Here is a 72089-nt window from a genome sequence, read left to right on the forward strand (position 1 = left end):
ATTTCCAAGTTTTGTGAAGAACTCCTGTGCCTCTATTCATAAAGGATGTATTATGTAGTTCTGTTTTCTCCTTATGCCTTTTCAATTATTAGTATCAGAATAAGCCTTATAAAATGAGTTGGGAAGTTTTCTTCCTCCCTATTTTCTGAAATATTTCGGGTAGAATTAGAATTATTCCCTCCTAAAATGTGTAGTGGAACTCACCAATGAAACCATCAAGAATTAGAACTTTTGTTTTTGGACAATTTTTAACATTAATTTATTAAATAGGTACAGACCTATTATTATTATAATATGCTCTAGCTCCATCCATGTCCCTTGCAAATGGCAAGATCTCATACTTTTTGATGGCTGAGTAATATTCCATTGTGTATGCATGCCACATCTTCTTTATCCACTCATCAATTGATGGACATTTGAGCTTTTTCCATAATTTGGCTATTAATATGTTTCTATACACCTCATGGTGTATGTGCCCCCTTTGAATCAATATTTTTGTATCCTTTGGGTAAATATCTAGTAATAGCTGGATTGTAGAACATAATCTATCTTTAAGTAAACAATACAATTCACACTTAGAACAAAAACCTTACAGCATCAGGGGTGCCTGGATGGCTCAGTCAGTTAAGGATCCACCTTCGGCTCAGGTCACAATCTTGGAGTCCTGGGATGGAGCCCTGAGTTGGGCTTCCTGCTCAACAGGGTATCTGCTTCTCCCTTTCCCCCTGACCCTCTCCCCACTTGTGCACATGCTCTCTCTCTCTCAATAAAATCTTTTAAAAATAAAAAACCTCACAAAAATGTAGCTTCTTCCAATCTCTTCCTCCCATTTGTTGTTATTTTTATCAAACATCGATTTTTTAAATATTTTATATATCCCACAGTACATTTTTAAATTTTGCTGGTTTTTAATTCAAATACAATTGACACACCACAATATACTTTATTATTTTGGCCTTACACAGTCTACTACCTTTTTAAATGATTAAATATTTTTAAATCTTTTAAATTCATTTTGGTGTCTTTCATTACTTCTGCTTGTGTACATGTGTGTAGATCCAAATGTCCATTTAGTATTACAATCCTAGAGAACTTCTTTATTCCTTACAGAGCTGGCATGTTGACAATAAATTCTCTGGGCTTTTTCTTAGCTAAGAATATCTTTATTTCACTTCCATTTTAAAACTATATCTTCTCTGGGTATAGAATGCTGGGTTGACAGGGTTTCTAAGTACTTTAAATATGTTTATCCATTAGCTTTTGGCTTGTAGAGTTTCTGAAAAATATTCTGGTATAATCCCTCACTTTCATCTTCTGTTTGTTTCTTTTTCCTCTAGCTTCTTTAAAGATTTTCTATATACCTTTGCTTTTCACCAGTTTTACTATGACATGTCTAGGTGTGGGTTAGCTTTGCTATATTTTGGTATTTATCCTTCTTAGCAATCTAGAAGCTTTTGGATTTATGATTTGAGCTCTTCTTACTCTTTGGCGGTAGGGATAATTTTCAGTCAATATCTCTTCATATATACCTTCTGCTCCATTCCTGCTGTGTTCTCCCTCTGGAAGTATAGTTATACATACCTGAGACCACTTGGAATTGTTGTGCAGACTTTGGATGCTGTTATGTTTATTATTCATTTTTCTCCCTTTGTCTTTCATTTCAGATGATTTCTTCATCCTCTCTTCCACTTCAATGTGTCTTGCCTCAACTGTGTCCAGTCTAATGGTGAATCCATCAAATCAGCTCTTCATCTCTAAGATCATGTTTTTCTCTCAGCATTTTCTCATTTTATTTTTTTAATAGTTTCTATATGGTGCTAAATTTCCCAACCGTTCATGTCTATTGTCCACATTTTGTACCAGTTCTCTCACATATGAATTCTTGTTATCTTCAAATGTCTTTCTGATCTGTCATATCTAATAGATATAGTCTAACACAGATACACACTCCCTTTCTTATCTGTGTCATAGCTAATTCTGGTTCTACTGATTATTCTCTCTCTTGAGTTATTTATTTGTTATTTTTGTGTATATAAATTGTTTTATAATGTCAGACATTATGTGGAAGAATAGTAGAGACTGGAGTAAATAGTATTTATGCCTGGAAATGGACATCTGTCGTCTTCTGCAACGGAGTGATTAGAATGGCATTTTGAGCCAATCTAGTGAGGAATTGAACTGAGTTTGGGTTTTGTTGTTGTTAGCTAAACTTAACTTCAATAAACCTCAATTTCATATTCCTATAGGCAGTAAACAGATAGCACTTTGGGTTGAGAGTGAGGGCTAGAGTGCTAAGTGTTTTGTCTCAGTATCCCTGCTCTACTATCAGCTTTGAGTATAGCACATGGGCCTACACCACACCAGGGTCTGCCTCCATGCCCTGACCTTCATTATTCAGCATCAGGTTAATGGGAAGTCAGGGAAGTCCTCTCTTGTCCTGGTCCAGCCTCAGGCTTAGGCAGGGTCTTTTTGCCCTCCGTATTCCTGCCCCTCTGATTCATGACAGCAAAGTGCTTCCTTGTATCTGCATTTGTTTTTGGATGGGAGTTTTCCCTTTCTCTCCATATGCCATGCTTATGGATTGTAAAAGTTATTATTGTAAAATGCTCATACTACCCAACACCATCTACACATTCAATGTAACTCTATGAAAATATCAATAGCGCTTTTCACAGAAGTAGCATAATCCTAAAATTTGTATGAAACCACAAAAGACCTCAAATAACCAATGCAATCTTGCTAAAAAAGAATAAAGCTAGAGGTATCACAATCCCAGATTTCAAGATATACTACAAAGCTATAGTAATCAAAACAGTTTGGTACTTACACAAAAAATCAACAGAACAGAGTGCCCAGAAATAAAACCACACTTAAATGATCAATTAATCTATGACAAAGGAGTCAAGAACACACAATGTGGAAAAGAAAGTCTTTTCAATAAATGGCTTTGGGAAAATCAGACAGCTATATGCAAAAGAATGAAACTGGACCACATCTGTATACCATAAACAAAAATAAACTCAAAATGGAGTTTTGAGTTTACAACTTAAATGTGATACCTGCAACCATGAAACTCCTAAAAGAAAACATAGGCAACAATTTCTTGGACATCATCCTTAGCAACATATTGATGGATGTGTTTTCTTAGGCAAGGGAAACAAAAGCAAAAAAAAAAAAAAAAAAGATTAGAACTACACCAAAAGAACTTTGCAGAGCAAAGGAAATCATCAACAAAACAAAAAACAACCTACTCTAAAGGAGAAAATATTTGCAAAGGTTATTTTGAATTTTTTTAATTTATTTATTTATGATAGTCACACAGAGAGAGAGAGAGAGAGAGGCAGAGACACAGGCAGAGGGAGAAGCAGGCTCCATGCACCGGGAGCCCGATATGGGATTCGATCCAGGGTCTCCAGGATCACGCCCTGAGCCAAAGGCAGGCGCCAAACTGCTGCGCCACCCAGGGATCCCTGCAAAGGATATTTTGATAAAATGTTAATATCCAAAACATATAGAGAACTTACACATACAACTCAACACCAAAAACACAAGCAATCAACTAAAACATGGGCAGAGGACACAAATAGGTATTTCTCTAAAGGAGACACACAGGTGAACAGACACATGGAAAGATGCTCAACATCACTAATCAGCAGGGAAATGCAAATCAAAACCACAATAAGCTATCATCTCATGCCAGTCAGAATGACTGGCATCAAAAGGACAAAATATCAAAAGGACAAAAATAACAAGTGTTGGCAAGGATGTGAAGAAAAAGGAACCTGTATGCATAGTCGGTAGGAATTGGTGCCACCACTGTAAAAACAGTTATGAGAGTCCTTCAAAAAATTAAAAATAGAACTACCCTATGATCCACTAAAACTGCTACTGGATACTTACGCAAAGAAAACAAAAGCACTAATTCAAAAAAGATCTATGTAGCTCTATGTTCACTTCAGTATTATCGACAGTAGCCAAGATATGAAAGCAATCCAAGTATCCACTGATGAATGCATGAAGATGCAATGTATACCTCCCCTCCCCTGACATACACAATGTAATATTACTCAGCTATAGAAAAAGAATGAAATCTTGCCACGTGTGATGATGTGGATAGACCTAGAGGGCATTATGCTAAGTGAAATAAATCAGAGAAAGATAAATGTCATATAATTTCACTTATATTTGGCATCTGAAAAACAAAACAAACAAAATACAAATAGATTCTTAAATACAGAGAACAACTGGTGATTGTCAGACGGGAGGTGAGGGGGTGGGGGTGAGTGAAATGGATAAAGGGAATTAAGAGGTACAAACTTCCAGTTATGAATAAGAAAAGGAGATGAAAAATATGGCACAGGGAATATAGTCAATAATATTGTAACAACGTTGTATGGTGACAAATGGTGACAACACATCACAGTGAGCACTAGGTCATATGTAGAATTTTTGAATCAATATGCTGAAACTATCCTGAAACTAACATACTATTGTATGTCAATTATACTTCAATAATATTTTTAACACAAAAAAAAAACAAGAAAGAAAAAATTCTATTGCTGCCAATGGCAGGATTTCCTTCTTTTTCTAGTCATTGTATATTTATACATTTTCTTTGTTAACAGGCAGTTTGTTCTTACATATTGGCTATTGTGAATAATGCAACAATGAGCATGAAAGTGCAGATATCTCCTTGAAAGTGATTTTATTTCTTTGCATTTATGCCCAAAGTAGATTGCTGAATCATATGGTATTTCTATTTTTAATTTTTTGAGAAATGTCCATACTGTTTCTATAGTGGCTGTACCAATTTATATTCCCACCAACAGTATATCAGGGTTCCTTTTTCTCTACATTCCACAATGTCTGTTATCTATTTGATAATAGACCTATTAGGCATGAAGTGATATTCCATTGTGGTTTTCATTACCATTTCTTTTATGATTAATGCTCTTGAGCAGCTTTGCACATACTTTTTGGTCATTTGTATCTTCTTTGAAAAATATCTATTCAGGTCTTTTGCCTTGCCATTTACAACAACATGCATGAACCTAGAGGACATTATGCTAGGTGAAATAAGCCAGACATACAAAGATAGATACTGTGTGATCTCTCTTATATGTGCAGTCTAAAAGTAGTCAAGATCGTAGAAGTAGAGAGTAGCATAGTGATTACCAGGGCTTGGAGGTGGAGGAAATAAGAAGATGTTGGTCAAAGGATATACACTTTCAGTTATAATATGAGTAACTTCTAGGGACCTAACATACAGAGTGGTGATGATAATTAATAATGTTGCATTGTATTCTTGAAATTTGCTAAGAAAATAAATCAACTGTTTTCACCACAAGAAGAAGTAAGGAAAGATGGATGAAAAGGAGGGAGAAGGGAGGGAGGAAGAGAGAAAAAGGAAGGAAGGAAGGAAGGAAGGAAGGAAGGAAGGAAGGAAGGAAGGAAGGAAGGAGAAAAAGAAAGAGACTAAGGTTAGTTTGATCATGGTCTTCATTTCACAATATAGTATATCAAATCGCCATGCTATACACATTAAATATATACTATTTTTGTCAATTATAGATTTGTCAATACAATGATGGGGGGAGAAATTATGCCTATGGCGGCAATTTGGACCTGCACCTATATTTCATACAGACCACAATCCTCCCTTCCTGAAGGCCTGCACTATGGATCTTAAACTTTCTTAGCCAACTACCATAATCACCTGATTCATTTCTTGTGATAGACAGAGACAGATAGATAATCTCCTACTTGTTCTGCTTCTTTGGTTGAACCTTGACTGATACATTTCCTGACTTCAATAACCTTACCTTCTAGTGGGAGGAGGCAGATAATAAACACATAAATATATCAAGAATGGATAAATAATATGAAGAGAAGGTAAAGACATAGACAAGACAAAGACTGCCACCTTAAATAGAACGTCAAGGAACAATTCTGATGACATGAGCTTTGGGCAGAAGTCTGAGTGAAATGAGAAAGCAATGCCCTACATGTATTTGAGAGAAAACCATTTCTAGTTTAGGAACTAGCAAGCACAAAGCTCATGGGAGATGACGGAACACTTAGTGTGTTTAGGGAGGAGAAGGATGGAAAGGCTGAGGTTCAGGCAGGGAGGGGTAAAATGGAGGAGTTAAGGTCAAACAGGCTCCTGGGATAGATGCTGTAAGGCTGGAAAGTCACAAAAAGGCTTCAGGTCTTCTGAATGAGACGTTAAATTCTGTAAGGTCATTGAGGTTGTGATGAGGTACAGGTTAGAAGGACCCAGCTGTTGTGTAGAAAGCCAAACATTTGGTGGAAGAGCAGAAGCGGAGTGAGCAACTGGGAAGTGATTACAATATTCCAGGAAGGGAGTGAGGACAGTTTGGTCAGAGTGATAGAAAGGGAGGGCAAGAAGTGGTTGGATCCTACGCCTATACTGAGAGAGAAACGAGATTCACTGAAGGATTTGGATGAGGATTGTGAGAAAAAGCAGAGAGACAAGAATGATGCTAAACTTTCAGGCCTGAGCCTCACTCAGGCTTTCCCTGATTCCCCAAATCCAGATTAGGTGATACCCCAGAACCCTGCTCTTCAGACAGCAGTGACTATCACACCACCCTGACTGCCTGTTAGCCTTCTGTAATTCACTCAAGATTGCAAGCTTTTCCAGGCTACAGACTGTCGACCTCTTGTAACTTTATTCCTAGGACAGGCAACGCACTCAGAGACACTAAAAAATATGTATTGAATGAATGACTTTTTTTTTAATATTTGCAGTTCATAATTAGGAAATTTTATCTTATAATTATATCAATTTCAATCTATTTTATTTGGTATATTAAATATAAGCTATTTTGTTGAGCTTTATTTTCATACGTTGCTAACCATTTATCATTTATTTCCACTATCTGTTTTTTATTCTTTCCTCTATGTCTTCTAAAGTATACATTTTTTTTCACAAATTTGGATAAAATGTTTTCATGTCACAGATATCTCATGTGTGATATCTATAGAAATTTTCCTTGTTCGTACTTCAATTTTGATATTTTTGATGAATAGAAGTATCTTTTTCTATTTTCATTTTTATGAGGTCAAATTTATTATTTCTCTTAGACTTCTCTTTAAAGTCCCGTTATAGCCATAGCGCAAAAACATGCAATTTATATCATTCTTCAAGTTTTTATGGTTTGATTTTCTTTTTACTTATCCCCTTTTCCTCCTGAGCTTTATTCTGTATGCAGCAGTAAATGATTTACTTCAACTGGTGTGCAGATTCTCTGAAAGGATATTGAGTTTTAACCTGAGAAACCTCCTTACCAATCTCTCAAGGCCAAGAGTGGTATATTTTGTGTTATTTTTCAAATGACAACTGATGTCCTTATTGTTTCTGAAACAATACCAGCTGTCTCTGTAGGCAATACTAAAATACGAAATATTGCCATTCTTTATTTTAGAAGATGTATCAATACATATCAGATGTTTATTTAAATTGGCTCATTGAGCCAACACTACTGCAAGATTTAGATTTTAAGCACAAACAGTACTTTAGCCCTTCTAAATAATCTATCCAGTTCCCAAGGCCTCCCAAACTGGTGTAGCTAAAAGCAAGAACTTTATTTTAGTATACCCATGCTTTGGAACTAGGCAATTTCTAGGCATCCTTGTGTGCTTAACAAAGACTATCTTGATGTAATTGCGTTCATTCTACTTGTGACCTAAATAAGACCTAACTCAATTCTTTAATAGCAGAACACTAGTCCACTGACACATTTTTAATGTAGCACAGCCACAAATAATGGCTTTCTTAGCTTTTTCTTCAGCAAACTAAGAAAATTTTTTTAGTTTTTCTGTCAAAATTAAGCACCAAAGAGCAACGTAATGGGGAGAATAAAAAATACATAAACAGAGAATTTTTCAAACTTTAAAAACTAATAAAAAATTTGAGGGCAAAAGTTGACTACTATACCAAATGTAGGACTTTACATAGTTCAGGGCCTTAAATCCCTAGGGTTACAGAAATCCCAAATACAACATATTTTCTATTATTAGGTTTTTCTATTTTTAATCCTGTTCAATTTCTGCTATAATAAAAATATGGAGCTTCATAAAGCCAGTTTATAAGATCAGAAAGTTTTCATGTGCCAGACTATTTCAAATTCCAACTCCAGGTTTTAGAATTTTTAAACAAATCAAATCCATAATCGACTTATCCTAATTTTTATCAAAATGAAAACATTTACTGAGGAAGGGAAGTGACTAAGAAATATGCTGGAATTCCACCTTTGTCACTTTCATTTAAATCAAATAAGAGAGCGTCCATGTGGCTCTCAGAGGTACAAATAAAACATGTTCAGAATTTTAGCTGACTTCCTAATGACTGGATCTCTTCTTATATATTATTAACTTTTGAACCATAAATCTACCTCAACATCCTAGAATCTCGGCATCAGGACACTCAGCAAAAGTTTAAGTGTTCCCGCTTCGAAAATATCCTCTGGTAAAAGATCTGAGGAATGTTTAATGACCATCAAGCGACCAAGTAAATCATCTGAGTATTCCATCTTGTACATCTCGTAATAATATGCCTTTGCGCTTGGTTCAATATCCAAATATCCAAAGCAAACAAAGAGCTTAATAATGAATGCATGCATTTCATCTCAGAGATGTCATAATATGCACACTTTAAGTGAACCTTCGTTAGAGCAGTTTCTTTAAAATATTTAAATAAACAGCAAATTTGACCATGTATTAGAAATAATAATTTATTCACTAGTTGAAAGAGCTTCTTATTTAAAGCAAAAGCAGTATAACTTAGAAGGACTACAGACTCTACGTGTTGTCACCACAGCGCATCAGGTGTTTTTACTTGAATACATTTCTTTGTCATGCATGGGTTAGGAGAGAACCATTCTTTCTCTTGCCAAATTTGAGCATTTGGCTTTACAATCATGATCATATTCAGGTCATCAATGGGGACAATGACAGTGAAAGTAAAATCGTGTTATGGTGCATTTTAAGTGGTTTGTTTAAATGCTTCTTCTGGTAGGCTAACAATATCTTTTGAATCTAAAAAATGAGCCATTTCAAAAATAAGTTTTAAAATGTATGCAAGTGCCCAGAATTCTGATCACCTAACATCTGAATGTAATGATCATTTTAAATCACTTTTAACTGCCAAAGTCCAGGTTCCCCTATCACTCCCAAGCTGAAACACTGACGATAAATTGGAGGGACTCTAATAATTTTAAATCATTGTGTACTGCACATGCTCAGAACCGATCACTTCCAAATTTGAGGGCATATAAAAATTTGAAGAGCTTCAATTATTTTAAATCACCATGTGTAGCATAGAGAGAGATTTGAAATTGTTGTAGTGCCTCACATTTTTTTAAGTGCTTCAGTTTGGAAGGGAGTCAAAGAGCATTCCAGTATTGAGGCACAAGACACACTGGCCTATTTTGACATCATAACACTCATCACAACCAGAAAATGCGTACCCAAAAGCCAAGGAACTAGTTTGTTTCAATTACACATTTTGAAAAGTGAGGGTCTTTTAAAACCCAAATATACCCCGTTCCAATCTGGAAACCGTGAAGTGAGAAAACTGGTGATTATTAGATCAGGGCAGAAAGATCCAAAGGGAAGTTACAAAGGGTGGTTTTCCTTAAACTTAAGGCAATATGATGGCTCAAAGAGACACAAAGCTAAAGAAACGCAACGAGGTTCTGAGAGGACAGCAGGCAAATTCATTCAGTCCTACAACTCAATTTTAATCCTAGTGGCATTTTGCACACCAAAGCTTTCCTTGCTCCAATTTGTTCAGCAGAACCGACTTTCTGGTTCCCTCCTGGGTGGGTGACTGTACGGCATTCTGTTTTATCAACATTGTGCCTTTTTTTTTCTATATTTACTTTGTGGGAGTGAGCGAGCATTTTGACATTTTACACAGCGCAGAGCAGAGTTCACGTTCCACATCCAAATCCTTAAAGCACCCCAAAATGATACCAGCACAGTCAGGCTATTTAAAGATGGCCCTTCTTCAGCACTGCCCATTTTTTTCATCTAAGTTATTTTCTCCTTTGTTGCCTTGGGTTTTCACGTATTTTTGGCCTGGCAGTGCCCAGAGGGCAGGATACTCTTCATAATTCTGCATCGGTGGAAACATAATGTCCTATAGTTAGTAGGGGGGAAAAAAGGGTAAGGAAAAAAAATGAAAGAAAAAGAGCCTGAAGGCACTGGAATAATTAAGCAAATGCAGTGACAGCTGTGGCAGGTCCTGGGCAGAACTGGCTCCACTGAGCTGAATTAATGACATCAACAGCCCAGTATCTCCATTAACATTTGATCATTAATTATTACCCTCTGACAGTAAGAGCCTAAACCTTCTTAGGAGTGGCCTGTTATTAATCTACCTTACCTGCCCTGAGCATGGGCTGCTCGCCTACCTCATTGCAGTTGGTGGGCTGGTTTTCATTTCTTGTTGTTTTAAACCTCAACTATTGTTTCATTTCCTTGGGTAAATGGTGATGACCATCAACTTAGAAAGGCAGCTTTGATTGCTAGATCATGTTTTTTTTTTTTTTTCTTCTAAGATAGGGAGCACCTACCTAGACCTGTTGCACTCACTTTCTTTGTCAAGTTGACAAGGGTCAGGAGACACAGTCTACCTGAAGAAGTGCACGGGGCAGCAAAGAAGTAAATCATTCACCATTGTCCCTCTCACCTACTGGGACAAGAATTTTTCAGATTTTCTCAAATAATTGTCTTTTCACCTCTAAAATTCTTCACTTTAAACACTAGCCAAAAGCACAGAGAAGTTCAATTTATGGATATATTTCATCAAATGTTTATCTCGGCAAATTCCGATAATCCTTCGGACGAATCACATTCTGTTTTCCAATGACAATTATTTGAATTTTACCTTTTAAAAATTAAAGATTAACCATGTATCTATATCTAAATGCTTCTGGTGAACCTTTAAAACTTGTCAGAGCCTTGGTGATTTAATATGTGCATGCATTCACACACACACACACACACACACACCACAGATAATCTATGAAGTTGCAGGAGGAAGATGAGGGAGCCATAAGAAGAAAAAAAAATTATCAAAAGACCCATTAATGTTTAACAGTGTCCCAATTTCTCTCCAACAAAGATTTGTCCTTTCCATGTGAAAATACGTTCCCATTGCTAGTGAGAAAAAAATTGGGTGATGTAAACAGCAGCTCATATGTTACGTACTCTCCTCATAGCAGCAGACCTTATAGTATTAGTGTGATAATTAACCTTTACCAAAGAAGACTTCATCAAAGTCTAATACATTAATTTGCTGATTGTTCTATTCCTGCTAGAGACATAATCCAGAGTTCACTTCCTAGTCAGAAACATAGACACAATATAACTTAATAGAGTGCCTGACTCTGAAGAGTCCTAGAAAATCTCAGTACTTTTAGGACTATGGAGTATATTCCCCAGTGCACAGAGGCAATCTGTGTATCCCTCCTCTTCGGCAAGGAAACAACAGGAGAATCAGATCTGACCAACAGTTTTCATTAGATCCTTTTTCTGTAGGTCACTGGTATTGGCTCCCATGTGGGAGCAATGTAGGTTTTTCTGAGATGAATGTGAGAAAGAAATCTCATGCTCACCATCCAAACCCTCAAAAGAGCCTTCCTCTCATTTAAGGACAGACCTCTGTTCTCCTATTCACAGTAGCTCATTGATTACTCCTTCATGAGGCTCCTCCCGGGTCCTTTGGTCAACTCATGTGATTCACTAGGCCTCTTTATTGGAAACCATTACTCAGAAATCACCTTGGCTGCAGAGCATGTGGAGTGAAGTCTTTGATTAATACAAGTCCTTGGTTATCCAGTACAATAGAATCATAAAATGAAAGAAAAGGCAACTTAAACACTATGGACTTTAGTTCTCTCATGAGTAAAAGTACTAAAAAAAAAAAAAAAGAAAAGAAAAGAAAAGAAAAAAAGAAAAGAAAAGAAAAAGAAAAAAGAAAAAAAAAGAGCATGGTTTCTTGTAAGCCTACAGTTGAGGTTTTTGTTGAGACATGTTTGTTTGCAATAACTAAAGTCAGAGTGATTAAAAAAAAATAAAAATAAAAAATAAAATAAAAAGAACCTAAAAGGAAGGACAAAGTAACCGGGATGAAATCTACTTAGAAACAACAACAAAGACACACTGAATATCCTTGATGTACAAGGCAATTTTGTGATGGAGGGAAAAAAAGCAATCAACATTTCCTATTTATATACCATTTTCTATAAGCCTCATGGGAATTATCTTCATATTGGTATCAATCTTTCTCACCAATTGATCAGTTAGAGTTCTTTCTTAGACTCTCTCTTACTCTATATACATTGTAGTAGTAATTCCTAGAACTTAGCTCAATTTCTCATTTCAGTCATATGCTGAATTATAATTATCCCGATCAATGGGCCAAATATTCCCACCATAGATTTTTCTGATCTCAGAGACTCAGACATGCCCAACTTTTTACAATCTTCTTATAACTTCACTCAAGTCTTCTCTTTTAACATAACCCTAAATAGATTTGAACCTGGATTTATGAAATATGCATATATATTTTATAAATATATATGTAAATTTAAATATCAGGTTTCCCTCTTTCTTCTACAACAATCACATCAGTGGCTTGGATTCTTAAAATTTCAATCACATTTCTTCCAGCTGGTTGTAAGTAGTGTCTGTTCCCACTGCAATTTCTCTACAGCGTTCCTGACTCTTAAGTCACAGTGAGTCACCCAAGTTCACTTCAGGATCTCAAGCTACAAATAGTAGCTTCCAACACTTCTTCCACCATCTATGATCAATCCGTATTTGAAAACACTTAGAAAAAAAGAAAATGAATGAACACAGAGCATTAATGTGCCATCTTTATGGTATTTATAACAAAAGGAGCCACATTTTCCAGAGGTGATCCTTAAAGAAAAAGTTACCATGTTAAACATTCTTCTATTATACTTCCTTGTTAAATATATTCCCGAGTTTTCTTCATCTTATGCCACATTCACAATGACCCCTTAAAGAATTAAAATCTTGCATTTTGATTACCTCTTTTTTACATTTAGCAAAAGATTACAGAGCAGATATTGTTTGACATTGAATTTCTGTTAACATGTCCTCCACTGGAGCATAGTTGTACACATTGTTTCAGAGCTAACATAATGGGGAATATTTTCAAAGAGGGCTGTGTTTCAAGCCAGATGGTTTATCTGCCGAAACAATTCTCCCAGTAGAGAAATAGTGGCTGCACAGTCGCAGTAGTGTTCATAAGCCTAGTGCAGTAGATTCATTTGGCACCCACATTTTGGAGTCAAACAAAAGTGTGGTTTGTGTGAATCTCAGACTCAGACGTTCATAAGTAAAAAGGAGTTTTCTGCAATTGCACATTGTGCCTTATTGTAAAGGCAGTAGTGTGTTTTTATCAAAAACAATATGCAAATATGATTTTTAGACATATATTAATCATTTCACCCACACAGTGCAAAGGAAACAATACTACAATAATTGCTTCAGAGATTATCACAGTTCGGTCCAAAAAGAGCCAAGTTGCCATACTTGTATTGAAAGCAGATGTTATTACCAAATTCCAGGTCCACTGTATCTATTAAAACCAAAAAGAAAAGACTATACATGTATCATATCCTGGGTTTTTGGCAAAGATCAACTGTTACCTAATGAGCCTCCAAGAACTCACAAACTATCCAATCCATGTTGCCGTGCTTAGCTCTTCAATGCTCCTTCTTAGAAAGCTCTTGATTTAAAATCCCATGATTTTCAAGGGCCTTTTAAAAGAGACCTTCATGGATCATGGCATTGGGTTCTCTACCCAACAATGATGTTCAGACGTGTTGTTATGCACACTGGCATCCTCACCCTCCTTTGTCACTTCCCTGTATACTAATGTTGCCCACATATTAAGAATAAAACAGAAGAGTTCGAGGACTCCAAGAGGGGGTTACCATGCTCTAAAACGTCTCAAGCATGCAGAGGGATGGGAAAATCCCTGAGATTCCAGAGATTTAAAAAAAAAAAATAGCACATGGGAGGTTCTAAATAAAGAAATTCTTGGGTATGTCGGGGAAGTTGGCAGCAGCCTTGCAGCTCTTTCCCTCAGAGACTATTTTTGCTTGAGTTAGTGAGCCAGCGAGTCCAAGAACGCATGTGCCTGCATGTGCCCTTTCACGTTTAAAGAACTCAGTGAATGTTAATGGCATTTGATTTTCATGGAGAATAAGATACATTTTAAAATAGGTATTATTTCCCTTTGTTTTCCCCAATATATCTTATACTTTAATAACTTTATTTAAACAAACTCTGCGTGTAGGATGAAAGAAGGGATGTGGTTCTTTTTACGAAATAGTGAAAATAAGGTTAGAACTGTGATCTCCACAAAGGGAGTTACACTTTCTTCACATATACAGCACCCACATACAGACACACACACACACACACACACACACACACACACACACACACACAACGTATGTCCCGTAATAAGTCTCAAGGAGGAGGAGAAAAAAATAAAGGTAAATACTAGAAGCTTAACCCCCCTAAAATTATCAAGCTCACTGGAAACCCCAAGATGCTATAAATATTCACATTTTAGCTTTTAGGGCCCTCAAGTATGATGAATCCAGATGAAGAAACTTCACTCCAAATTAACGTGTCTATTGAATCCAAATAAATGTTAGAGATTCACACAAGATGAAAACTTTTACATGCCTGTCTCCAAAACATACTTTTATTAATTGAATACTTGTGCACAAATCAAAATAAAAAATATAAACACCTACATCATTTTCATGGCTATCCCAAGAATGTTGATACTTTATTTCTTCCTTAATATTATATATGCTGTATCTTGATCTTTTTGAGCAAAGATTTGCTGGCATGACATTTCATGCAGGCATTGAATACTGGCAGGATTGTGGAATTTTTTTTTAAGTGACTGCTTTGGGGATTTCTCATTTTTCTTCTTTTTTCTTTTCCTTCTTCATTTTATGAATGTTGTCATTTACTAGCAGGCAGCTTGTAAGACATTGTGGTCAAAGGAATACAGATCCCATTGCATTTATAACAGAGCTTTTATAAATATTTAGTAAGGGATCTAATATTTTATATCTTAAAACAAAGAAATATCCTATCAGGTTAGATATTTAATGCTCCACATGCTTATGTGTAATTAATGCCACAAATCTTTAAATACTCCCATGTCCCAAATACTAGGAAAACTGCCAATCGCCTTGGCACATCATCGGAGTGGACTCATTGTTTACTCTTGACATTTGCATCACTTTGACTGACTTTACCAAGCAGAAACCAAAGTGTATATTTTTCTTACTTCTTAGTAGTGTCATCAAAATTACATATATAAAATCCAGGACAGAGAGGGAAAACTTCTTTGATGGACAAGCTGAATCCAATTCAAATATTTGTAGCATCAACAGCAAACTTGGATATTTCCAGAAAGTGAACAAATTGCATTATTTATGAGGCCAAAGTTAAGTCAGTACATCTCTGTCTTAACCAGATCCTTCCTAATAGTTTGCATGGTACAAACTATGAAGTATAATTAATGTTTACAAATATAATATGTAAATAGAGAAGAAAAACTGGTAATTTGGTAAGTCAGTTGATTTGTAATAGAATTGTCCTACCACAGTAACTTTCATATCTTCAGAATTGATATACTTACACCCAAAACCGTTATGCAGGGAAGTGCGAAGCTCTGAGGAATATCCAGAGCATCATGAGCTAGATGAAAGAAAGGGAGCTCATCCTCACCATTTCTAGTAGAGTGGCTATAATGGCCCAGTGTTGCTTTTTCCTCCTCTCCACTTCATCCTTTAAAATACCCTGATTTTCAAAGAATGCCAATTGCTGCTCACATGAGGACAGTATTGCATGATCATTTCAGGATCTTTTTCTCCCCCTCTTAAAATTTATCACCAATTTAAAAAGTGAACTATTAAGTAAGATAAGGCGGGGGGGGGGAAGGAAACCTACCCAATTCTTTAATAACAGAGTGATTTTTTTAAGATTTTATTTATTTATTCATGAGAGACAGAGAGGCAGAGACAGAGGGAGAAGCAGGCTCCCTGCAGGGAGCCCCATGGGGGACTCCATCCCCAGACTGGGGATCATGCCCTGAGCCGAATGTAAACGCTCCTCCACCACTGAGCCACTCAGGCGCCCCTAAGAGACTGATTTTTGAAAATGTACAGTTGTGCTCTGCATGGGCTCTGTGGATTCCCTCCCCCGTCGCCATCACCGATAAAAGACTAAATCATCAAATTTTCTGCCCTACATCAAATCTATAATGTCCTTCCGACATCATAATTCTAGAACCAAACCGGTTTCCAAAAGGGATATCTCCAGGCTGTGCCAGTTTGCCAGGATCTTTCTGGTCAGGATCCTGAGACTGTGATTTAGCCCTGCACTCTCCAAAGCAGGCAAAAATACAGCCATTAGAGACCTGAGCCATGCTTCTCCATGTGGCCTGAAGTTTCCAGGTGGCTTGTGTGTTATGATTGTGCCTGGCCTCAACATAAAAGCAAATTGACAACCCCTACCTCCCCCGAGCCAGTGCCAATTTTTAAATAAAATGTCTAGTGGTGATTTATTGCCAGTGCAAACTGCCAGACTGGCAGCCCCATTTACCTACTAAGCAGACAAATCAGTAAAAGCTATGTCAACCTTGCCCAGTTTCCCCAAGTATGTTCTAGAAGGCATTCCAAATTTCATGTTTATTCTGTTCCTAGATTTCTTATTTGTGTGCATTAGAAAACGAAATATCCAGTTGACCTCACGTACTTCAAAAAGTGGTTATTCATCCTTTGAGAACTTGCTGGGATCAACCAAGCTCATTTTCCATAGATCACACACTCTTCCATTCAGATAAGAATTGTTGACCATTAATCATCTGGCTTGAATATCAAACGAGGCTGCAGAACTGAAAGAATTTCTTTCCTGTGTCTAATATCATCTCAGGGGCCTGTTTCCTACCACTTCCCCAGGGACCAAACACCTGCTTTGGCAATTCTCCAGAGACTTCTCTCCCTGATTCCTCTACAGTCTATAAATAACAGCACCTATTGGCCAAGGTATGATTCTTAAATGTTACTTTAGGTCTTTTTTTTCCCCCCTCTCCACCTCTGCTATTCCCCAGTCAACCCAATCCATTCTTGCCAGGATAAAGTGCATGAGGTTTTTGCATGGCTCTGCTCAAAAGCACCCCTTCCTGTGCAGGAGGGGACATCAAGATCACCACATATAATGTATTTTAAAAGAAAAGGAAAAACACCCAGAGCCATCCATTCCTATGTCTTTAGGATGACAGACAGGCTGCTCTGACGAATGAAACCTCTTCCAGGATTACTTAAGCTGCTCAGAGTGTCTAGTTATCAAGTCAATGCAAAGAAATCTTTTATTCCTTATCTTGATGCCTCGGTGTCATTGTACACAAAATGCAGAGCAGACTATATTTCATCAACCGTTGTCTTCATGTATTATTTAATAAACTGTTTAGAGCATGCCTAATTACAAACATTTATTATAGAATTCAACCCTAGAAATCTGTGAGAATATGCTAAATTGTTTCCTACCTAAAGTTTTAATGAGAGTATAATACCTCCGGCCCATATGCTTCAAGAACGTTATCCTTAATTATGTAACATGGGTATTTTACTGATATCTGTTAACTGCTCAAGCAGCTGTGGTTTTCTGCTTTTTTGCACAGCTCGGGAGAGGCAGTAAGTTCAGTTTCCCCTTTTTGGGGGGTTGCAAAATCCATGCCCCAAACAGGTGTGTGCAATCACGAACCGCAGTGATGAACCCAAACTGCTGCCTTTCTAAAAATTCCACCAGCCGGTGACACACGCTGGTCAAGGTTGCACAACCTTGTTTTCCACCGGTTATTTTGATGATTCATTCCCCCATGGGGAGGTGAATTTTCAGCCATTTTTACTTTGCTCCTGTTTCTGATAACTAAAGGAATCACTTCCTCATTTTGACGATTTCTCTTTCCCTCTCTTGCTCTTGCTATCTCCCTGTTTCCTTTTTTTTTTTTTTTTTTTTTTTTAAGTTGGATTCTGACCCTTTGCAAGGTGCTGCCTGAACTGGCCGTTTGCTCCTTCATGGACAAGGGCCAGGAGAGGGGAAGTTAAAAGCAGCACACTCACACAGTCAGCAGAGCTTTTCAAGCTACCTCGTTGCAGTAAAGCTACCTGGATGATCTGTAACGATACAGTAAATCACCCATTAAAAATATAAGAACCCAAAGCAATAAGTGAATATTATGTACCTGTAAGTAGTGACCTCGGAACATTACATCGATTTTATTGATTGCTCAAGAAATGTCTTGTGGAATTGCCACCAAAACTTCCCTCTCATATTGTTTCGGATGTCAAACGCAGTAAATCATCCACTTTAAAAAGGTAGGTTTGATTTTTGCAAACATCTGCTCTTTATCCAGAGCCAAGTCTGCTGATAAATTGATCATCTCTTCTTTTAAATAAAAATGTTTGATTACTAAATAAAAGCTCGTAGTGAGGAATACAAAATTAATCTAAGGAAAATTTCAAAAAAGGAGGTGAAAACATTTTGAACAGTGGCAAATACCAGGATTAAATGTAGTCTATCTAACCTGACTTCCTTGAAGAAGACCACATCCCCTTGTAAATCTTATATGCTTGCTACAATGATACAATACTTTGCCCTCACATCTTGACTCTTCTAAAAGATGGAGCAACTCAAATAAATTTCTCCCCCCCACACACATTAAATAACAGCAACAAAAATAGAAGAACAATACACTAGAAATTTTATTCCTAATTAAGGACATCTGCATAGACACAAGAGCACATCTACCCGTTTCACATTCCTCTAAAGGTGTGGATTTTCCAGTACTAGAATGTGCTGTATCATCATGGCACAAACACAAGTACCGGAATATGATATTCTACATATTAAACTGGAATTTACTTATTGTCGGTCACCTTGAGCAGGTGCCCGGAATTCAATGAACCTCAGTTTTCTCATCTATTAAATGTGGAAAATAAATATATGCTTTGCACAGGTATTATGAGGATTAAATGTATGAAAAATCTCAAGCAGATTGCCTGGCACATAAGAGATGCCCAAAACATGGTGACTTTTGGGATATTTGCCAATTTCACACACTAGCGTTCTCCAATGAGCTAGTTGGAGCTCCTGCAACTACCAACTCTGAGCTCCTGCAGAGTGAGTACCAATGTTTGTTACTCGGCATCCAGCATAGTGTCCAACACACAGGACTCAAAAAGTATTTATTAAAATGGCCAAATACATCCTTTTGAATGCACCTAAGATTAAAAATTGGAAATCAAAAGTAGAAGATTTTATTTTATTATTTTTTAAGATTTTATCTATTTATTCATAAGAGGCAGAGAGAGAGAGGCAGAGACATAGGCAGAGGGAGGAGAAGCAGACTCCATGCAGGTAGCCCAATGCGGGACTCGAGCCCAGGACTCTGAGATCACACCCTGAGCCAGATGCTGAACCACTGAGCCACCCAGGCGTCCCCAAAAGTAGAAGATTTTAAATCAAGTCTTTTGAAAAAAATAGTCCAGGGGCAACTTGACCTGGTTCAGTTTATAACATATCCCAGGTCCGTTAGTAGCCAGAATAAAGAATATTATGACATATTTTAAAATATCTTATTTGTTGATCTAGCCCTACTGCCCTAATGTTTTAAGCAGCCCACTTATTATTGCAAGATGATTTCACTAGAAGTAATCACAAATAAGCTTTAATCAGGTGACCGAGCTAGGTCGATTGAGTGGAAAGTCTAGCAGTATATTGATGAGCTGCCAGATGGGGAGATGGTGGGAGGAGAACTTTGGATAGGAATCACATTAAGCCACTACTTCTATAATTCTTGGTAGCTGCAGGGGTGTGGACTCCATAAGGGTGGTGGAGCACTAAAGCAAAGTCACACTTCCCTAAACACAAGCATAGTGGGATGAAGTCTCCTCTTAACCTGCCCCAGGCACAAATCTAGTGCTTGGCCCTCACAACCCAACCATGCAAAATGACTCCCACAGGTACCAGGTGTTTAAGAAGTAATCGTTATACGTCTACAGGAGCAAATACCATTTACTCACTATTTTCTTTATCCCCATTTTTTCCTTATTTTCCCTGTCCCCTGACTATAAAAATAAGATTCTAAAGAAAACAAAATCACTCAAAGATGAGACCTTCTTAGACTTACTAGACAACTGTACGAGCCATCCTTTGTGAATTCAAAACACTTGCTACACCTGCACAAATTTAAAGGTAGAAAACTCAATTTTCTCTTTTAAGTAATACCTTGCTACAGAAAGTAGGAGGGTTATAACTATCCTACAACAGCCAAACAGTCAAGTCTACCTAACCTCATTGGCTCACTGGTCCACACCAAAAAAAGCAAAGCAAATTTCTATGAGAAAGAAGTACATGCTCCATGGAATGAATGGTGCTCATAGACTCCTTTCAAAGGGATGGACAATAAAAGTACAACATAGGTATCTTCAACTCTCCACCATCAATAAGAATTCCTCTTCAACCTCTAAACTTCAATGTGTTCACTTCCTCACATTGGTCTTGCGTCTTCTCAAGCACCTGGTTATGGAGACCATGAACAATACGTGCCATTTGCACATAGGTACCCCTACCGAAAAGCTTTGCTTTGTCACGGCACTTGGAGAAGAAGTTAGATAATCGTGTTTAGGAGAATTGCAAACAAGGAACAGAAACTTTGGACTTTTTTTTTTTTTAATCTTAAGTCGGAATCCCATGACCCAAGATTTTGCAAGTCCTGAAGGAAACTTAGCTCAGACAACAAAGAGTCTTATGATATACTACCCTGCAATCTCTTAGTACTTAAAACTCTGATTCACACAGGAAAATAAGAATACTCATAAAATGGAATCTCAGATTAAGTAGCAAAAAAAAAAAAAATACATGGTCTTGCTTACCTGACAATCCATCATTCCCTCTTCTCTAGTGTCATAGTTTGGGACCATCTTTCTGTACTAATACGCTCATTATTTATGTATATTTACCCTCCAAACTGGGAGCTGCTTCAGGGAGGTGACCAAATCTTATACTTCTCTGTATCCCACCTCCTGGCACAGAAATTGGCACATATGAGATGCTTGGTAAGTATTTGTTAAACAACGACAAAAATGGCAGATAAGTCTTATTCTTCATAAAGACGATATCAATATATAATAATGCTTTCTCTTTTTTTAAAGATTGTAAGAGAGAGAGAATGGTTGTGCGAGTCAGGGGAGGGGCAGAGGGAGAGAGAATCCTCAAGCAGACTCCGTGCTCAACACAGAGCCCAATGTGGAGCTCGATCTCACAACCCTAAGATCATGACCCAAGCTGAAACCAAGAGTTGGACACTCAACTGACCAAGCCACCCTGGTGCCCCCAAATAATGCATTCAATAATTCAGTAACATACCCTACGTGGTAAGCAAATATAGTTAACACTCTTAACATAGAAGCAGGTAGCCTGGGCAGCCCTCAGCGGTTTAGCACCGCCTCCAGCCCAGGGTGTGATCCTGGAGACCCTGGATCGAGTCCCATGTCGGGATCCCTGCATGGAGTCTTCCTCTCCCTCTGCCTGTGTCTCTCTTTCTGTGTCTCTAATAAATAAAATCTTAAAAAAAAAAAAAAGAAGAAGAAGTAGGTAGCCAGGCTCCCTTTCTTTTCCCTGGCCCATTTTGAAATGGCCCCATTCCTCTCTCCTCACTTTTCTTCAGCCTGATATTGCCTGGAACCACATATTTGTCAATGGAGGGCCATGGTTGGAGCCTCAAGAGTCAGAACTGAGGAAAAAATGAAGTGGCATAGCCCTGTAAGACCCCTGCACCTATCTTTAAAATTCTACTTCTCAAATGGTATACAGAGTTGCCTAAAAGCCAAACCCCAAATAAAATTAATGCTTCTCTCACTGCCTCTCCATTTGGATTAAGGGCAATTCCATGCTAAATTGTTCAAACCAAAATCTTTGCATCATTAATTTGCCCTGACCCTCATACCCTATATCTAATCAATTAGGAAATACTGTTGATTTTACGTCAAAATATGTCCCATAATCCAACCACTTCTCATCACATCCACTGCTATGAACTTGGCCCAAGCTACCATTATCTCTTTGTGGATTGCTGCAATAGATCTTAACAGGTCTCCTTGCCCACGCACAGTCCAGTCTTCAGAGCAGATAGAGTGACCTTCTCCAGGCATGAGCTACATCCTGTCATTCCTTCAACCTGAATTCACCTCTAGCTTTTGATATTACTCAAAAGAAACCAAAGTCCTTGGTACAGGGTCCTATGTTATCTACCTCTGCCTCACCACCCATACTCATTCCCTCTCTAACTGCCTGATTTCTCCCTCATCTCTCTGCTCCTGGCACACTGGCCGCACAGCACTGTTGCCTATGACAGATCAGACACTGTCCTGCCATTGCACTAAATGTGCCCCTTTGCCTGGAATTACATCCCAGATGTCCAGGTTAATTGCCCCTCATTTTCTTCTTGTGTAAACTGGATCTTTTCAGTGAGGCCTTCATTAGACACCCTATCTCAAACTTCCCCATCCCTTCTAACACCTCATATTTTCCTCTGCTACTCTATTTTTATCGTTAACAATTTTCACTACTTAACGAAAAATATATTTTCTTTATTTGTTCCAGTTATTGTCTGTCATCCCTACTAGAATATAAGTTCTATCATGGCAGGGATTTTTACCTTTTTTAAAAATGAATATATTCCCCAGAACATAATTTTTCCTGGTATGTACTAGGTATTGGTAAATATTTACAAATGAATGAACGAATGAACCTCTAAAGCCTTGACTTCATTTATAGGATTCATAGTCTTATCATTTATATTTTATTTTTCTTAACAAGGGTCAACCTTGTAAATTTTGAATGACACAATGTTTTGAAATTTGTTTTTTTAAGACAAATCCATTAACAAAACGAAATATAACTTTTTTCTACTATGAAGTTAATATACTGGCTTATCTAGGAGAAGGAGTTCATCAGAATTTTTAAACATAGATAATTAGAAGAATTAAATGTTATAACATAGCTTTAAAGTATTTTTAAGAGGAAGTAATAAGAAGGCAAAATTATCACTAATAATGAATATAATGAATGTCAATAATGAATATTTTCACATATGAATAAATGAAAAAATAATGAATATTTTCTAATAATGAAATCTATAACTAAAGGACCTAGAGAATTGATAGAAAACCTACTAGAAAAATCTGAGCACTAAGTAAGGTGGCTGATTGCATTAATTTAAAAAGTAAATGACTTTCCTTTATAGAAAAAAAATTACCCATTAAAGAATATCACAATGGCGGGGGTGGGTGGTGGTGGGGATCCTGTTACAGCAACAAAACAAATGAAATGAATATTATTTAAAAATTAAGAATTATGTAGCCTACATGAATAAAATGTTAAAGTGCTATTAAGAAAGGCAAAATAACTTAAACAAAAAGATATGTCTCTATGAAATTACAAAAAAATACTTTAGTACCTATCCTAGTGGATACCATTTTAGGCATTGGGGCTACATCAGTGAATGAAAAAGATAAAATTTCTGTCTTCATGAAATCTCATGAAGAATTCATCTAAGAGTTCAATCTTTCCAAAACTAAACTCATAACACACTCCCCCAAATTCAGTCTTATCTCAGTGATTCCCAAAGGTAAGAAAGCCACCACCAAGTACACAAGCCAGGAATCTGGCAACATCTTTGACACTGCTCCCTTCCTTACCATCTAAATCAAATCGACATCAAAGTCACCAACAAGATCTATTGATTTTCTCTACTACACATTTCTTTTTTTTAAAAATTTTTATTTATTTATGATAGTCACAGAGAGAGAGAGAGGCGCAGAGACATAGGCAAAGGGAGAAGCAGGCTCCATGCACTGGGAGCCTGATGTGGGATTCGATCCTGGGTCTCCAGGATCGCACCCTAGGCCTAAGGCAGGCGCCAAACCGCTGCACCACCCAGGGATCCCCCTACTACACATTTCTTGTATGTGTCTCCTCTCCGTCTCTACCACCAGCCTACCTGAACCACAATCATTACTGTCTCTTGTTGGACAATAACAATAAGTTTCCTTGCACTATCTGACCTATTTTCAACCAGACCTTCTAAAGGTAGCAAATGTAAGTCTTTCTGGAAAAAAAAAAGGAAGAAGCCTTTAATGGTTCCTCATCATTCAGATCTTCACTCAAACATCAGTTCTTCATGGAAGATACTCACGACTAGTCACCGATGCTTATAGTATCATGTCCCCAACCATCCCTGTTTTTCTATGGCTTTTTTTCCTATGGATTTTGGTTTGAACAATTTAGGATGGAATTTGTCCCCAACGCAGTTGATACTTTTGCTCTCTCTTGGAAACTATCCACTCTATGAGGATAGAAACAGTACCTCTCTTGTTCTCACTATATTTTCAGTGCTTAGCGTAGGATCTGGCACATAGCAGGTGCTCATTAAATATTTGTATACAGTACAGCCCTTAGATCTGGCTAAGATGGGCCTTTGTCATAGTCCTCTTCTCTAGAGCCTCCCTCCATTAACCTGCCCTACACACACACACACACACACACACAAAGGGGACTAAAGAACATGCAGATATTTCTGTTATGTGACTTTCGACCCACAGCACAGTGCAAACCATCACCTTGAATATCCACTCTCATAATTTATACATTTCACAAACCGGGGAAATGCTTCTTTTCATTTCTTGCTCTAAATCCCCCAAACAAAACTGCAACCATGAATGGTTGAGGACTGGGTTGATACTGACATTAGAAGAGAACTCTGCTTCAGATGAGTAGCAAATACACAATTAAGTAAGAGAAAAGACAAATTAATCATCTGGTTAAATCCTTCCTCTCAGACAGTATGAATGCAAGAGATTCTTGCAAAACAAGTGTCATTTCCCAGAAGTGTCTAGCATCTTTCCTGCTTCTTTTCATGTTCCAACACATTGCTCTGGAAGTCCTCACAACCCAACACACTATTTAACATGAGAATTTTTCACATGTCAGGATAGCAAAGTTGAAACCAGCTCAGGGTTGATGAGAGTGCAGGGAAATGGGCCCTCTTTATTATTGCTGGGATTTTAATACAGTGTAAAAATGTTAGGGAATAATTTTGAAAAAATCATCAAAATTTAAAGTCATATACACTGGAGAGGCAATATATCCCAGTGGTTGTGGGCACAAGCTCCAGATCCAGAAAGAATTGAGTCATATTGTGATTTTGTCATTTCTCTGCCATGTGATTTTTGTGCAAGTTTCTTAACCTCACTATGCCTCGTTTTCCCCATCTGTGAAATGGTAATAAGAATAGTACCTACCTCATACTTCCTAAAGTTGTGAGGATTAAAGGGGATACTGTCTGTACTTAGCACAGTGCCTGGCTCATTGTAATAACACTTGACTAATATCAAATTTCACCATCTTCCTTCTTCTCCTCCTCCAACACCTCCTCCTAATTATTACCATCATCGGACCAATATTTTTATATATAATTTTATCATCACAAGGGAAAGCCCCGCAGTTAGAGGCCATAAAAAATAATGAGATAGATCCATATATACTCATAGGGAAAGATGTCCATAATAGACTATTTAAATAATGTCTCATAAAAATATCTATGATTCTATTTTGGTATCATCTACAGTGTGATTTATAAATTATGTGTGTATATGTAAATAAAATAGAAAATTTCTAAAATTATGTACCAAAACTTAAAAGTGGCTACAATCAGGTTATCTGGTTATAGGGGGAGGATTTTGTTAATCATTTTACATTTTTTATACTGCTTGAATTTGTACATAAGTACTTACCATTTTTATTATTAAAATTTTAAATTAATTTTTTTTTTCAATTTTCGTCTTTAAAGTCATTAATGTTCACCAATTCCAGGATGTATTCTCTCTTTGGCACCGGGAAAGGCTTTTCATTCTCCCTTGCAGTCTGAATAAAGCTCCGTGACTACTTCCGGCCACTGAACTATGAGTGAATGTGACATGTATCATTTCTGAAACAAGGTAGTTAAGAGTCTGATATCACCAGGCTCTATCTTTTCATGCCTAGACAAACTTGGAAGACATATGATGGAGCTGTTGCGGCTACTAAACAGCAGAATCACTTACCACAATTTGAGAAATGCCATATATATTTTTTGTTTTGAATTTTCAACTCTCCATGTGTTAAGGGCAGTCTTTCTACCATTTGTATCTTAAGGGACTAGTGAGGTATACTGTACCATGAGAAGGTTCTAATAAGTGTTCACTAATGGTACTATTCATTATATCCTTCCCTCATTCCAAGACATGGACCGGCAAGTTGAAGTCCACATTACTGAAATTTAGAAGACTGAATTATGTCTGCTATCTTTGGAAACAGGTAAGAAATGAAATGAAAACAATCACAGAACATTTCTGGAATTCGGGTGCATTTAGATTGTTTGTATCAACCTTCAATAGGTAGATTTCAAATATCTATTTGTACCAGGAGCTTGGAAAACAGATAACTAAGACTCAGGGCCAGGTCTCACCAGGTCCACAGCCTAATTGGAAAGAAACACCTGAAAGCAAATAACCAGAAGATAAGCACTGATAGTACTATTCATGGGGTGTTAAGACTAGATAGAGAAGAAAGTGGATATTTATTCCTGGAGTCAAATAAGCTGTACTTTTAGTTTAGAAGTTTACACATGTCCCAGATAAAGGTGTTTAAAAGAAATTCATGATAACCTGGCTTTATTTACTGAAAAGAACAGAGGGAATGATTTTGAGCTATGCTAGCACAATTTTTTTTTCATAAAGATAGACTTCTATTTAATTTGGCTCTACCTAGAGTTAAATATAAGTATTTGTACTGCTGTTTGAATTATTTGATGACTTCTCATTAGAGACTGGTAAATGGTGGTTTAATACTTTAAACACATGAAATTCAGTCCAAAATCAGATTTATGGCAGAGTGGTAATTTAACTGAAAGCCATGCATACAGCTCACAAAGCCAGAGGTGTGATCAAATTGCGTATCGAGCAGCGGATGGTGGGATGATGCTTACCCAGCATGTCGCACTCTTATCATATTTCACCAGCTAAGGTGTAGATAGAAAAACTGCAGGTCAAAGTTGCAAACAAAATAAGATATAAGTTTCATGAAACCTGATATCGGACACGCATTTTATCTCCAGGTACCTCTTGAATAAACTTTTGGCAACTGAACTCAGAGTTAACAACTGCCCCTGGTCAAATCTATAGTTTGCATTTTGTGCAAAACACACTCAACGGGTAGAAAGCAAAATTTCTTCAGCATATAGAGGTTTAATTTATATAATCAATACCTAAACAATCCTGTGTCTGCTCTGTTGGACTGTTTATTCTGGAGCCGTTCTTAATACTGTAAGTGTAGATATCATCACCAAATGTGATCATCTCTATGAACATTTTCCAACCTAATCTCAGGGACTAACAAGTTAATAATTTTCTGCTCTACCACATTCCTATTTGGTTACATTGATGTTACAGCTCAGTTCTTTATTCTTTCCCTACATTGTCCCTTCCTCAAATTCTCAGGATTTTCAGCAGAAAAAAAATGACTGTTTGCTGGCCAGACACAATCTGGATTGTGATTTACAGTTCTCAAAAATGATACTTGAATTTTTTGTCACCCCTCAGAAAATGTTCAAATCATTCTTCAGATTTTATTTTTATTTATCTTTTATTTTATTTTTTAAAGATTTATTTATTTATTCATTCATGATAGACAGAGAGAGAGAGAGGCAGAAGAAACAGGCAGAGAGAAAAGCAGGCTCCATGCCGGGAGCCCAACGCAGGACTCGATCCCGGGACTCCAGGATCGCGCCCTGGGCCAAAGGCAGGTGCTAAACTGCTGAGCAGTCTTCAGATTTTAAAAATATTTATATCCCCAGTCTTCAGATTTTAAAAATATTTATATCCCTTAACCCGGTAATTTTACTTTTTGAAAGCCTTCCTATATTTGATATATAGATGATATATCCACCCAAATAAATACAAGATGCTCATGAAAACTAAATATGTACATGATTGGATTATAAAAGAATATTATGCAGCCATTAAAAATCATGTTGCTGAAGACTGATAAATGATCAAAGAAATATTCATTGAATATTATAAAATATCAAAAATAGATCACATCACAAAATGTTACATACAGTAGGACCCCAAGTTAATAAATACATTCACAGAGAAGATCAAAAGGCTGCATAAGAAAATATTAACAGCTGCCATCTCTGGTGATTAAGTGTAAACTCTTCATTTTCTTATTCACTTGTTTCCAAATTCCCTAACATTTCCTCAATAAACACATAATGTAAAATATAAAATATATACACATACACAGAGTCTCCCATCCTTCTCCAGGGTTTAGTAAGCATAGCCACCAAGTGCAATCACTTCTTAGGTGGAATGAAACAGCATCTAGTGATACTCAGTCACTATCTAATATTGAAAGGAAAATTATTTTGAAAAATATAAGGCCTCATCCAGGCCAGAAAATAAGAATTACTCAAAACCCTAACGCTAACACTAAAATGTGTCCATCTCACAACCAGGCAGTCAAGTGCTGACACTTCAACTGTACAGGCCATGTCAGTTCCTGTTGGCTCAGATCCTCTTTGGGCTTGCTATTCTAGTCAAATTTAACTGTTTTATACAAACAGTAACTATGAGCTCTAACATTTCCAATCCCATTTGGCTTGGCTGGACTAGGACAGGTGATGACATGGAACTTCCCAAGATAGTCAAGCCCTGAAATGAGAAGACAGGCATATGACTGCACTCAGAACTGATGGGCCCCTTCTAGATCTGAAGTTCAGTTCACTAGTTCCCAGATTTTTACATTTTATTAGCCTATTGGAAGTAAAAGCTAAGGTACCTACATAGTTAAAATAGTTTTGTAAAGGAAAGCACATTTTTACATGAAAAAAATTAGAAGGGCATGATCCCAAAATAAAATACTGAGTTTCGAAGAAGAATCATTTTAATTACATTGCAACATGTGCATGACACCATCCAGTGAAAATATAACCACCAAATGGATGTGATCCTTAGACTGGCATTTGGAAACTCCTGAACCAGCTAACATCTGGTGATTTCTCTGAGAAGCTATCCCTCAGAGGCTAAGATGGTTTCATTGTTGAACTGAGGAATTTATTATATAATAATCCAAAGCACAAAGATTTATTTGTTGACCCAGTCACCCAGGATTGATGTACTCCAGAGAATAATCAAGGAATTGTTTTTGTTTGTTTGTTTGTTTTTGTTTTTGTTTTGTTTTTGTTTGTTTTGTTTGTGGGTTTTTTTTGGTTTGATAATCCACTTCAAAACTTTTCTGGAGTGTAAAAGGAGCATCAGAGATCTCTTTTAAGAACATTATATCCATCATTATGAATTTTGGGCTTTTAGAATGTTCACAAGAGAACCTATCTCACAGTAAACCCCAGTTCCTAGATGGGCACCAGAGTCTCTTCAGTCTTGCTGGAATCCTCTAGCCTAGACAAGAGCCAAAACCAAGATATACCTACTGACCTAGGACACATGAAAAACCAAAGGACATGAGGCAAGTTTACCCTGAGAATGGATACAGATACCTTTTATCTCCACATGGCGCAGAGCAACAAATAACCACAAAAGACCAAAATCACAATTCAAAATCTCATTTCTACAACAGCAAAATCAGCTCATCTGGGACAGATTTTTCCTGATTGTCCTCATTATTTTCAAAGCCACCTAGCTCATCCAAGAATATTTCCTAGCCAAGTCCTGGCTCACTTACCCTAGTATATACATAATGGAAATACAAACTAATTACTCACTTTTGTTTGTCTCAAAATCATTATGTAGTAAAGTCAATGAAAGTTTTAACAAGAACCAAGGAGGAAAATAAAGGTAAAGTAAAAGGAGGTTTCCTGCAGATGGTTGTTTTCAGCTAATAAGCTTTAGGTAGTACTTAGACAAAGGTCAACATTTATAATCATATTTTCTTCATAGTTTCTTAATCCAAATTCAGAGGTAGTGGTCTCTTTTATGAATATTTTATCAGATCAGAATAAATGCAACATTTTATTTGGATTACACCACTCAGAGAAAGGGGGAAATAGAGAAAGGCCAATAAATCTTGAAGAGTTAATTATTTATACAGAGAAAATTTACTTTGTATGTTGTGACTTGTTTTATTGGTATACTGCAGTTCAATTTAGATTAAGAAGCAGAAAGATTATTGTTTCCTAACAGAGACGTATCATAAATAAATACAGCAGAGAACTTTTTTTTTGTATTTGTGCCAAACCATCCACAAATAATCAAAATAAAAGGAAAAATACATTCCTAAAATTCCTCAAGTTTGAACTCTTGCAATAGTGTTTAGCTACACTTAGCACTGAAAGTTTAGTGGTGGAGCTAATCAGATCAGACCCTGTGTCTCAAGGTGATGGCAACTAGAAGGCTGGCACCATAATCATCCCATCTTTGCTAGAATGATTACTGGATCTCTGGCTCAGGTAGTTTACCTAGAAAATTGTAAATGCATCATCATTCTGTGGACAAGACTGTGCAATCATATAATATAACACTTTGGTTACCAGAATGGTCCGGTCATAATCTGAACTATATATCTTTAATTATCATTACTTGTGATACCGAAGTTAAAATCCCTGCTAACCTAACAGAATATAAAATTATAAAACTTTAAAGTTTCATTCCCTGGCATAAAGTAGGTACACAATATTTATTGAATTGGATGGATGGTTGGATGGATGGATGATTGCAGGAAGAACTACTACAGATGTCAACTCCACAGCCTTTTCAAATCCTCCAACCAATGCAAATCTGTGACAGTTGTCTTAACCCCAAGAAAAGTTACAAATTATGAGTTATAGAACAGTGTCAATTATAACAATGTCCCATATTTGGGGCATGGTTTCTAGGACAGAAATAAATTTCTTTAGTTTAAAATCAAATTGGACCTCTAAACCCACCACAGAGTTTACTCTGCCCTTGAGTCTTTGGTGAAATACATTCTGCTATGAACACATCTAGGAAAGATTTCCCCCATTATTTGCAGACCTCAATTTATCCCTTAATTTCCCTCCAGAATTGTGAAAACATCTACCATTTATTGACCCCTAAGTATGTACCAACCACTAGGTAATGGATTTAAGATACATAAATTCATTTGATGCTAATAAAAATCTTGTGCATACATGTATTAATTCAACATGGATTAAGTACCTCCTATATATCAGGCAATGTTCTAAGAACTTAGAAATTTTTCAGTGACAAAAACAGACTAAAATCTCTGCTCTCATAGAGCTTACATTCCATTTATGTGGGAAAGGGGGTAAACAATTATGTTTATTTTGTTATAAACAACCTTACTTTGAAGATGAAGTAAATAATGTTCAGAGAATTAAAGAACTCTCCAAAGAAGACATTGATAGTAAATGACAGATGTGAGGATTCAAATCTGGGGCCCTGGCCCCAAAACCCATGTTTATCATAAGTCACAGGTTTAGGTCACACTGCCTCCACTCTTGGAACTGAGCTAGCATGGGGCCAAGTACTTGGAGTCTGAATTAGACTGTCCACGGTATGGTGTAATTTAACTGGCTACACAGTAGACATTGTCAGATGCCAATCATCTTCATAGCTGCTGAATAAAGCCAAACCTTTCTGTATCTCCATCTGTGATCCAGAAGCTTCAACTAAGATCAAAGGCAGCTTGGCAACCTTCGTGCTATGGTACTTAATGCAGTTCCAGCCCAATCCCTTCCAGGCCTAAGAGGATTATACTTCCTGCTCCCCTTTTGTTACGTAAGAACATATGACGAGTTCTGACCAATGTGTGAATATAAGTAAATGTGACACAGGATGAAATATTTAATTCCTAATTCACGACTTCTCAGAACCAACTCCTTCCTCTTGTATTAAGCCCAGAAATGTGCAAGATGGTGGTGGCTCCGTCAGCGTGGAGACCTGAATTATCACTGAGAGCAGAACCCCTGTGCTGATGGATAAAGAGCATGAGTGAGAATAAATCTTTGTTATTTAAGCCACTGGAACTTCAAAACTTTTTGTCATACAGCATAACCTAGCTGATCCCTCTTTCAGCTGGATATAGGCAATTCCTAAATCATTTCCTCTTGAATATAATTATGTGGCAGTAAAGGTAAATTGAATAAAAGTGAGTATAAAACAGTCTTGGAAATTAACCATATGGTGTCTGGTAGAGAAGATATTAGAAAACCAGGGTGCCTGGGTGGCTCAGTCGGCTAAGCATCTGACTCTTGATTTCAGCCCAGGTCATGATCTCAGGGTTGTGAAATCGATCCCTGTTTCAGGCTCCATGCCCATCATGGAGCCTGCTTAAGATTTTCTCTCTTCCTGGCCCTTTGCCCCTCGCCCTCCACTTGTACACATGCACTCTCTCTAGAAAAGAAGAAGAAGAAAGAAGAAGAAGAATACATACAGAGAATTTTGAAGGAATGGAAAAAAACATTGTAAGAAAAAAGATCTTAAAAACTCTAACAAGCAAGGAAAAATCAATGTGATAAAAAATGGAGAGATCCTTCTCTCTGCTCAAGCCTGGACATTATCACTGAGCACAATCTCTAGATTAAAAGAAAAAATGATAAAATTGAATATTTAATTCATTCATGCATGTATTTCTTTATATTTTTCTCATCAGCTGAACCCTTGACCAATTAAAAATAAAATCTGGGAAGACAAGATATAAGTGCCTCCTATGTTCCTGAATGTCAACATCTTTGAATAAAAATGAAAAAATCTGATATGACTTCTTCAGAACACAGAGTCAGAAAGGAAAGCCCCCAAGAACCAAGATACCACCTGCATTTACATCTTCCAAATGAAAAGTGAAAAAGGAACAAATGTGGTCTCATTACTTTCCATCAAGGGCAAGATTCTTACCACAATAATGCTTATTGTACCAGATTATCAAACACAGAATCACATTGTAGCTTCTGGAAAATACAGAATATTTACATAGAATGGAGCCCAAACACCTCCACACCTCCACTCACCTTGAATGCCTCAGTTGTTACAGAAAAAAAAAAACAAAAACTATGGCATGAAAATAGGGGAAATTGAATAATAGGGACAAATGAAACTTTCTGTATTAAAGTTTCCTAAACTAAAATTATTATTGTAATTTGTTTTAATCTACATTTTTTGCACTTTTTAATTCTCATCTTTTTAAATGTAAATTGCATTTACACCTTGTTAAAGTTTAGCCTTTGACTATCAAAAGTCAAAGTTTCTGGCAGGATTATAGTAATATCTATTTTATGATATCAGGTTCACACATTCCATTACTCTAAATAGAAAAGAGGAAGATTGTATAACAGGCCCCGTTTTATGAAGACCTAGGTCCACAGCCATAGATGAGAATAATTGAAAGTACCTAGAGGATGGTATTTCCAAACCCATGGGAAAACTGTTCCATGTATATCAACAAGCCACAGGTGTCCTCCAAGTCCTCAAATGGTCATCAGTAATGATGTAGCCAATGAATGCTTGCGGTGAGTGTCCCCATAGAATGAGCAGCCTCAACAATCAAATTTAGGCTGATAATAACTAACCCAAAAAGAGAGACTGAGCTAATTTGTGGAATTATAAGATCCTTAAAATTCAGCTAAACTTGTTCCCATGACCACAATCCATTTGAATGGATGTTTTTCTATACAAGTTCCTCAGATTTTTAAAATTTCCAAAGAAGATAGGACCATTCACACAAGTCCTACTTCCTTAAGCATACTTTTCCAATTAGAAAGAAGCAAGACTTAGGGGAATTGTATCAACCAAAAAATACTCAAAGATATACCTCATAGACTTTAAATGCCCATAAAGCTGACTAGTCCATAAAAGCAATCCATGTTCTTGGAATTGTTAAATATCACCTTCTGGATACATAATGTAATACTTATGTCATGTCTTACAGTTTAGTTCTTGGCTAAATACTTGTGTCATGCCCTGCAGATAATTCTTGGCTAAAATAAAAGATCAATCAAATATTTCTCTCCACAAGTTAATAGCAACAGTTAGTTTAGTTCAATTGGACAGAATATTAATTTGATAAAGTTTGTGTATCCTCCAGCTATATGGCCTGGTTATACTCACCTTTGATAGTGCTGCCACAGAACACACTCCTGATCTTAGCTACTTCCCTACATCATTTCCATAATATTCCCTACTTCCCTGCATCATTTCTATAATATTCCCAGAGCCTATGTAGTAACTGACTCATCATATACAATTAATATACAATATTTAAATGAATCAATGTTTTTAGAATTATGTTATGTCTTTTAGAGGAACCAATAGGAAAAAGAAGACAAAGGGACATGTTTACTGCACACCTATGATGTGGGAGCCTCTTCAAATACTTTATAGGTCAAAGTTGACACTGTAGACATTATGTCTATCATGCAGAAAAGGAAACCAAGGCTCAGAGGGTTTAGTAATCTGAGCAGAGTTGCCAAGTTATGATAGATGCTACCTTAAGCTCAGGTCTATCTGACTCTGAAGTCTATGCATTTCCAACGCTCTAGGTAGTTTAATCTCACCTATCCCTACACAACAAAACCTATTTTCCTTTTTCCAGACCCTTGGCTACTGACCACCAACAGTGGATCATTACAACAGGCACATTTGTAGTACACACACTTTCACATCAGGTTTCTTTCCCCCCTAACTGGATGTACTTCTTCCTCCCTAACTATGCAAACATTACTCTCCCTTCAAAAGTAATTTTCTACATGAAGTCTCACTTCCCCACTCGCCCATTTCTCTCCCAATGTGAGTTGCACAATTTGGCTTCTGTGAGCAAAAGTTAGTTTTGGGTATGTCCTTTCTTAAACTGTTTTCTAAGTAGACTGTTATTTCAATTCCAGTCACATTATAAGTTCTTGAATTTTAGGTTTCTTGAATTCCCCTTTTCCTCAGTGCTAAAACGTCATAAGTATAGTACAGATGCTTCACTGCTTTGAAAATGCTAAATCTAGCCATGCTAGTTGTGTCTCCACCTTCATGAAATATATCACTTGACTGTTTTTATAATAAAGAGGCGATGTCATGTACAAAAATTGTACTGAACTGGGAAATGAGACCTCAGTTGATATTCTATGCAAAAAAATAATAATAATTGTGCCATTTAGGACAAGAAATATAGCTTCAATACATTGGAGTTCCTTCCTCTACAAATGAAATAATTAGACTAGACATTACCTAAACAGAATGCTTATTCTTGTATATTTTAAAAATTGTGTTTCTAGAAAGAAAAATTGTAACTGTGGCTACGTACTTTTGCAGTCAGATTTAACAAGATTTTTCTCTACCCAGAGACAATTCTCCATCCAGCATCTTCCACTTCACTGGTAAGGGCCAGCAGATGCAACATGGAAGATAGAGACATTACCAGAAGCTCTTTCCAAATTATATCCAGTTTCCCAAAACAAACTTCCATCAGCATAAACAGATATATTTAACTTTTGTGTTTCAGTAAATATGATGGGTTACCAAAAATCACAATGATCTCTATTTTTATGTTCAGACTTCCACCTCTACACAGTGCTCCAGGAGTGAAATCACAGGCTCATATAAGACAAATCAAAGTCAGTCCCATCTGCCAACCATCCCGGCTTTCCTTTCATTATGGCTTTTACTTACATCATCCGCATGTATTACAGATGGGGACAGATTCAATTTTTTTATCTTTATTTTTTTAAAGATTTTATGTATTTATTCATGAAAGACACACAGAGAGAGGCAGACGGAGAAGCAGGCTCCCTCTGGGGATCCTGATGTGAGACTTGATCCCAGGACCCCAGGATCACGCCCTGAGCCAAAGGCAGACACTCAGCCACTAAGCCACCCGGGCATCCCGGATTCAATTTTTTAGATGGAGACTTTATCAAGTTTACAATTAATCTAGGAAATACCTATATTTGGGGATCCCTGGGTGGCTCAGTGGTTTAGCGCCTGCCTTCGGCCTAGGGAGTGATCCTGGAGTCCTGGGATTGAGTCCCACATCAGGCTCCCTGCATAGAGCCTGTTTCTCCCTCTGCCTGTGTCTCTGTCTCTGTCTGTCTCTCTCTCTTCCTCTGTGTGTGTGTCTCTCTCGTGAATAAATTTAAAAATCTTAAAAAAAAAAAGGAAATACCTATATTTAATGTAAGGTCATGTGTTGCAGGTGAACCTTAAAATCAAAATAGCACAAACTATAACCATGAGAAGTATAACAATTACGTGGTATACAGCATTATTACAAACCAATTGTTTGCTTCATACTTGCTTTCCTTAATTCATCATTTCATTTACCCATCCATTCATCCATCCAATACAAAGTTATTGAGCATCTACTGCAGATCAACAGCTGATCCAGCTGCTCAGCTTCAATTTTATATTAGATGAGGTGCAAGAAATTATTTTATTGCTAGAATATGCCATGTAAATGTAAACAAATGAGCATCTTAAAGGAAGCTTAACTATAGAGGAAAAGCATAAAAATCCTGTTATCTACCTTAATGAAAGAAGACCCCCAAATGTCAGAAGAAAAGTAGGCAAACTACCCAGAGTAGAAATGATATTCACCTCATCTGCACAGAAAGAGAAAACTGTGGTTGATAAATGGAGTAAAGTCATGTGCTCAGAAATGACTAAAAATCACCCCTTATCAACATATTCTATTTGAAAGAAATAACAATAGTCGTTAATTTACTTATACCTTATTCTTTACCGGCAAAAAGTAAATTTTCAAAAAACAAAAATAAAAACAAAAACCGAGAGCCATTTCCCCATTCGATATTTACTTCATGTCAAATAGCAACCAAACGTAACTCACTAGAATTATATTTTTGCTGTATTATTTCCTAGCTCTATCCACTTTGAACATATCTTGGTACAAATGCACTCTACAACTGATAAATTATTCAATCATTAATAGATACTCTACTGAGAAATCATTACCTTTCTTGATAGGCTCAATTAACCTGACATTTTGTCTTCCGTGAGTCAGTGTTGGAGATCTTGATGAGACGAGGTTAAAAATGTATATATTACATGATGAAAATTAATGTCTTAGGTAAGCAAAAGTTTTATTTATTGCCTTTACTGTGGCATTTAGTCTTCTGGACTTTCATATTTTCAAATACTTTAGATCAACAGTCTTCTTAATTAAAGAGGAAAAAAAAAAAAGCAAAAGCTCTAAAGCCCATAACATGATGTCTCAGAAAATTAACACCCAGAAGAATTGACTTGCATGGTACACTGGGGCTCCAAACATTTCTAGAAAAAAGGAAGAAAAGGAGATCTTGGAGTACCTTATAAACATACTAATGTATTTTATTCAGTTTACTTGTGGAGAGTTGTTGGTTTTATCTTCCTCTAATTAAACTTAACAAAGCAAAGGGCAGCTCACTTGCCTTGAACAGCTCCTATATATCAAACATTTTACAGGACACTTCACACAATTAAGCTAATTTCCTTTATAAAAGCACCCTACGGTGTATATAATATCACCCAATTTAACAGAAGACAGAAAAACTCAAGAGAGGTTAAGCGACCTGCACTGGGTAGTGTGTAGATTTGGGATCTGAAGAGTATGGAACTGGGATTCCCAGACCTGTGTTCTGAAGGTTTCTTTTTTTTTCACCATACACCTGGCTAACTGCTTCACTCAGAGTACAATGCTGGAGAAACCAGGACTATATGTCAGGTCTCCATTTGGTCAGTTTGCTTAACAAAAAAGAAGCGTTTTGCTCCAGATGTGTGTGTTTCATTGATCATTCAGAGAACCAGGTAAAATAGTCTGAATGGCCCAAAATAAACACTTCAAGTTGAATTCAGGACCAACGGTGCTCATTGTTCTCACAGAAGAGAAATAAATATATTGGTAAAAATAGTGCATTCCTATGAGAGCTGTTGCTGGGACATAGCAATCTTCAAATACTTTTTTTTTTTTTTTAAGTTTAGTTTGATGAGAAATATAACTACCAACTTGCTGGGACATAGCAATCTTCAGATAAATTTCTTTAAGTTTAGTTTGGTGAGAAATAGAACTACCAACTTGCTTGCTAAAAAGCAGCAAGTTCATAATTACATGATTAGGTCACTGTTCTAGGACTCTGCATATGTGAAGTAAATAAATTTGTGACTCGTACCAAGTGGAGTTTTTAAAGGAGGCATCATCCCATCAAATTATGTAAATAATTCAAAACTTCCCCTTGTGCATCCCTCCCTGCTCTTTGTAAGTCACCCAACAATTTGCAAAAATAACCAAGGGAAGTGTTTTGGGTGGGCTTTTGAAGATATTTTTAGCTAAAGTGGTAGAGGTTTAAAATACAAGCCTGGGAGTGTCTGCCATTTAGAGAAATCACCTGCTCACACAGTTCCGTGGAGAAGTGGAATGTTTTAATGTGTGTCATTCAGCACAACATGTGGACTGCATTAACTCAGGTTATAGCAGGTCATGCCACGTGACACAGCTGAGCCACATATAATCGCAAGCAATACAACTTGCTCAATGCAACATAAATTTAAACAGAAGTAGGTTTTTCTCCTCAAAAAGAGGCAACAGCTGCCGTAGATAACAAAATGCCCGTACCACCCCACACTGAGAGGGCTTTGTGTTTCGACATGGTCTGAATTATATGTAGGTAGTTCAGCACAGCTATATTTAGGGGCATCTCTAAATATGACCAAGGAGTGTTTGGGTGCATAGAATACATTCTCTAAGTGGCACCGACCTAGTTTTGTTTGTTTGTTTTTTTAATAGTCCATTTTGTAATTTTCTTACTGGTGAATAAGAAGCATTTTAAAATCTAACCTGAAAAATTAGAATAGAGACCATTTGGGCTTAGACAAGCTGGCTTCTGAGCCAGTAGGCCAAATATTTAGCATTCTAATTAGACTAAATATAAAATACTCAGCAAGTGCAGACATTAAGAAGGCTCAAAAAAAAATCATCAAATTATGATAAAACAAAGTGGAGAGATGGTGTTGCTGAATGCCATAACAGTAATCTTCCAACAATAGCCAGTACCCACGGTATCACTAGTAAGCATTATTGTCCTGAAAACACTGAGAGATTGGTTTTTTTGTTTGTCTACACCCTACTCCTTGGAATTGAGTATAACATTATAATTTGATTTACCTTGACTTTGGATGCCATTTTTGACATGCACATTTAGCTTCTCACTTAAGCCTTATAAGAACCCTTTGAGTAGGAAGAGAACAGACCTCTTCCAGATAAGCCCACCCAGCACTAGTCCCTCCCAGCATGATGGCACACTCCTGACCAAGCAGCACCTTCCACATGTCTCTGTCCTGCTATAATTAACCATGAGCCTCTTATAAATCTATTTGAAGCGCAAAAGAACGTGAAGACATTTTTGCAATGTCTTTTTGGTATTCATCAACGAATATGAATCAGTTTCATTGAACCAACCTATGGACAGTATAAAAACAAAGTATCTCATTAAAGAGGTGAGATTTAAGCTTCAGAGACAATGTTTGGGCTAAAACAAGCATAATATAGCTCAATTCTGTAGACCACAGTCAATGAGTAGGTCTTAAAAATAAAGAGCATTAATCAACTACTTAGTATGTGCAGAGCACATTACCCTACTCAAACCAATTTAATCCACATGGGAAGATTATAATTTCAGCAAGAAAAGCACATATAGGTTAAGAAACTTGCCCAGATTTAGCCAGGGTGTGGCCGAACAAGAATTCAAACCCAGATCTTGTTGGCAACAAAACCACATCTCCCAAACACCCGTCCTTTCAATGCCCCCTCCTAACCTCGTCCACAATGAGAACTCTCTCTCCGTGCTTAGGCTAAATACACTTTCCTTAAAACTCAAATTCAGTCTTCAAGTTCTTTAAAGTGAACACATTATATTACAATATTCTCAAAACTGAAACTGCTCATGGTCAGGGACTTTATAAATTATTGCTTTTTATCCTTCACTTCCTACCTGTACATTTGGCACAAAATGTTCACTGTGTTTAAATGTGCTCTCATCCATGTCTACCTAACTGTTAGCCCTGTCTTCCCCGCTCAGGTCTGACAATATCAGAGAGGCAGTTGAGGTTTTGGAAATAGGACTAGACTTACAAAAGATCCAGCTTTGCCTCACATTGGTTGTGTGACATTGAGTAATTCATTATCTCATTCCTCTGAACTTTGCTTTCCTCAGCTCTAAAATTAGGATAATCCAAAACCTATTTCACAAAGGTAAAATAAAACATGGTCACATTTTTCTGTCGATCTTTTTGGACTCTATACAAACAGAAGGGAAATTTGACTTACAAACTCCTATGTATCTACTATGGATATTAGCTAAACTTTCTGGATTCAAGTATCATTCTTCGATTCACAAGGTGCCTCTTTCGTGCAGGCAGTCTTCTGGAGGATGGTTATACGATGGTGAGCCAAAACAGATTCAGTCTCTGCTCTCACAGCAGTCATGATCTAATGGAAGGCCAGATGTTACATCTGAATATCATTTTATTTTAACACTTTCATTATTAAAATATATCTACAATTTCAATTTTTATTAAGGGAACTTTCAAGAGTCAATTTAATACCCATCAGATCTGTGATCCTAATAATTGAAATTTCTCATAAAGTAACAAGAGTAAAAATTATACATGACACCAGAAGTACAGTTGCCCACACATTTCTGAAATGTTACTAGTCATGAGTAGAGCACTTGGGAATTCCAGGGACTGTCATAAAATCATAGAAATTTTTTCAGTGTGAAAATGTTGTGCCCAACACATCCCCAGCATAGGTCTGACACTGCATGCAGGCCCCACCTTAACAAGATGAACAACTAGACTACTGTACACAACACCACTTTGGTCATCTCCGTTATATTGTTTGAGATAACGTGAAAATAAAGAGAAACATTCCAACACTTACATGATATCTTATATTAAACATTATGGAGAGTTGCACCCTCAGTAGAAAAAGTCTACATCGTTATGTGCACAATCCATCACACTAAATGTGACATTTATATCAATAAGTCTCTTAAACCTGGCACTATCTTAAAAAAATGTGCGCATGTTAAAATCCGTCTCCATTTTGCACGATTACATTTCTATTTACTTTTTTCTCATAAAAGAGATCTGATGTGTTTACTGTTACTAATTCCATAACAACCAATTAGAAGGAAATGTAAAGAATGGATTTCTCATAAGAGAGGAAGGCGTTATTGGCAATGGATTTCAACAAATTCCCCAGCTGGCTAAAGACGGATCATGCTGGGCAGTAGGGTAGGTAAACCTTCCATGGCAAACTTTCAAGGACCCGTCATTCATGGCCAGGCTCCCTGTCCTCTCTTCTTTTAAAATGCCAGTCGTGTATGGATGAGGCACATGTTTCTTCTGCCAGTGTCTGCTCAAGCAGACAGTTTACTAATTTGTAGCTCAGTAAACCTTTCACTGCACTGAGCACCTTGAGGTTAGCACATCTCTAATCATTATTTGATAACAGAAATCTGCAAGCATCACATCCCTAGTAACAAGAACATTGTATCTTAGCAACCAGCCTTGATATTCAAACAATTTCATTAAAGCGTAGCACCTCTTAGCAGGTGGGTGAGTGCGGGTGTTGATAAACATTTATAACATGATCAGCCATTGTGTTTGCCAACACTATAATCAGCATGACAAATTTATGAATTTGTTTACAAGCTCCTAGATAGCCAATCCATGTAGGTAAGCTACATTTCAGACTGGTTAGGAGATCCAAATATCCGATCTTTATTTGAAATGGAGAGTTTCTTTAGAAACCTATCAATTTAAGAGACTGCCAAGCTGTTTTTCAGCACAGAGACATCATTAATATTTCCACTGTGGTTTAATCTTCAAATAGTAGTGTTGAATTTAAATGTTTCGGGAGGAAAATCTGAGTGGGAACATCAGCTACATGGAGAGTCCTAAGAATCATGTTATGAAGAAAGTACAGTTGAATTTTTTCCTGCTCCAGATGGACAGAGCTAGCTGATATATCTTTTGGGCCCAAGGATCTCCATGTGAACAACTCAAAGAAAAGGAATATGGTGAAACTCCCCTTTTTAAAAAGAAGAAAAATTTTAATTAAACAATTTGCTACAAATTTTTGAACTATTACCTTTTTATTATTTTTTTAAAGATTTTATTTGTTTATGAGAGAGAGAGAGACAGAGAGAGAGAGGGTGAGAAGGAGAAGCAGACTTCCTGCTGAGCAGAGAGCCTAACACGGGGCTTGATTACAGGATCCTGAGAATATGACCTGAGTTGAAGGCAGATGCTTAACCGACTGAGCCATCCAGGTGCCCCATGTATTTTTTTAAAATTAATTAATTAATTTGAGAGAGAGAGCGAGCAAGCAAACAGGGGGAGCAGCAGAGGGAGAGAAATACAAGCAGACTCTGTGCAGGGCATGGAGACTGGCATGGGGCTCGATTCCACAACACTGAAATCATGACCTGAGCCAAAATCAAGAGTCAGACACTCTACCAACCGTGCCACCCAGGTGCCCCTTTTAAACATATAGATAAATTTACATAGACATTCATTTAAGGAATTATTGATATGTCACCATCGTGGATTGGTCCAAACACGAGCAGGCTTTCCTCAGCTTTTACTTCAATTTAATATCTCCCCTATGGTATCTGGATTTGCACAAAACTCAACATTCCATTTTAGAGAGATTTTGAATCTTTTTCCTAACGAATGGTCAGGAAATGATAAATGTCTATTTTTCAATCTTCACCAACCCCGTGATCATCAAAATTGAAAAGTTTTGTAATTCGAAGATCCTCACAGAGCACATCTCTTTCTGAATTGTGTAACACAGCTCCTCATATTACTATAAGTTCTCAAACCTGTGACCACTCAAGTATTACCGAGTATAAAGGTTCACTAAGGCATGCCCTGGCAAATAGGTGGAAGAAAAACAAGGACTTTTCTACTTTCTGAGGTTTGAACCTTGAACCTACAGCACACAGTTACAACAGGGCCCCTAGGCTCCTCATCCCTGAACAAGCTATTAATCTACCTGAAATAGGTGAACTTCAGTGAAGCATTATCAAATAGGTAACAAGCTCCTTTTCAAATTAAAACCAGCCATGATGAAAAACAAGTTTGTTGACCTAGCTTGTTCACCATGAACCATGACACGTCAGTTAATAACTACCACCTGGGTGACTCCAAGCTTCAACAACCAGCATCACGATGTTCAAAAAGATTTGGAGACAAAAATATATAGTACAGCCTGCAAGACCAAGAGCTCTACATTCAAATATTGTTGGTAAAAAAAAAAAAAAATATATATATATATATATATATATATATATATATATATATATATATCCAGAAGAAATGAAAAACTAAAAATATCAAAAACTATGGTCAGAAAGGATCATGATCTGGGGATTGCTGTAAAGCAAAGATGACAAAAATCCTCTGAATTTGTATGTATGACACCAGGTGGGGTGAGGCATAGTGTGGGAGGGGGAAAGAAGAATATTTCCCATATACAGTAGCTTAATTGTTACACTTAATAATTTAACAATTATTTCTAATTTCCTGATATTTTCCAATATCTACTTCTTGTATTTTGAGCACGTGTAAAGAAATTATTTTGCTGTGAGGGAAGAAAATAATTCAGCTTCCTAGGTGGGATGGGGAAAGGGTCCAGTGACTGAAGCAGAGATACAGTGGGAATCTGAGATTTACATTTTGGTTTAGTCTTTAAACCTCTTTCTACAACTCCATTCAACTTGCCAATTATTTATCAGCATTTTGTTTCTAGTCTAATTTTTCTTAAAACCTTGTCATTTCTCATGAGAATTTTAAAGTTTGCTTTCTGTGTGAAATCTGAGGCAAGAACCAGTGTTTGTGATCGTGTGTGAGGGTGGGTAGGAGTTGAGAGTGTTGTTCTCTTCACTTACTGAAGTCACCAGATAATTCTACATATTTTCATGAGAGTGCTGGCACAATCCATTGGCTCGGTTTGATGGACTACTTCCTACACTGTAGATCTGTGGTCACTAAAATGCTGGATTTCTAAAAATACATCATTGAACACAACTTTGTAATGCAACAGCTCCAGAAGTAAGTTCCTGAAGGAAGAAAGATTTTCTTTTGTAGTCCTTTGCCTTCAGAACAGGGTTGTACATTATAGATTATCTTCCAGTTGAACAAAAAATATGGGTAAACCAACATCTCATTCCCAATAACACCAGCTAGCAAAAGATCCCTTTGAGTTGCCTTTCCTTGCCTAGGCTTGACAGTTAAAAGAAAGGTATGCTGCACACCTGAGACCTGCCTCTGAGAGGCAGCTACCCCTGGCCTGGAGCATCAACATCAAGGAAAAACCTCAAGGTTTATGTAACCAACGTCAGGTGGTATATACTGTCTACACAGAAGTCATCTGACACGACTTCAAGTGCATTTTTTCTCTCTGGCTGTTCAAACATAAAATTTCTGCCACAATATTTTAGCCTAAAATGATAGCCTATGTCCTTAGTCGTGTTAAAGTCGGGAATGCCTGCGAAGGAAAACAGGTGAAACACGTGATTTTACTAACGAATTCAGACACCGGCCTAACCCAGCGCTGCTGTGGTCCTGCAGAAGGAACACCCTCCGTAATAAACCACCGAGTGGCTTGCTGCTAGCAAATCTAAGGCCTGAAAATTCCACAGAGTTCACAGTGCTTGATATTTGTGTAGGGTTTTTTTTTTTTCATCTGAAGGTATCAAGGTACAGGATAAATATTAACTCACGGATTCTGTCCGTTTGGGTAACACTTGGAGTAGGTAAATTTTAAGTGCTGATTTTAAGTCAGAATCACTCCCTCATTCCATTTTACTTCATTCCAGGACAAGAATAAGTTTCACCTTCCATGCAACGTTTGAATATACATAAGAAGGATAAGACACCCATGAATCTCAAATTTCCAACCCCCTATTTCGTACTCAGAATCCACTCTCTTTTTTAGATTGAAAGCAAAATTGGGGAGGGGGGGTTGGGCAAAAGAAGTGAAGGAGACTAAGAGGTACAAACCTCCAGGCATAAAACAAGCCACAGGGATAGAAAGCACAGCACAGGGAATACAGTCAAGGAGGTTCCCATCTCCTACCTGAAGCGACAGGCAACGTCGGTCGTCGGTCGGTAGGGTAGGTAACCCTTGTAAACAGGATGAATGATGGTGAGGGGATCATTCCCACCACAACGTGCTGCCAACTGGCAGGCACCTGTTCTCACTAAGTGTCATCCCCGAAATGAAATCCTTAGGTTGTTTCCCAGGGTAGGTTGTTTCCCAGCAGGTAGGCTTCCGCACGAAGACTATTCGTAGTGTAATCCAAAAATGCTTTGAATTTACAAAATAAAATTCCACTCCCCTAGGGCCCTTGTGTCCCCCAAATGCCTTCATGGTTTCCAAGGTATATATGGGAATCCCCCAAAGGGCTGGTGGGCTGATGGGTCAGACTTTAGACTGTGAACTACATGTTACAATTATTTCCATGATGTATTACATAACCCTTCAGATTTTCAGAGAGCTTCTGGGCAAGAAATACATATGAAATAATATTGGGCAACCTCTCAGAGGCCTCTAGACCATCAGTAGGAGACAGCTCCCCACTGAGGACCAAGACCCCAGTGCTCTCGAGTCACGGTGGTAACCGAGCGATGAGATAAATCACTACCTCATCTTTGCTACTCAGTCTGTGGATCAGCTGCACTGACATCACCTGGGAGCTTGTTAGAAATGCAGACTCTCAGACCCCAACCCAGACCTGCTGCATCCTTATCTGCCTTTTAACAAGATCTGAGATGATCCTTATGAACCCTAAAATTTGAGAAACACTGAGCTGCCAAATAAGTACATATAAAGTACAGAATGTCTTTCTATCCTCTGTGCACTGCTGCAGAAGCTTAAATACATTTACTCAATTAGCCCACACAATAAATTCATAGGTAGGTATAAAAACCACAGTTTTCTAGAGACACAAACCTAGCTGCATCCGTGTATGGGAGAGACTCAGAATGGTATTTATGAGTGGTATTTTGTTTCCTTTCTGATGCTCCTCTAAAAGGCAAACACAGGTTCTTTAGGAAATCTCTGTGGACAGCCACGTTGACCTTGATCTGCGTCATTCCTCACTTAAAACCTTCCATTCTGGGGACGTCTGGGTGCTCAGGGGTTGAGCATCTGCCTTATGCTCAGGGTGTGATCCCGGTCAGTCCGGGGATCGAGTACCGCATCCAGCTCCCTGCGAGGAGCCTGCTTCTCCCTCTGTCTCTGCCTTTCTTTCTGTGTCTCATGAATAAATAAATGCAATCTTTAAAAACACAAACCAAAAAAAAAAAAAAAAAAACTTCCATTCTTGGGACACCTGGGTGGCTCGTCGATTAAGTGTCTGCCTTCGGCTCAGGTCAGATGGGATTCAGGATTCTCTCCCTCTCCATCTGCCCCTCCCCCTTGCTCACTCACACACTCTGTCTCTCTCTAAAACAAAGATTTTAAAAAGATTAAAATAATTTCATAAATAAAACTAAAACAAACCTTGCAACTCCAACATGACAGAGAGAAAGGAAGGAAAAGGAAAATTAAATCAGATTGTCTTAAAAAAAATTAAAGGCAAAAAAAAATTACAGGCATCACCTTTAGCAATCAATGAATAAAGAGGAAAAATGCTCATTGGTGATTATTTCTATGTTCATCTTAAGCACAGAATTTGCATATCCCTTGGTAGGAAAGAATGCTAATGTAATTGTAATATTTAATATCTTGGGCACAAGTCTATCTCACAATATAGTTGACCCTTGAATAGCATGGGTTTGAACTGTGTGGGTGGCATTTATCTGTGGATATTTTATAGCACAGTACTGTACAGGTATTTCCTCTTCCTGGTGATATTATTTTATTTTATTTCATTCATGATAAGTGTATTCTTATATCCCCACTCCCTATTTCCCCCATCCCTCCACCCACCCCGCCCCCGGTAACCATTAGTGTATTCTCTATACATAAGAGTCTGTTTCTTGGTTTGTCTTTTTTTTTTTTCTTTTCCTCATTTGTTTAGTTTCTTAAATTCCACATATGAGTGAAATCATATGGTATTTGTCTTTCTCTGACTTTCTCCATTTATGTTGTTGCCAATGGCCAGATCTCATTGTTTTTTGTAGTAGATTAATATTCCATTGTATATATACCACAGCTTCTTTATCCGTTCATCTATTGATGGACACTTGGGCTGCTTCCATAATTTAGCTGTTGTAAAATAATGTGGCTATAAACATCAGGATGCATATGTCCCTTTGAATTAGTGTTTTTGTATTTTGAGGGTAAATGCCCAGTAGTGTGTTTCCTGGATAATAGGGTAGTTCCTTTTTTAACTTTCTGAGGAGCCTCCATACTTTTTCCTACAGTGGCTGTACCAGTTTGCATTCCCACTCATAGTACAAGGTTTCCTTTTCCTCCAACATCCTCACCAACACTTACTACTTCTTGAGTTTTTGATTTTCACCATTCTGACAGGTGTGAGGTGGTATCTCATTATAGTTTTGATTTGTATGTCTCTGCTAATGAGTGATGTTGAGCATCTTTTCATATGCCGGCCATCTGTGTGTCTTCTTTGGAGAAACGCCTGTTTGTATCTTCTGCCCATTTTTTAACTGAATCATTTGTTTTTTGGGTATTGAGTTGTATCAGTTCTTTCTTTAAAAAAAAAGATTTTATTTATTCATTCATGAAAGACAGAGAGAGAGAGGCAGAGACACAAGCAGAGGGAGAAGCAGGCTCCCTGCGGGGAGACCAATGCAGGACTTGATCCCAGGACCCCGGGATCATGACCTGAGCCAAAGGCAGATGCTCAACCACTGAGCCACCCAGGTGACCCGAGTTGCATCAGTTCTTTATATGTTTTGGATACTGTTTGTTGGATATGCCATTTGCAAATATCTTCTTTCTTTCAGTAGGTTGACCTTTCTGGTGATTTTCCTAATAACATTTTCTTTCTCTAGCTTGCTTTATTGTAAGAATAAAGTATATAATACATACAACATACAAGATATGTGTTAATTGACTGTTTATGTTAGTAGTAAGGCATCCAGTCAATAATAGTAATTCAGTTTCAGGGGGGTCGAGAGTTTTGCAGATTTTCCACTGCACAGGGCATGGGTGCCTTTAACCCCTCCCCGCATGTTGTTCAGTGGTCAACCGTAATTTTTTTTTCTTATAAGTTGACATAAGCTGTTTGCAATGGAATTTATTCAGTTAAAAAAATTCACCATAATTTGTTCTTTGAGGATTTACACTGTTTCTTTTATTTTACTTCATAATAATCACTAATAGAAAAATCTGTTACCTAGAATACAAATACTAAAAGCCTCTCAATTATTAGAACTTGCGTTATCAATACAATAAAGTCTAATTTTTTTATTTACCTCTGTAACACTGAAATTCACTTTGAACCCCCTGTGAGGATTGTCAGATTGTTTTGACTGATAAATAACAAAAGGTGCAAACACTCAGCAATTTCCTTACTTATCTTCAAGTTGCTTTTATCAACATTTTATCTGTCGCTATAAAGCAAACATGAGGGATATGTAGAAAGATTCCATACCACGTATTTTACACATCTATGTTTTATTGTATAATTTATATTAAGAGAATTTTCTTCATGTCATAATAATTACTAGATTTGAAGCAAAAAAAAAATCCATCTTGATTTTCATTTTGTGCCCATTCTAACTTCCAGATTAAACCCTAAGCATCAACCATGATTATTGCTGACATCTTCATATCAATGACCCTCTGGGATTTTATGCAAAGCCCTGAAAACTTCACCCTGGGTGTCATTAAATTAGGCAAGGCTGGTTTTCCTCTGTTTACTAATTGAAGCACACAGTCTCTGATCTTAAAAGTTCATGCCTGGCTAAGCACTCATGACCAGTTTTCACAATTTATCATTCCTTTTAACGGCTTTCTTTTAATCCCAATAAAATACTCTGTCTCTTTCACATGAATATCCTTTACCTGAGTAAGTGGAAGAAAAATAACACTTGTTTAAAATTAATTTCTTACTTTTCCCTCAGTGCAGTGCATCTAAAGAAGCAAAACTTATTGAATTAAATTTAATGACATAATAAATTCTTCCTTTCCGACAATACTGTGGTTTAATTCACAAGTGCACTTTAAGCTTTTGCCTTTAGCATCTGATGGGTCATTAGTCTGTATGTAATCCAGCAGCCGGACTCCTCAGAGTCTAAACTCCATCAGCAAGCACCAAATCAGTAGTTTCTGAAATATGACTTGTAGGTCAAGTGTCCTGAAAAAGAGTGCCTTGGGCATCCCAGATGGAGAATAGGGCATGGCAAGCAACAAACTAGGACAGAATTTGATGCTGGTGCTCACTAAAGACTCCATTCATTCTAACTCACTAAACAACTCTTCTCCAAATGATTTGACTCCTACTTTTGATGTTTCTAGCCAGTAGGTCACACAATGAAATTGGTTGCTATGTGCCAATAGGCTTAACATACATGTCATCAAGTTGAACATATTCTAATCACATTTTGCCCAAAAAACCTTTGTCCAATATCACAAAATAGTCCATGGAGTCATTAACAGTCATCCTAAACCAAAACAGGCTAATTACTGCATATCACCATCCCCTCATGGGAGAAATGCTCTCTGCTGGGTCAGATAGTCCTCTTTTTGTCTTGAGAGCATTTTCTCTTGCCGAGAAATAGAAATAGAGATACCATTAACAATTTTTCAGAATTTCACAGAAGATTTGGGAAAATCATTTTTTCTATCCTATCTTTCATAGCTGAAATGGCCAACCTGTCCAAACTACTGTAGTTCTGCTAAAGTGCTGTGTTCATTTATTCTTCAAATGGTGCTAGATCCTGGAAATAGAGATAAAGGTCATAGTCCCTACCATCAAGAGTTAAACAGGTCATTTGGGATAAGTGATGTAACAGTGTACTTTAGCCTGCATCATCATCATATCTTTACCTCATCATTACTATGATCATCATTATGTTCATCTTATATTTAAAATTATTTAAGAATTTAACATAAAAGAAAACTGGACACTAGATACAATTGGGACCTGACATTATACACAGAGAAATAGGGGAAAAAAACTCACCCTCCCCCAGAATGGGATTTTCAATGTTCTATAAAAAGCACGTTGTCTTGATTCATAGTGTGTCATCTTCTGAGAGGAACTGGGGAGAGAGACTGGACCCCACTATTAAGACTGGACCTTAATAGTTGAATTAAATAACTTTATTTAGAAACCTAAAAGCCAGCATCTAAAACTGCTGGATGCCCGTAGTCCCTGTGAGCAGACAGAGGAACAGTAAGTGACACAGGAGCAGGAAAGATATACAGTACTTGGAGTCTCAAAGGAAGGTGACTGCTGAGAGAATGAGAAGAGAGAGACAGAGAAATAGGGAGTCTGAAGGAGAAGTGAGTAGAGATAGAAGGAGGGCAGAGGAAGCAAGAAAGGAAGAGCAAAAGGAGAAGAGAAATTGAAGAGTGGGTGAGAGGAAGAACAAATGAGAAGAGCGTTCAATTAGGGCACGTACACCTAAACCCATGAAATTAACATAATGGGATTAATCCAGTACCTCTCCAGAACAAGGGGTTGGATCAAGGCACAGGGCCTTATACATGAGAAAGCCAACCGGCCTTATGGTAGACAGCCTCTGAAGTGCTTCCTGGCTCCTGATATTGACATTCTGTGTAATCCCCTCCCACTGGTAGCGGGCTGGACCTAGTGACTCACTTCTAACCAACAGAATACAATAAAAGTGACAGAGTATCGCCTCCAAGATTAGGAGAAAAAAAGCTCTGGCTTCCACCTTGCTTATTCTCTCTTACTCTCTGTCATTTGCCCACTCTGAGGGATGTCAGCTGCCATCTTGTGAGCTGTCCCAAAGAAAGAGCCATGTGATATGGGGCTGAGGATGGCTTCTGGCCAACAGCCAGTAAGGAAATGGGGTCCTCAGTCCAATAGCTCCCCAGGAAGTAAATCCTGCCAACAACTACCTAAGTGAGTTTAGAAGCTAAACCTCCATCAACTGAGCCTTTAGATGAGACTGCAACCCTGGCTAACACCTTGATGACAGCTCTGAGAAGTCTTTGAGGCAGAGTTCTTAAGCAACCCTCAGATTCCTAACCCATGGAAACTGTGACATAATAAATATTTGTTGTTTGAAGCTGCTAGTTTTTAGAATAATTTATTACAACTCAATGGATAATCAATATACACATTTCATACAAATTCAACCACTTCGCCCAAGATTAACTCCAGATTAGCAGTTGGATCGCTAAGGCAGCCCAAATAGATTTAATAACAGAATTATGAAGAGCCAGCCTCTGGTAAACTTAACATGGTTTAAATTAATCAGCAGATCTCACGTTTCACACAGATACCTGGGTTTGATCACCGACTATGGGCCAGGTACTTACTAACTCTGAGATAATGGCCCAGTCATTTAACTTCTCTGAGCACAGTCTTCACATGTGGAAAATGGCGCTGGTAATTATCCCTGTTTGTCATCCCTGTCATGAGATTGACTTGAGGTCATGTAATTGAAACTACTTTGGAAATTATAAAACTAGTCAGGATATAAGTACTTAGGAGACTACTGCAGTCCCATTCACAGGATTTTTCTGGCTAATAACATCTTAATATTTGCAACTCCTTAAAAACTATTTCCTCTTTTTCATGAGGCAAAAGATACTATCTCTGTAGTTCTTAAGTTTTGCCACAACTAAAAATATCTTAAATTTTCATTCTGTTTTTCCAAATCTAAGTCTGTATTTTGTCAACGCCCATCTTAAAATTGGCCATTTCTTACATATTGAATATTTGGTCAAAAAATTCTAAAAAAATTCTTTATTTTAAAGGTGAATGTCTTATGTGACTCTCTAGAAACAGAATGAGATAGGAATTCTTGTTCAAATGATTTTTGGAGGAGGAGTGTTTGAAGGAGAAAGAGAGGGAAGAAAGAGGGAAAGAACACTAGATAAGAACATGGGCTCAGCCAGAGACTAACTCACTTGACGCCATGGCGAAGCTCTGGAGCACACATTGCACCCCAGCATCGGGTCCACCTTGAAGCCTACAGGCTGGCCTTTGTGAGCTTCCTCCTTCCCAGGCAGCCATTGGCCAGAGGGCAATTTTCCAGATAAGGTGGCAGCCCTGAGTTTACCAGTCATACTCAAAGCAGCCAGGAGAGCACATAACCAGCCGGTGAAGGGGACCTAGGCAGTGTTCCAACCACATTCCCTGAGGAGTACATATAGCATACTTTTTCATGGTATTTTATCATCATTTCTGCAAATAAGACTTGCTATGCTAAACATTTCAGCATAGATCACTTTTATACCAGCTGTGTAAAATGAGATAGCGGAAAGAGTGGCAGTGTAGAGAAATAAAGATTTGTCTCTAATCAGAGTTATGAAACTTTGCTCAGCTCAGTTAAAAAAAAAAGAAAAGGAGTCACCAGGAGACCTTTTTTCTCCTAAAATATAGACTATTAATAAATATATACAAGAGATACTTAAGCAAGGCTGAGGTGAGGGGAGGCCCTGGGGAGTAACACTTTCTCAACAAGTCCAAGTGGGAGAAGGGTTGCAGAGATGAATGAGAGCAGAAGGAAGAGAATGTGTAGGAGTTTACACTGAGGACCCCTGAGAGAAGCAGAGGCAAAAAAAAAAAAAAAAAAAAATCCATCCCAGCGCCCAAGAGGGAGGGGGAGCAGAGGGGGAAGCAATGATGGCTTCAAAGAGATGATATCTCAACCAGTTTGGAATCACAGGCGTGTCCTGACTACCTCTCCTGTCAAGCTTTTCTCTGTTTCTCCAATCTGACATGGCCCACTTTTTTCCTTATAAATCGTTTACATTTGAAAAGCTCAATCATGAAACAGACGATGGTAAAACTTCTGTTTATCCAGTGGTTATTACTCACACTTGAGCTAAAGCTTCCTGAAATATTATTGCTCTCGGTTGCATTTTTGGGGGTATTTGTTGGAAAATGTATTTTGACAACAGTTGCCTAGAAGAAATTCTCGAGCTTCAGAATGCATGAGAGGCTTTACAGGGGAGCTCAAATGAGAAAGTGGAATCTGGGGTTTATACACTGTACGGGGCTCCCAGCCTTCCCTCCTCCTAGCATGGATGCGTGATCAGTGCCAACCTTCATTTGTGTTTCTGATGTTAATGAATTTTGGCTTTTTTAGTATATCTGAAAAAAAAATTGGAGATTCCCATGAATAAAACACTACAGTGGCAATAATATTTCAACCAGGATTCAGTCTCTTTCCATCATCCTCAAACACAAGTTACCAGTTTTTAAAACTACTTCAGCTAGGGAATGTTTACATACGATAAAACTAAAATGTAAACGTGGGTTTAAGGTGATTGCCCAGTTGCTTTATAGAACAAAATATCTGCTGGTTTTCAAACTTATATTGAAACAGCATGTTAGCTCTGTTCTGACAGTATATAAAGATACTGGCTTTCCTAGACACATAAGCAAAGTCTTTTATGAGCTCATAAAGGCTAGACCTAGGAATATTTAAGCATTGGGTAATTCATAGAACAATATCTTTAGTCATTCAGCTAACATAGAAGACAACCACAATTTATTCTTCTTAGATCTCTTCTTCTCATTTTTTATATTCTTGGGAGGTGAAAGGTATTTAGAAAAGACCTAAATACATTTTTTATTATTATTGAACTATCAAAGATGTGCTCTCTTGTGGGACTCCCTTCACTTCCTCACTCTGTGTATGCTAACCCACTTCAGAGACGATGGTGAAATGAACCCAAAATGCCAACTTACTATTTGCATTATAAATGGAGGCACAAAAGGATATTTTAAAACTTTTGGTTGATCTGGCATATCAAAGATTTCTTTCTAAGCTACTTCAGTGACTGCATTGAAGTAAACTGAAAGCAATAGCTTAAAAGGGGTGGAAAAAAAAAGTTATATTAAAAAAAAAACACCATCCTATTTCCATGGAAAAATTCAGTTTACTCTCCTAACCTCCCCCCCCCACCCCTTTGAATTACTTCTCTTTCTTACCCTCTTCTCTATCTGCAGGACTCAACATGGAAGGAATCCGGAGCTTTCTGAATTCAAGTGTTAAACTAGTTCTCTCTGGAGTACGAATCTATTTTCCTTGCCTTGTCAAATCTGCACTCAAACTTCCAGCAAATAGCCGAACTCCCATTGTTTATTCTATTGAGCTAATTACCAATATTGCAGCTTTGACTCTATCCATGTGTCTACCATTTCCCTCTGCGTCATAAAGTACCCAACAGAATGACAGGTCATTAGAATGTCTACCTGAGAGTCAATATAAGTGAAGCTAATTAAATTTAAACAAGAGGTTTCCACGTCTTAACAATTGCTACAGTTTTCTTAACTTCCCCCTTTGACCTTCATAGATCTGTGGTTTTGTTTTCTGTTTTCAAAATGGAGGCCAGGGCCCTCCTAAGAATCATGAGAAAGTTGAATTGGGCTCTTAGACAAGTGGTGTTTCAGTTTGACAAAATAACCACTGAAAATGGTGTAGCCCTCCATGGGCCCCTGGAAACTGAGCCGATCAGAGTTCCTGGGGGAGGCAAAGTCCGCCATGCGGTACTGACAGGACCTATGGAAGTAGCTGACTTCTCTTTTTTAACATTATCTTGGGGGAGTAGAGATGTAAGGGCTGACGACTCTTCATGCGCTCAGAGGATGGAGAACTATGAAATGCTCACAGGATGTGAAATATTATTGGAACCCTAGGAGGAAGGCAAAGTACTTTGGTCACCAAATTCTTAGAAGTAAAATGTACACTATTACTAAATTTGTCTATACAATAAGGCATCTCTAAAAAGAAAAGTCGTGTCCATATTTTAGCCATTTGTCATTTCCAAGTTTTATTTCAACTACGTGGTCTCTAAAGAACATATTCTCTCTCTCTCATTTTACAGTGCTAGAGTACACTTTGACGAAATTAGTTTAATATCAGACGTACGTACACCTACAGTATCAAGGTCCTACAAAACTATGCCAAATTTTGCTTTTTTCACATTTTATTATACTTCCTACTGATAGGAAGATAGTTCACAATGGAACAGATATCAGTCTCTTCATTCTGATTTTTGTTTAACGTATGAAATTTCCCTGGATGTGAAAAGTCGAGGACGCAGAACTCCGGTCTCACTTCCACCAACTATTTCATTTTTTTTTTCCACCAACTATTTCAGTGTATCCCTTGGGAATACGTACAAATTGGCCCCCGACCCTCTGAACATCCACCCCACCACACAGTCTGACTACCATCCAAACAAAAACAAAAAGGAAAAAAAAATAATAACATGATATCACCATAGGTTCAGTAGCATAAAATTAAGATTACATTTTGGATAATGCTGATGAAGGGAGAAGCTACCATTGCCATTTAAAACATGGAGCTTATTAGATTGGACGTACATCTGTCTCTAATTAAGTTAGGGGCTCTAGAATGCAATCATTTCAGCTTTGCAATGAAATTCATTTCTTTCGGGTGGTTAGATACTTGATCTGAGAAACTACCGTCCAGTCTTGAACTATAATGCAAAAGTTGCTTCCCAATTAAGCCTAGAATACCAGTTACAATACAAGTTATATCAGTGTCGTTTCCAACAAATCAGACTGTCAGAAAGACATCCGTGAGTCCCCAACTTTGGTATCATACCTAGTTAAATTCAAGCCTATAATATAAACTTCAACTGTGAATCCTGAATGCAGTTATTCATTGTCTATCAATTTGCCAACCTCTCTAAAGTGCAAGTTCATAAAAATCATAGAAATTGATATTTTCTTGAAGCGGCATAAAGCTTCAAATTATATTTGGCAATGACTCATTCTAGAGGAAAACTTTAGTAATGTTCTATCATTGCCACATATTCCTGTGCCCATGTTAGAAACACCTCAGTATCTTTCCCTTTCTGACACTACCTCCTACCTACTTCCTCCAGAGTTACGAGACTCAAGGCCACGTTATAATGACCTCTGCTATATTTTACTAAGACTTCTGTGCAATCTCGCCACTACGTCTTCCTGAAAACATACCTCCTTTAAATTGTCCATCTGAATTTCTCAGAGGAAGTCCACCTCACAGAAACAAGGAAACAAGGAAACAAATCAAAACCCTAATGCACAGGAGGCCCGAACCATTATATTTGAACATCTCTGTTCTAGTCTCAACCTAGTTGGCATTTCTGTAAAGTGTCCTCCTCACAGACTCCCTAAACAGTATAATTTAAAGGTGTATTTAGTATAATTTCTTAAGATTCCATATAAATAAGAAGTCAAAATGTCACTTGTAAATCTTTATATTTGCACGTCTTTTTTTTTTTTGCACAAGTCTTTTTAAGCAAATATATAGCTATTGGAAAATAGCTATGAAATTTCATATATTTAAACATGATAGAAAATAACAATTTTCATAGAAAAAGATCTGCTCCTGCTCATTCCTCCACCTAGGAAAGAAACACATGTTATAGATGGAAGTATTTAATTGGACCAACACAGTCAAGTGCTAAATCCTATGAAATATGCAATAAGATCAGTCTGATTATTAATGATAAATTTTTTAAAAAAGAGTTTACTTAATTATTTGAGGGAAAGCATGTGCGAGAGCAAGCACAAGCAGGAGCAGCAGGCAGAGGCAGAGAGAGAAGCAAGCTCCCCACTGAGCAGGGACCTTGACGTGGGTCTCCACCCCAGGACCCTGGATCATGACCTGAGCCAAAGGCAGACGTTCAACCAACCAACCCACCCAGACCCCCCACTGGCAAACACCTATTGTTCATCTCTAACGCTGCCTGAAAAAACCCTGGATTTTTAATCTACGCTGGTACTAAAAAATTCAGAAAGCAATGAGTTCTAGCATAGTCCATGTTGCAAGAATGACCACTCTTAGTGTGCCCGATAAAAATGACAGCCCCTCCTCCACGTCAGGTTCAGATACACCGGAGTGGGTTTTCCTGTTATTCTGACACATGCCTTTCTTCCCATATTAACAATAAAAGCTCGGTGTGCTATCTTACTGCAGAAGTTCCTTCCTGAGTACAAGTAGGTCTTATCTGTTGAGAAATTCTGACACCAGGTAGATGGTTGTTTATGTCAAAAAGCATCTCTTAGGCAGATAACTGTTTTAAGAACCTAGATAAAGGAGCAAGTTCTCTGTGCAAATATATAAAACACTGAAAATACGAGGTGCCTTTTTTTTTTTTTCTGGAAAGGCTATTTTGCATTTCTATGATGGATATTTCTACCTACTACCCTGTCATGTCCAAGCTGTAAGGCTCTCCAACAGTTGCCCACCCCCAATAACTTCTATAGTTTGCCTCAGCTCCATTTCTGCAGTCTAGCCAGGACAAAAAACAACAACAACAACAACAACACAACATGATTGCTCTTCTCTAAATACTTCTTGCTTTCTCCTACTCCCTCTCTCACACAGGGACCATGCTAAGAAAAAAAAAAAAAAATCCCAACTGCCTTCACTCTTTCCCTGCATCTCAGCCAAGGCAGAAAGTCAGTACGTATGCAGACTGCCCCCAAACCAGCCTGCTGTGCCACCATCGACCTGCCACCGTTCTGTCCCTGCTGCTGCAAAGGGGCCAATCAGATAAAGCACCTTTGGTTCACATGTTAACACATTACTGAGTTATCCTTCCAGGTAACTAAATATCTTATCTCAATGTAAATGTACCATGGTGAGATAAGACCTCAATCACCCATTTGTTACTTAAACACCAAGCCTGTGCGTCAAGCACTCTGCTGAGGTTACAAAGATGAATAAGGGAGTTCTCACCCTCGGGTTCAGTGAAGTCACTTCAGATCAGTGCAGTCAGCAGCTAAGGGACAGCACCGTAAATGCAGCGATCAGGATAGGTATAGGACGTCCTGGGAAAACAGGAGGAAAGTCCAGGTCACACGGTTTCATGGGAAGGAGTAGGAGCAGGAGTAAGTCCAACCACCAAATGATATAAGAATCAAAAGGTCTGGACCATGCTAAGGGGCCAACATTTTTATTGTGTGCTGATCACTTTGGGGCCACCTCAAACAAAACGTTGGACTCAAGCACTATGGCTTCTACCTCTCGAATTTACTTCCTCACCACCTCAGTCCAGGGTGGCATCATCTACTTGGACTATGCACCCCTGTTGCCTGGGATCCTCTCCTGGAGGTCTGTGGCCTCCACACCATTGGCACACTAAATTGACCAAAATGAAAATCCCTAACACACCTGCAGGCTTGAGGTACAGGCCTGAGAATGACACCTTTTAAAAGAAGTGACTCCTGACGTGACACCAAAATAGTAAGCAAAGAAAAGCGAGAGGGGCATTGCAGAGGAAGGACTGGCCTGAGCAAAACTATGGAAGTGGCACAAAGTATGGTGTAAGAGAATATCAAAGTTTCTGGTGTTTGCATAAGGATGGGAATCTGACTTGAATGATCGCAAGCCCATGGAAGAAATCATCTTACTGAAGTGAGTGTGGGGAGGGCATGTAGTCAGCTTTCCCAAAAAAAGCAACTTCCTTTTTTTGACACCGAGACCAGCCCTAACTTCAGATTTTCTCTTCCAGTCATAGCCTCCACCAGAGTATGTGCTTCCCCTCCTCTCCCTAACTTAAACTCCACCATCCATCCCCTCAGATTTAATTGGTTTATATAATACTGCCCAATTATTTTGAGACCATTCTCAATTATTACCTCATCTCCCCCACAACACTTTGGAGGCAGGAGACTTGAATGCTATTTCTTTCTCTTCTCCTTTTCAGGCTATTTTAGAACTCTGTAAATGCTGTTAATTTGCCATATGACATAGCATTTCATAAACAGAAGCAAACAATTATTTTCTCATAATTGTCTCTCGGGCAGGCAGTGTCCAAGGCCATCAGACATGAAATGGTAGTAAAACTGGCTACCACTTGAGTTGCCTACACCTTGGCCTTGCACCTGTTGCCTCAGTTATCTTCACATAACATCAGTATTATGACATCGGCATTATTACCTCAATTTTACAGATGAGAAAACCAAAACCAAAGCTCAGAGAGACTCATTTACCCAAGTTTTTCAACCTTCCATGAGCAAATACTTACAGGCATGCTCATAACAGGGATCTGACGCTTAGTTAAAAGAAAACATGGTCCGTGTTCATAGGCAACATACGGTCTAGTAAAGAAATCAGGCACTAAACAAACATCCACACAAATGAACGTGAAATCGTGCATTTGGAAGGTTTTAATCTGGTCACGAGAGTTAAGAGAAAGTCTTATTGTAGAAGAGAGCTGAAGGTCACCAGGATTTAATCATGGAAAGTAAAGAGGAAAGATTCTTTCTGGTGTAACAGGGCAGCGTCCAGATCAAAGCATACAACCTCCTCACTTATAAGTTCAAGGTCCAAATATATTTTAAATCCATGAGATCAAAACAGCTTAAACACACAGCTCTTATTGGTCACCTTTAAAGAATGCTAGAAAATAAGTTGAAACTGGTAAATAAAGGGTTAAATCCAGTATTTATCCTGAGTTTCATATACAAATTATAATGAACATATAATTCTTCAAGTAATCAAGTAGGGGAAGTTTCTCCTAATAAAAATATTCCAGCTAGTAAGATAAAAATTATATTAACAGAATTAATATACTGCAGCCTATAATGAATTAAGAAATCTAGACAATAATCAATAATGGCTACTCATATCACACAAAAAAGGCAATAAGACGTTATTTGCCTCCTAATAGAAATACACTACACATCTAAGAAGAGTTGTCAAAAAGAAAAAGAATCTAATCATTCCTTTAAATATTAATTTATAGGAAACAGAGGGGACGTGTCAAGAGATAACATAGAAGTTTAACCATTAAAACCAGAAAATTCACAGGACAAATGACCCAGTTTCTTCACCAAATAGATGTTAAGACAAAAGAGAGAGAGAGAGAGAGAGAGAGAGAGAGAGAAGGACACCTCTAGATTAAAAGAAATATATTCTCCAGAGCTATCTATGAACTCACTAGGATCCAGATTTAAACAAACTGTTACACACATATACGAAAAAAAATTGAGAAATCTGAACTCTGATTTGCTGGTGGATGCTGTTAAGGAATTTTTGCTAAATTTTTAGGTGTTAATAATATTGCAACTGCCTTTTAATACAAAGAGCCCTTAACTTTCAGAGATATATTGGAAAATATTTACAGATAAAATTACACGATGGATTCACCCCAAAATAATGTTAGTAAAACAAGGGTAAGTGAAGATGCAGGTGAAGCAAGACTGTCCATGATCTGACTGCTGAACCTTAATGGGAACACGGAGCTTCATTATATTCATCACTGCATTTTTGTATATATTTGAAACATAGAAGTTTCACTGATGGACTTGATGTCCCTTCTTCGTATAAGTCTTCTCTCTTTCCTGTGCTCCTCTCTCCATCAGGAAAAGGGATCATGTGAGCCACAGGGCTATCCTTGATTGAACTGCCATCCTGTCTTTTGCAGGACAAGGTGGGCCTTCGCCAAAATGTCGTTTGGCCAACTCTGAACTATGCTAGGGGAAGACAGACTTTTCGGCCCTGACCCCAGGCCGCCTAAAAAGTGCACACCCTTCAGAACTATTTAGATTACACCCTGTCACACCTCTTCCTCATTTTTCAACTTCACTTTTTACCATCCTGCATTTTGACATCATGGACATTTACAATTATCAGCAAGGACATAGTCCTTCTCCATAGTTACTGTAAGTTTACTTAGTGTTTACATAGAAAAGTCCAGAGTCAGTGGCATGCAAACCCCAACCCTTAAGGACCTTGGGGTCCGGTTCCCTCCATTCCCAGAGGTGCTAAGTTAGTCCGCCACAGGTGAGAGGACTTGCCTGGAGGACATACTGAATAGAAGTTGCAGACCTGGAGGCTTTACAACAACCAACACGGTGTTCCTCTCCAATTCTCTGTCTGCAAGAACAGAGGATCATTCACAACTATGAGTTTAGGATTCACGTTAGTCACTGTGTCCCCAAAATGTTCAAACCTAAACCACATTGTTGACTCCTTTGAAGCCCCATTTCTCCCCCAACTAATGTGATAGCACTGATCATGAGTAAAGGCGGCAGGTCCTGGCTCAGGCAGACGGACTCAGGGGTTGGGAGGTGCTGCAGAGCCACAGACCCTGAGCAGGGCCCCCTAGGCCAGGTGTTTTCTCCCCCCAGAAGATGCCATGTGTGCTTCCAGACTACAATGTTGAATGCTTTTCTTTTGACCTTCTCTTAGTCCTTGCATCGGTTTCTTTATTCATAGTTTCAAAAAGCCTTGTGTATATATATCAAAAATCACTAGTGCACATTCTAAACCCTCTCTTCCTCTCACTTGACACTAAGCAGATACAAAACTGAACAAAATTAACATCCTGATTAGTGCTCTGGCATCGGTCACTCCTGAGCTAAAGCAATTGGATGAGTGACCCCTGAAAATAATGTTAAAATTTCTTCTCTGTTAATTTCCTATAAACGCATAAAATTTGCCATCCCATTCTGTAAGTTTTATACTTTTCCAAGAGAGCCATACCCAAGAAAAACAACTGAATCGCCTGAGGTCTCAGAGGTGGTGAGGACATTGCCGAGAGCTAGGCCTCTAACTGACCCTAACCCCACTCCTTCCACACAGCACAAGAGGGAGAAAGGTACCGTATGAGCATCTTCCGGAGCTCAGAGGATGAACAAGTTCCTCGGGAAGGGATCGTCAGGACCTTAGGGCCCTCTGTTTGTTTAATTCCTCCTCATGATCCTCTGGAAAAGGCCAACCAAGTTCTGTGCTTTTTAGAGGGAGCTGTGAAATGGCTGCAGAACAGCCTCGGAGTGAACCTGATATTGGGTGTGTGTAAATGGTTCATGACTCTGCTGTTCAGTGTACATGAGTCACCCAGAACACGGTAAGGCTCCAACATAAACCATGTCCTCAGGCCTCACCCTCAGCCCCTGCCACAAGCTTATTCACACATGATGTGCTAGCCTGGCACTCAAAACCCCCAAATCATCTATGAGTCAGAGCTCATTACGTGGAACACTTCAGCCTCGCTATCCTAATGTTTGCCCATTTTTTTTCTTCCTTTCTTCCTCCTTTTCTTCCTCCTTTTCCTTCCCTCTTTCTCTTTCTTTCTTTCTCCTTCTCTCTCTCTCTCTCTCTCTCTCTCTCTCTCGGCTATGAAGGAATTCATTGATCAAATATTTCATTCATTTCACTAGACCTCCAATTTTGAGGGAAATGGATACATGCATATTTTCACATGTATTTTTAACAGAAAATGAGGAAATAAACAACTGCATGGGTTTCTTGTTCATTTTCAGTTCTTCAGAACATCTCATTAACCAGAGTAAACCTATCTCTTGGGCATTCTATTGAATTAAGGATTCACTTTAATCAATAATCATGCAATATTTCTAGATTAAAATTGAGCAGAATAAACCACTGCGTGTGTGCTTAGAGATTTTTCTTTCGTTCTAGCTGCATCATTTAAATAGACTTCCTTTCTCAAGCTTCAAGCTGCTCTCTTTTCTTCTTTTTTTTTTAATTAAACCACACTTGACATATAATATTTTATTAGTTTCAGGTGTATAACATAGTGATTCAACATTTATATACATCATGACATGATCACCCATGATGAGTCGAGTTACCATCTGTCACCATACAACACTATTACGATGTTACTGACTACATTCCCTAAGCTGTACTTTACATCCCCGTAGCTTTATTTCATAACTGGAAGTTTGTGCCTCTCAATCTCCTTCACCTGTTACCTCTGGCAACCACCCTTGCCCCTCTGACAACCACCGATTTGTTCTCTGTATCTATGAGTCTGTTTCTGTTTTGTTTATTTTGTTTGTTCTGCTTTTTGGATTCCACATATAGATGGCAGGGGAGGAGGCTGCTTTGGTTTGGGGAGGTAGGGTGCCTGCCCTGGTGGGTCAGTGATGGCAAGGCAGATGGAATAAACGATGGCAGCCACCAGCACCAGGCCGGCTAGGTAGAGGATAGTAAAAACTGTGGTGCCTGACACTGTCTCTGTGCCCAAAGAAAGTTCCTACAGACCTCTGCCCCTATAGCGCCTGCCCTAAAATAAGTCAATGAATCTCTTTCACATATGGCCCATGTGCCTTTCAAACTGCTGCTTCTGGAGTGGGTCTCAGGGTGAGGGAATCTGTGTACAAACACTTTAAGAGTGGAGTCTTGGTTCCCCATAGCCCTGCAGCTCACCTGGACCTCGCCCTCAAGGCTGAGTGTTATGAGGACTCATCTTCCTAGAGGAAGCCCCATGGCTGGGGTACATGAGGTGGTGTTGGAACCCTCACTCCTCAGGAAGGATCTCCACACTTGTGATATCCCTCCTGCTTGTGGGTCACCATGTAGGGGGGTGGGTAATGCATCCTGACCAGACCACCTCCCCGCCCCTCCTACCTGTCTCAGTGTGGCTGTTTCTTTATATTGTTAGTTGTACAAGATCTGTTCTGCTAGTCTCCAGGTGATTCTCAGAGACAGTTGTTCTATACGTAGTTGTAGCTTTGGTCTGTCCCTGGGAGGTCAGCTTAGGATCTTCCTCCTCTGCCATCTTGATCCCTGGACCCAGTGCTCTAGTGATTCTCTTCATAATTGAACCAGGGAAAGGAACGTGGAGAGTGAGAGGGACAAGCTGTTACGTATGCAGCAACGGATAAGAAGCAGGACCAAAGGCACCAACAAGAAAACATTCCACATTTAGCTTCACCTACAGGTGACCAAATGCTCTGGAGCCAGACTTCTGATTTGCAAGCCCAGCTCTGCTCTACTCCTTAACATATGTGTGTGATTTTGGGCGTGTTACCCCTGCCACAGCTTCTCTATCAGTAATATTGAAGTAAAATAGCATCAACTTTGCAGGACTTGGGGATCCCTGGGTGGCTCAGCGGTTTAGCGCCTGCCTTTGGCCCAGGAGTTACCCTTATTAAAACAGTAAGATGTAGAAAATATAAATACAAATATCTATGCTATTATTTTGCCTTCAGAATAGCTTGTTTTAAAACCGTCTATGTCATTAATACATAAACCATGACATTTAACCCATTAACCCACTACAACAAAGATGATCATGAAATTGAATTTGGATAGCTTTGTTCATTACAGGCTCCCTCAATATTTGCTATCTGGAGGTGGAAAACAAAATAAGCTGGACACTGCTAGCCAATAAAAACTTCAATGATCTCTTCAGGGAGTTTAAAATTATAATCTTTAATAATTGATCCTTTCATGTAATTCTTTCTTAGATCTATGTCTAGGTATCTTTAACTTTTAGGTTCATGAGCTTATTTATCTTCTTGCTAAAGTTCAAAATCTAATTTCTAACACAGGTTACTTACTGTAATAAACTCTACGAGCTTTAAAATGACAAGTTGAAAGATACAATTTTTTAGAGTTATGAATTAATAGCCATATATGTCAAAGACTTTGAAAGTGCCAACTTTTTCATATTTATAGATATATTATTGAAATGATAAAAAATGAACTGCGGAAAGAGGAAAGAACTGAGAGCCACATATAATGAATCAAACATACTTAACAAGACATGTACAGACACTTTGGTGTGCATCTCTTTTATTACGTTACATTAATCAAATACTGCTAAAGACATTCATCTGAGCAAAGTGTCACAATCATACTCTATAAAAACATTCTTTTGAAAAGAGTCCATCCTGACAGCCATATCAACTATATTGTCTTAAGTGATTGTCAGACCCACATTTCTCAGAAATTAAGACAATTTATGTGTGTGCCTCTTGAGCTCCCTTCTCTCCCTCCGCCCGCTTACATCTACCCCACCCCCACCAAAGCTGGCTTTTTAAAAGAAAATAATTTGATTAGAGAAAATGCACAAACTCTGGTAATGACTCATAAAAATCTGGCTTTAAATGATTTAAGTTTTTTCTGAAAGCAGGATATGGATTCTTCTCATTTTTAAAGTTTCACAAATTACAATAGAAAATTTTGACTATTTAGGCAACATAATTAATCTGACCTTAAGAGGACTTTTTCCTAACATAACATAGAAATGATGGTTGTACGTAGTTATAATGAGCCATATTTTCATTTTCATATTGATAAACTACCTAAGTATTGCAATTTTTATATGTAACTCTATAATGTGTGTTTGGATTTCTCTGCTTAAATTCTATTGTATTCTATTAGAGTCCTACTCTACAGAAAATGAAATCTATCACTTAATTTTCTATTTAATATTGAGATGAACACATATAAGAGCAAACAGATGAGGAAGATGAAGAAAGTCTCAGGATCTGTAGCCTGATATAAGTCTATGCAAAAAATCATTGCATATTACCAAGTCCCTTTTGTTATAGTCAGATGTTTCAGAAAAAGTAATAATAATGTATTTAAAAAGAACTTCCATTGTCTTTAAATAATTCCTCTTATACATTCAGATAAGATAAGTACAGTTCTGTATACTTACATTTTGGTTTTGTCATTTCTAAATTAAACTAGATCTTCAAATCATTTTGGTACCAATTTTTTTTCTAACCTGAAGGAAAAACTTCAAGGAACTTTAAGGTTAGACATTTTTCTTAATTACTATGCAACTGAACAATAAAAACCTAAAAACTAGAAGCTAGTGTCTGGATGTGAGACCGATTTTAATATCTTTATTTTTAGAGGAAATATGTTCAAAATTGATGGCAGAGTAGAAAGAGGATAAAAGTGTGCACGAACTGCTTAGTCAACTATATATAAAAAGCATTTGGAAAAAGGGCAAATTAAGCCAATTGCACCTTTGCTTCCATATAAATTTGATTTTGTCTTTCAGTTTAAGAATACAATTTTTAATATTTATATTATCCCCTGCCCCTTTAAAAAAAAAACTAACAAATAAGCAAGTAACTTTTCAGTTTGATGTAATATAGCTAGAAACCACTCTTCTAAAACATAGAAAGAAAATACAAGGTACAGACATGATGACTTCTAAGACTATGTTGAGGCCATCTCCAAAATCTGGTTCTCTTACTAAAAGACACCTAGACAAAGTCTTTCTCTTCTAGTCCTTGGCAAATTTAGTGGCCAGCTCCACTTTTTGCTACCACTCCCCTACTGACCTAGGAAATTCTATATATGACCAATCTCTATTAATTTTGATCTGCTGATGATCTCTTACATATATGTAAAAACACAGCAAACTGGTTAAAAAGAAAAAAAAAAAAAAAGAACTCACTCTCATCATTGTGTCCAGTAGACCAAACCCCTAAACCAAAGCAAGTTTTCCCTTCAGATTTTACATTGAACAGCTAAATTTATGTTACTCTGATTAGGTTTTAACTTTTTAAAAAACTCATCATATAATTGTATTAGTGTTCTAGATGTCAAAACACAATTTTATTTGATAAAATTGTGATTAAGCTGAAAGTAAACTTTACCAGGAAATTGTGCTAATTTTCTTTAAGTATTCTGGAAAAGCATACAAGGTTTTGAATTCAAACAAACGTAAAGCGTATTTATGATTTGGATTTTTACCAGTGTAAAGTATGTATCTGGCTATTAAATCTTATGACCACAATCTAGTCATCTGTGCTATATGAGAGAATAATAAAAGCGATAATTTAAGCATTTTTCTCTAATCCTGACCGCACTTCTGCAAGCTAAGTACATTACTCTTAATTTACCAGTGAGGGAATGGAGGTTGAGTTGGATGGAGCTTGCCTGGGGTTGCAGAAGTAGTAAGTAGGCAGAGCCCAAATTGAATGAAATCCAGGCCTTTCCAGCTCCTAAACTATGTTCTTTGGAGCCTACTGGACTGCTGGCATGAGAGAGAGAGTCAGTCAACTCTCCTTAACAATGACTTATTAGAACCAGTGAGTCAGCGTTCAGAGAAGTTCTCCACTAAAAGTAAGTTTGAAAGAGCCCCAGAGGGTTGGCCCAAGGAGGCCTTCAGCATTTAGGGAAAGCTCAAAACCAGGCAGGCATTGTGTGGGGCAATTTCCTAAGACGTCATTCTTTAACTGTTTGGACATAAGAATCACAAGAAAATTTTAAAAGCCAAATAACACTTGTTGCATGGGTAAGGCTGCCCTTGCTTTTTTTCCTCTTTACTAATCTAACAAGATTACAAAAAGAAAAGGTACCAAGTAAAAAATATATAATTTAAAACAGAAATCATCAACCAGCAGCCTGTGACCTAAAATCAGGCCACTGGTTTTGTTTCCCCTACTAAAGATTTTATTTTTTCTAGTTAGTTTCAATGCTTTAAAACAGGATATTTTCCCATAAAATTCCAGATTTCTGGCTCCTCTTAAGAACTTAGGAAATCTGGAGGCAAGAATACACAATGGGGAAAAGACAGTGTCTTCAATAAATAGTGCTGGGAAAACCAAACAGCTACATGCAAAAGAATGAAGCTGGACCACTTTCTAACACCATACACAAAAATAAACTCAAAATGAATTAAAGACCTAAATGTGAGACCTGAAACCATAAAAATCCTAGAAGAGAACAGAGGCAGTAATTTTTTCTGACATTGGCCATAGCATCATATTTCTAGATATGTCTCCTGAGGCAAGAGAAACAAAAACAAAAACTAACTATTGGGACTACACCAAAATAAAAGGCTTTTGCATGGTGAAAGAAACAACCAACAAAATGAAAAGGCAACCTACTGAATGGGAGAAAATATTTGCAAAGGATCTCTCCAACAGGGGTTAATATCCAAAATATATAAAGAACTTCTACAAGAAACAAACTGGAAACCAAACAAACACCGAATTAAAAAATGGGCAGAGGACACAAACATTTTCCCAAAGAAGGCATACAGATGGCCAACAGACAGACAAAAAGATGCTCAGCATCACTCATCATTAGGGAAATGCAAATCAAAACTACCATGAGATGTTACCTTACACCCCTCAGAATGGCTAAAATCAAGAAGACAAGAAATAGCAAGTGTTAAGGATGTGAGGAAAAAGGAACCCTTGCGCACTGTTGGTGGGAATACAAACTGGTACAAGTACTGTGGAAAACAGTGTATAGGTTCCTCAAAAAATTAAAAATAGAAACTATATGATCCAATAATTCCACCACTGGGGTATTTACTGAAAGAAAATGAAAACACTAATTCAAAAAGATATATGCAGCCCTATGTTCAGGGCAGCATTATTTATAATAGCCAAGATATGGGAGCAACCTAAGTGTCCACCGATAGATGAATGAATAAAGATGTGGTGTCCACACACACATACACACAAACATACATATACATGCTGTGGAGTATTATGCACTCATATGAAAGAACAAGACCTGCCACTTGCAACAACATGGATGAGCCTACAAGTTTTATGCTAAGTGAGAAACACAAATACCATATGATTTCACTCATGTGTGTCATCAAAACAAAACAAAACGAGTAGCCAAACAAAAAGCAGAACTATAAATACAGAGAACTAATGGCTGTCAGAGGGAAGGGGGTGGAGGGATGGGCAAAATGGGTGAAGAGGAGCGAGAGATACAGACTTCCAGTTATGGAATGAGTAAGTCATGAGGATAAAAGGCACAGCACAGGGAATATCGTCAATAATATTGTAATAGTGTTGTACGGTGACAGATGGTAGCTACACTTGCAGTGTGTGACGTAGGACATGTTGGGGTTCAGAGCCAACAGCCAAGAGAGAATTCTTGAGATGTCCTTGGTCCAAAAAGGTGGTTTTCTTAAAGCACAGGGACAGGACCCGTGGGCAGAAAGAGCTGCACTGGGTTGTGACAGGTGGCCGATTATATACTTTCAAGTTGGGAGGGGGTCAGGGATAGCATAAGTCTCCAAGGGATTTTGAGAGCAAGGTTTCTAGGACCTTGAGGGGACTAGTTATCGTTAGGAAAAGGTCATATTACTGTCTAGTAAAACCCTAGTCACGAGACCCTTCAGATGTATATCGGTGGCCTTATGCCTGGAAGATGACTGCTGACATGTTTCTTGGGGGGTGGAGAGAAAGGAAGTTTCCAAAGGAATTTGTATATGTTAAAGTAGACTTACAGGATCCTGGGGGGTCAGGCTAAAGTTGCTTCTTGCCCTTCCCAAAGTATTAACATCGAGGCAGCTGGGTTCCTAGAGGGAGGTCACTCTGCCTATTTCAAGGAATTATCAATGGGCTGTAAGCAGTGAGGTATAATTTTTTTTCTTTTTCCTTTGTTTCCCACATCAGTGAGCACAGCAGAACTTGTAGAAAAGTTGAATCACTATGTGTACACCTGAAATGAATGTAGTATTGCACCTCAACCATACTCAAAATCTTTTCTAAAAAGCACTTAGGAAATCTGTCTTCCCTGTATCCACATTCTAGCAACTGGCGGAGCAGAACAGACTTCATTCAAGTTTAGAGAAGCCACAAACTCTCCGGCTCACTATTACTTCCTCCCTCCCATCCCCCTCTCCCAATGCGTTCAATTATGCTACTCATTTGTACCCTCTATGGATTTTTGTGTGAGAGCCGGTCTGAAGCATTTATAGGATCCCTAGAGAAGTGATCCAGTCTCAATGTTGCACAGGCTCCTTGCCCAGCTTCTCTTGCTTCAACACCAAGCGCTCTCCATGATGTTGGGGAGAGCTTGTGAAAGAGAAAGAAGGAGGTTATAACAGGGAAGCAAAATCTGGCTTTGAGTAATTCATGCTTCTTTACAAACAAGCTGAGCTGCCATTACTCTCTGAATCCCAATTTTCTAGTGCAGAGGCTGAAACTAAGAAGGTTGGTTTGATTCCAGAACAGCAAAGAATTTCTCAACAGGCACCATTTCCCCCAGTAGGAGCAGCAGGCAGGTAAAGTAACCTGCCAATTCTCCATGCCTCTCTGGAGCCCCTCTGAGAGGACGTGGGGGCAAAATAAGCAACAAATGGGGAGATGCTCTACTCAGAAAGACATTCCCTGGTTGTGGGCCTCCCCTTTTCTCCATCTGCATCCACATAGCCCCCCATGACTGTCCCGCTCACCCAGAATTCTGAAAGAGAGCAAACGCTCAGAAACAATTGGCAGGTGATTTCAAGTCATTACCTGCCTGTCACGCTAATTGCTAGCCATTACCTGCCAGCAGCACGCGGTTTTGTACGGTTTGTGAGACACAGGAAGGGTCTACTTAACTGGAAGGATCATTTTTCTCAGACTAAAGAATGCCAGCGTTGGCAGCCCCATGCCTACCAGTGTTACGTAATGATCAGCTGGCACTCGTTCTGTAAGGATTATCCTTGAAGAGGTGCACACATGCATCTCGCATGGAAAGGGCCAGAGGGATATCCATAGTCATTATTTGCTTCAAATTTCACATCGTTAGGCACTGGGGGGAGAAGGGGAAGAAAACACAAATCCCATTTTGCCATTTTCCTACTAAAACGACTCTGAAAACATACAACAGGCAGAGTGAATACAACTCTCTCACTTTAAAAGTGCATTTTATCATAAATATGGTTTTAGATTGCCATCTGCTATTACCCATCAATGAGATCAAGTTCCACCGCAATCCTAATTTCCACTTGCAGAATGGGTGTTGCTAATGCTTGTAAATTATGCACGTCTCTGTTAAACGAAGGTCCATCAAAAATTGTCATCTCTAATCCATACTGTATATAAATTGTGACACGAGGGATAATTAAAAATGTTAATGCCTTTCAGTTACTCTTTAAATTATAAAGAGCCCAGTTCTAATGTTTTCATTTTAAGTTTAATTTTATGTTATTGTTCACCAACCTCAGCATAACAAAAAACGGGAATTTATAGCTTTTCAATTCACATAGTGAAAACCCCATTATTTTACTCTTCTGTATCTTGGCAATGAACACAAGCCATACCAGGTATGTCACTCATTGCATTTGGCCTGAACTTTGAGCATAATTTACAGGATTTTCCGAAATGACACTTCCTTTTTATTCAGCAGCTTGAACATAAAGACAGAACACTCTTCTGACTGCAAATATAGCAATTATACCAAGTTATGCTTTGACACTGTTACCACAGGCAAGTGGCCAAAGAGCATCCACAGTCAAAATATCTAAGCAAGTTAACAAGCTCCCTTTACTCTCTACAGAGCGGAAGAAGAAAGGGAATCCAACCCCTGAGAGATGTTAAAATGAAGGAGAAAAAAGGCTGTTGGTGTTTGTTAAAGAAAATGGTGTCAGTGTCTTGGGCTGATCAAGGTGTAGAATCTGAGGCCGTGACAGATGCCCAGGCCTACGTTTGACAGGAAGCCTTTTTCCAGGTCAGATCTGCTTTGATGATCTCAACTAATGAATGACTCCGGTCTGCAAGCCCTTACGTTGGAGCTACACCTTGCTTTCATGGTTTGGCCAAACTGGCCTGCCCTCCCTCTCACCTCCCTCTCCTCCGTCCCTCCTAAAAGTCCGTTTTGCCTCTTCTTTTCTCAGTTCCATTTTAGAAAATATCACCACATTTACCACACAAAAGACATCGAAACTAATTAAGTAAACTCCAAAGAACTATTACAAATCATTTTGCTTCAGCCGGAGGTATCAGATTTAATTAGGTGATCGGTGTTGATGGGGTACAAAAACAAAAGCTATCTCCCGTTTGAAAAGGTTCAGGCCCTATAGAGACCTGGTCTTCCCACTATAACACAAACAATAATTGAGCACTTCTTTAAAAAAAAAAAAAATAAGGCGGGCATGAAAAGAGTTTTCTGTTAGAGACAAAAGCTTTCAACTAAGGTTTGTTTTCTCTTTTTGCCAGGTGATTTAAAAACAACAAAAGAAACCCCACACCATCTACAAAGAAATAGCTATAACTTACCTACGTGGAGATCACCGTGACACAGAAT

The sequence above is a fragment of the Nyctereutes procyonoides genome, unplaced genomic scaffold (genome assembly GCF_905146905.1).
Source record: "Nyctereutes procyonoides isolate TBG_1078 unplaced genomic scaffold, NYPRO_anot_genome, whole genome shotgun sequence".
NCBI lineage: Eukaryota > Metazoa > Chordata > Mammalia > Carnivora > Canidae > Nyctereutes > Nyctereutes procyonoides.